Source organism: Bubalus kerabau, chromosome 21 (genome assembly GCF_029407905.1).
Source record: "Bubalus kerabau isolate K-KA32 ecotype Philippines breed swamp buffalo chromosome 21, PCC_UOA_SB_1v2, whole genome shotgun sequence".
Classification (NCBI taxonomy): domain Eukaryota; kingdom Metazoa; phylum Chordata; class Mammalia; order Artiodactyla; family Bovidae; genus Bubalus; species Bubalus kerabau.
In genome coordinates, this window is record NC_073644.1 from 3,454,706 (window position 1) to 3,526,794 (window position 72,089).

The 72,089-nt window shown below is 39.0% G+C and overlaps 4 protein-coding genes and 3 pseudogenes across 4 annotated transcripts in view; 3 read left to right on the forward strand and 4 right to left on the reverse strand.

Moving 5' to 3' along the window:
- Positions 1-2,643: 2,643 nt before the first annotated feature.
- LOC129636146 (olfactory receptor 5L2-like) lies at positions 2,644-3,574 on the forward strand (annotated as a pseudogene).
- A 12,969-nt stretch (positions 3,575-16,543) lies between these two features.
- Positions 16,544-17,729, forward strand: LOC129636095 (olfactory receptor 5D16-like; annotated as a pseudogene).
- Positions 17,730-30,526: 12,797 nt separating this feature from the next.
- On the forward strand, positions 30,527-31,387 carry LOC129636096 (olfactory receptor 1020-like). The gene has a single exon (XM_055559359.1). The coding sequence runs from the start codon at positions 30,527-30,529 to the stop codon at positions 31,385-31,387; it is 861 nt and encodes a 286-aa protein (XP_055415334.1).
- Positions 31,388-37,361: 5,974 nt separating this feature from the next.
- LOC129636097 (olfactory receptor 5I1-like) lies at positions 37,362-38,297 on the reverse strand. The gene has a single exon (XM_055559360.1). The coding sequence runs from the start codon at positions 38,292-38,294 to the stop codon at positions 37,362-37,364; it is 933 nt and encodes a 310-aa protein (XP_055415335.1). The 5' UTR covers positions 38,295-38,297.
- A 9,407-nt stretch (positions 38,298-47,704) lies between these two features.
- On the reverse strand, positions 47,705-48,643 carry LOC129636218 (olfactory receptor 8U9-like). The gene has a single exon (XM_055559577.1). It carries the CDS (start codon positions 48,641-48,643, stop codon positions 47,705-47,707), a length of 939 nt encoding a protein of 312 aa, XP_055415552.1.
- Positions 48,644-66,115: 17,472 nt separating this feature from the next.
- On the reverse strand, positions 66,116-67,053 carry LOC129636327 (olfactory receptor 1052-like; annotated as a pseudogene).
- Positions 67,054-70,383: 3,330 nt separating this feature from the next.
- The window catches only part of LOC129636328 (olfactory receptor-like protein OLF2), a 2,995-nt gene continuing 1,289 nt past the window's right edge, over positions 70,384-72,089 (reverse strand). Inside the window, exon 3 of the mRNA XM_055559770.1 lies at positions 70,384-71,260. Within this exon, the coding sequence (XP_055415745.1) occupies positions 70,384-71,260 (877 nt within the window). The remainder of the gene's footprint in view (positions 71,261-72,089) is intronic.

The following is a 72,089-nucleotide window of genomic DNA, read 5'->3' on the forward strand; positions in this document are numbered from 1 at the left end:
CTGCCTGGAGGATACACCTGAGACGTTCAGTACCTGGGTTGGGAGGATACCCTGAAGGAGGAAATGGCAACCTGCCCCAGTATTCTTGTCTGAGAAATCTCATGGATGTAGTGGCTTAGCAGGCTACAGTCCCTAGAGTTGTAAATAGCTGGACACAACTGAACACACACGCACACATTAACCTTTCTGAAGTTATTTGAAGAATGTGGAAAATACCGGATGTGTTGGGGTTTAGTCCAGATTTTTTACCCCCTGAAAATAACCAACTGGTGCCTCCAAATCATTTTATTGTTACTAAGGGTGAGTAGAGAAAATACCCTTCATTGGCATTTTCAATATGTCAAAAGCTTTGAATATATATCTCCTTTATTTAAAAAAAACACAGCCCTTAAAACTTTTATGTTTTGTGAGAATTCAGGCAAGATTCTTTTCTAAAGTTTCTTTTTAAAGTTATCAGAATAAAATACTTATATTTAATGGATGTTGTGAAGATGAGATATACAATGCAGCTTATGTATGTCTGTATAATATTCTGTGTGTGCAGTCTGGTTTACTATGCTTTTACTTGCCATCTTATCATAATCATTTTTAGATCATTAAAACTTCTTGGCAAAACCACTACAATATTGTAAAGTAATTAGCCTCCAGTTAAAATAAATAAATTTATATTTTATTTTATTTTTTTTTTTTACTTTACAATATTGTATTGGTTTTGCCATACATCAACATGCATCCACCACGGGTGTACATGTGAAAAGCAAACTTCTTCAAAAAGCTGAGTGATTTTCCATAATATGTATGCAGTATATCTTTGAACTTTTTCCCTGTTGCTCGACACTTCATTTCTAAATTTTTCTTTCATAAATAATGGTGCAATGCAGCAGCAAGCATTTCTGTTAATTACATGTTCCCATCATTGTTTAGCTCTTCAAATAAGCTAAAACAGAGGATATATTTGTCAAATAGGTCTTCATAAGGCTTGAGAGTCACAGTTACAGAATGTTAGATTTTGAATATCAGTTCCCTGAAGAATGACAGACAGTGTGTGCCATAATTAACAAAATCACTATGCAAATTTTATAGGAAAATATACTAATATAGATTATAGAATCTGCTTTCCCAACTAAACCATATTTAAATAAATGAACACTTGTCAATTAGCAATCTTAAATAAGCATACTTCACATATTTCATTATAAAAGATTTTCTAAAAAATTATCCACTGAATCCCAATACTTTGAGAAACGATTAAAGAGTAAGTCAGTAAAAAGGTATTGAAATATTTTTAATAACCATTTTATTGACCTAGAGTTAATTTTCAATGCTGTGTTCCTTTCAGGTCCACAGTAAATGATTGCGATATATCTATATCTATGTAACTGTATCTATTCCATATAGATATAGATATATCATATTCTTTTTCAGAGTCTTCTCCATTATAAATTATTATAAGATATGGAATATTGTCCCCTTTGCAGTCCTCGTTATTTATTTTATATATAGTGACTGAAATTCGCTCAGTAGTGTCCGACTCTTAGCTACTCCTTGGACTATACAGTCCATGGAATTCTCCAGCCCATAATACTGGAGTGGGTAGCCATTCCCTTCTCCAGGGATCTTCGCAACCCAGGGATCGAACCCAGGTCTCCCACATTGCAGCCAGGTTCTCTACCAAATAAGCCACCAGGGAAACCCTTATATATAGTGCTGTGTATATATTACTTTAATAAAAAAACAATATGGATAATTAAATAATATTTGATATCTTTCTGATGATTCAGTTCTAAGCCCCAAATTGTATATAACTAGTTTAAGGAAGGGAGAAGGCAATGGCACCCCACTCCAGTACTCTTGCCTGGAAAATCCCATGGATGGAGAAGCCTCGTGGGCTGCAGTCCATGGGGTCGCTAAGAGTCGGACACGACTGAGCGACTTCACTTTCATTTTTCACTTTCATGCATTGTAGAAGGAAATGACAACCCACTCCAGTGTTCTTGCCTGGAGAATCCCAGGGACTGGGGGCCTGGTGGGCTGCTGTCTATGGGGTTGTGCAGAGTCGGACACGACTGAAGTGACTTAGCAACAGTAGCAGCAGCAGTTTAAGGAATCATACAGGCTCATATGGATGCAAGCCTTTCCTGTGATCTGTGAAGTAAACTAGGGACTCGATGTATTTGAGTGATGCAATTTCTGAGCTTTTCCTAAACTTCCCCAAAGCAATGTCTTGTTTCTTTGCTATAAAATATATCCTATATATTGTCATGTCTCTTTTAGGAGAATGCTTCTGCGGCTGCTAAATCGCTTCAGTCGTGTTCGACTCGGTGTGACCCCATAGACGGCAGCCCACCAGGCTCCCGGGTCCCTGTGATTCTCCAGCAAGAACATTGGAGTGGGTTGCCATTTCCTTCTCCAATGCATGAAAGTGAAAAGTGAAAGTGAAGCTGCTCAGTCATGTCCAACTCTTAGAGACTCCATGGACTGCAGCTTACCAGGCTCCTCTGTCCATGGGATTTTCCAGGCAAGAGTACTGGAGTGGGTTGCCACTGCCTTCTCCCTTTTTAGGAGACAGTCAAAACTAAACTGGGGAAGAACTCATGGAGAGTAACTATTAGTATTTTTCTGCAACCATGGTAAAGTGAGGACATGGACAAGGAAAACTGCGCTGCTGTGACAGACTTCATCCTCCTTGGATTCTCAGATGCCCCTGAGCCCCCTTGGATTCCTCTTCCTGCTGTTTCTTTCCATCTTGGAGTCACAGTTTGGGGAAACCTGGGCATGATTGGTCTCATTCAGGTCAGCTCTGGACTCCACACCCCCATGTACTTTTTCCTCAGCCACTTGTCCTTTGTGGATTTCTGTTACTCCACGACCAACACGCCGAAGATGCTAGCTAACATCTTAAATGAAGACAGAGCCATTTCCTTCCTGGAATGCACTGTGCAATTCTACCTGTTTTGCACATTTGGGGTAACTGAGGTCATTCTGCTGGCAGTGATGCCCTATGACCGCTTTGTGGCCATCTGTGACCCACTGCTGTACATGGTCACCATGTCCCAAAATCTCTGCATGGAGTTGGTGACTTGTGCTATCTCAATGCTACTGTATGTTCTGTGATTCACTTGTGTTTAGCTCTTCAGATCCCATCCTACAGATCAAATGTGATCAACCACTTCTTTTGTGATCTTCCCCCTCTCTTGTCTCTTGCTTGCTCTAATGTCACCGTGAATCAATTGGTGCTATACATTGTGGCCGCTTTCAATGAGGTTATCACCATTGTGGTCATCCTCACATCCTACTTGTTTATTCTCATCATCCTGAGGATGCCCTCTGTAGACAAAAGGTGCAAAGCTTTTCCACCTGTGCTTCCCACCTCGCTGCCATCATCGTCTTTCACAGAACAGTCCTTTTCATTTATTGCTGGTGCCAATCTGGCAACAGCACGGGCATTGACAAAGTGGCCGTGGTGTTCTACACTGTAGTGATCCCCATGCTGAACCCCCTGATCTATAGGCTGAGGAACAAGGATGTGAAAGAAGCGCTCAGAAAAGTGGTGAGCTCCAAAATATTATCCTAGGGAATATTTTCCTAGCAGGACTCAGGGTTAGAAATTGGAGGCTGATGAAAGGGTAATGATGCGTTTCAGTGTTGGAGTGAAAAGAGCAGTCAAGATGTGAATAGCTATGAGTGAGTCTTTTTAATTCTCTTATCTTTGTGCCTTTTCAATTTACAAGTTTAGGATTGAGAATATTTCAAAATGTGCAGCCTACTTCTTTGCTTTGATGCTATATGAAATGTTTTAAATTAGACAGTGTAGTGGACTGTTAAAACACACAAATTTAATTTTCTCTTAGACTTTCATGAATTTAATGGACTAAGTATCACATTTTATTTTAACATCCATAATGGGGACTATGATTCATTTCACAATAGAGCACCTGTTATTTTACAATAAGGAACACATCTTCGTCAGTTTTTCCAGAGAATAAGATTCCATATGTGTATATAAATATAAATATATATATATTCTCTTTATTGTTTTGTTCTTACTTCCTTTATTATTTTTTGCTTTTGTCATTGCAGTGTCCAGTGGTTTTGGGGTTTCATATATTATCACATCTGAATAATAGAGATATTGATAATAATTACATTACAGAAATTTCAGGGAAATTAAATTACATGTCAAGTGAAAATAGCTTAGTTCAGTTCAGTCGCTCAGTCGTGTCCGACTCTTTGCAACCCCATGAATCGCAGCATGCCAGGCTTAGGAATATCCCTAACACATAATTGGTCGTCTCTTTATGTATGTGTGTGTGTGTGTGTGTGTGTGTTTGTGCATAGATGTAGATTGTCTATTGCACTTGACAGTATTGTGCTTTGCAGATACTGCATTTTTACAGATTGAAGATTTGTGGCCACCCTGCATCAAGCAAGTCTATTAGCACTGTTTTTCCAGCAACATTTGCTCACTCATGTCTCTGTCACATGTCACATTTTGGTAATTCTGGCAATATTTCACTTTTTCATTATTGTGTAAGTTATAGTGATCTGCCATCTCTGATGTTACTATTGTAAAAGATTATAAGTCACTGAAGGTTTAGATGGTGGTTAGCATTTTAAAGTATTTTTCAACTAGGATATGTATTTTTTTAGTTTTTATTGATTTGCATAAAGTTTTTAAATTATTTTATTTTATTTTGGTTGTGCTGGGTCTTCTATGTGGCATGTGGACTTCTCTAGTTGCGGTGTTTGGGTTTAGTTCCCTGTGGCATGTGGTATCTTAGTTGCCCCACAAGGGATCAGGCACAGGTCCCCTGAAAAGGACAGTGGATTCTTAACCACTGGACCACTAGGGAAGTCCCAATATATGTACATTTCTTAGACATAATATTTCAGTGTGCATACTTAGACATATGCACACTGAAAATGTGTTTGACCTGCTTTATTAATGATATTTGCCTTATTGGAAAGAGAAAGTGAAATTGCTCAGTCGTGTCCAACTCTTTGCAACTCCATGGACTGTAGCCTGCCAGACTCCTCCATCTATAGGGTTTTCCAGGCAAGAATACTGGAGTGGGTAGCTGTTTCCTTCTGCAGGGCATCTTCCTGACCTAGGGATTGAACCAGGGTCTCCTGCCCTGCAGGCAGACTCGTTACTGTCTGAGCCACCAGGGAAGCCTAATTTGCCTTATCACAATAAAGTGAATATACCAAACCTATAATATCTCCCAGCTATGTCTATATGCTTATAAATGTATATACCTACATTTTATGTAGATATATTGATATATTATATATGTGTATGTATTGGTTGGTTGTTGTTTAGTCACTAAGTTAGGTTCGGATCTTTTGGGACCCCACGGACTATAGACCATCAGGTACCTCTATGTATGCAATTATTTAATAACCATTGTTATGAATAGCAGCACTGCTGACTTTTGCCTCTTTTCTCACTTTTAATTACTTTCTTCTGGCTTACTTTAAAAATAGGCATTAAATGCTTACCGTGACTCATAAGTGGACTTCTAACCTCTGTGTACATTTCTTTTCTGTGTCTTGATGAAATGACCTTTGTTCATCTTTCCTTTATGTGTTTAAACTTCATTTCTTCCTTCAACCTTGGCTCTTATGTGCCACTGATATTTTATTTGTGCTTCCATTATGATTTCTGTAAATTTCTACATTAAATTCACTTGCTCAATGAAGCATCTCTCTGTGTGTCTATACTAATGTTAGAAAGCACTACACTGGAGTTTATGAAAACCAGGACAGGCAATTTGACTCTCATTTTTTAATTTGACAAGTAACACAAACTTCTTAATTTCTCAGTTTCCTCAAGTTTGAACAATGGTTATTACTGTTAACCTCTCAACATTATACTGAGATTACATTTTGACAACATGTAGGTACTTATTGGCGCTAGGAAGATACTTTATGTGTGTTTCAGTGAAATCTTTGAGGCCTGGAACTATTTATTCTTTTCTCTCTCACCACTACTGCTAAGTCGCTTCAGTTGTGTCCAACTCTGTGTGACCCCATAGACGGCAGCCCACCAGGCTTCCCCATCCCTGGGATTCTCCAGGCAAGAACACTGGAGTGGGTTGCCATTTCCTTCTCCAATGCATGAAAGTGAAAAGTGAAAGTGAAGTCACTCAGTCGTGTCCGACTCTAGCGACACCATGGACTGCAGCCTACCGGGCTCCTCCGTCCATGGGATTTTCTAGGCAAAAGTACTGGAGTGGGGTGCCATTGCCTTCTCTCTCTCACTATCACTTACGTATTATAAGTTATCTTTATTTTTTATTAAATAGTTAGATGAATAAAAACATATATAAACTGTATGTATATTGAGCTTAATATTAGAACTTCAAGTACTATGTTGACTTTTAAGATTGTAAATTGGTTCAAAATTGTTCCATGTTGAATATGTTGTACATGGTGTGTTATATGAGGCAGGTCCACTTAGGAAAAGAAATCCCTAGTGAGGCTGAATACATGGGATGTTAGATTTTGGAAGCCTGGAGAGATGAAGAATGTGTTCATTTAATGGTATTTTATTTATTTAATTATTTTGGTTGTGTTGGGTCTTCGTTGCTTCATGCAGGCCTCTCTAGTTGCAGTCCGTGGACTTCTCTTGTTGCAGCACATAGGCTGTCTCGTTACAGTGTGTGGGCTTAGTTGCCCTGTGGCATATGAGATCTTAGCTCCCCGCCCAGGGATCGAACCTGTGGCCCCTGCATTGGAGGTGTGTTCTTAACCACTGGATCACCAGGGCAGTCTCTGACTTAGTGATTATTAACTTCAGGAAGAAACTATCATTCTTTATGTGTGCAGACAACAGGGAAGAAGTATCCTTGCCAGAGTCTCAGAGGTTGGAGGACATGCTCTGCTCATCTGATGTGAAGTTCATGAGGAAGAGACAGAGCTCTAAGGGTGTCTACACGTTTCAGCCTCTAGGCACAGGCCCCATTAATCTTTGGTCCCTGGGACAAGCCAGACTGCTGCTTTTGCTTCTGAGTAGAGTATGGTGAGAAACTGGAAAAGAAACTGAAAAACAAGAAGACATTTCTTTCTTTTCTCCTTTCCATTTCCTTTGAACTTTTCCTCCTTTTCCTCCCCCTCCCCTTTCTCTTTTTTCTGCCTTTGGCGGAACCTAAAGGTAATCCTCTTTGGGGGCTCCAAAATCACTGCAGATGGTGATTGCAGCCATGAAACTTAAAGACGCTTACTCCTTGGAAGGAAAGTTATGACCAACCTAGACAGCATATTAAAAAGCAGAGACATTACTTTGTCAACAAAGGTCCGTCTAGTCAAGGCTATGGTTTTTCCAGTAGTCATGTATGGATGTGAGAGTTGGACTGTGAAGAAAGCTGAGCCCCAAAGAATTGATGCTTTTGAACTGTGGTGTTGCAGAAGACTCTTGAGAGTCCCTTGGACTGCAAGGAGATCCAACCAGTCCATCCTAAAGGATATCAGTCCTGGGTGTTCATTGGAAGGACTGATGCTAAAGCTGAAACTGCAACACTTTGTCCATCTCATGCGAAGAGCAGACTCATTTGAAAAGACCCTGATGTTTGTAAAGATTGAAGGCAGGAGGAGAAGGGGATGACGGAGGATTAGATGGTTGGATGGCTTCACCGACACAATGGACATGGGTTTGAGTGGACTCCAGGAGTTGGTGATGAACAGGGAGGCCTGGTGTGCTGTGGTTCATGGGGTTGCAGAGTTGGACACGACTGAGTGACTAAACTGAACTGAACTGAAAGATAAGCCATTAACAAGTGTATCTGGGGATTCAGGTTTCAACTACCAGCAGCAATATCATGGCCCAAAGAATTGAAGAGTGGACATGAAAATATGACAAAAGGCTACAAACATGACTTTTAGGGACTGCAGTACACAATGCCGAGTTTCTTTTTCTAATCTGTTTTAATTTTGCTTAGTGTGTGTGTGTGTGTGTGTGTGTGTGTGTGTGTGTGCTCAGTCATTCATATATGTCCCACTCTTTGTGACCTCATGGACTGTAGCCTGCCAGGCTCCTCTGTCCTTGGACCTTTTCAGGTAACAATACTGCAGTGGGTTGCCATTTCCTCCTTCAGAGGATGTTCCTGACCCAGGGACCAAATTCACATCTCTTGCATTAGTAGGCAGATTCTTTACCACTGTGCCAGCTGGGAAGCTCCACTTACTGTATAAATCTCTCTGTAACTGAATATTCAAGTACTCCTCAAATCTCTTATCTTCATTTTATTATAATTATAGATACTTTGCACTTTATTCTTTGTAATATTTGTAAACCAAAAATGACAGAGTGTGGTGGTCATCTTTTAAGATCTAAGTAAAATTCCATGGTTCCATATTGTACAATAAATATCATAATTTCCTTATAATTTCTAAAGTAAGAATTGTTATATTTTCTTTGGTTGCTTTGCTTTTTTGTTCTTGTTGTTGTTATTGTTTTTGTTTTTTAGGACATGCTAACAAGGCATACAGGATCTCAGTTCCTGGACCAGGGTTGGAAACTGTACCCCCTGCAGTGGAAGCTCAGAGTCTCCTTGGTTGATTTTAGACTTAGTAACTAAATGAAGTTTTCCTGGGCAACTTGTTCCAAAAGGAATTTTAGCCATCAAAAATAAATATTCTTCGAATCTGGTGACTTTGTTGATCAGATAGAATGGAAAGAATGATTCAGAATTGTGGAAGGGGGTAAAAGAAATATATAAATCTCTGGACCATGGAAATATAGGTAAAGCATTCAACTTTATTTATTTTTTTATACTTTGTGTCAAATAAAATGATTTGATCAAAGTACTCAGATCAGCAAGAAAAAGTGTATAAAGAAACAAAACTAATACAATATTGTAAAGTTTAAAAATAAAATAAAATTTAAAAAAAAAAAGAAACATTTCTTGCTAATTATATGAAAGTGAAAGTGAAGTCTCTCCATTGTGTCTGACTCTTTGCAACCCCATGGTCTGTAGCCTACCACGCTCCCCCACCCATGGGATTTTCAAGGGCAGAATACTGGAATGGGTTGCCATTTTCTTCTCCTGGGGACCTTTCCAACCCAGGGATCAAATCCTGGTCTTCCACATTGTAGGCAGACGCTTTTACCATTTGAGCCACCAGGGAAGTCCATATTTTGATAAAATAAGACTTCAGAAAACATCCTCACATGGATTTATAGGTTATTTACTATGTGACCCTAAAAATTAGAAGCAAAGGAGAAAAACAACAGCCAAGAGAAATTTAAAATGTGGAAGCATTTTAATGTTCAATGATTTCCTTTCTTTTCTGTTCACTTTGCTTATATTTCCATTGGGTGTTCAAGTTTTTCAAAATAATTTATGAGACATTTTACATCTTAAAATCGCCCACCTCTATGAAGAATATTTACAAAATATCATAATTCCAGTTAAGTTCAGTCGCTCAGTCGTCTCCGACTCTTTGTGACACCACAAATCGCAGCACGCCAGGCCTCCCTGTCCATCCCCAGCTCCCGGAGCTCACTCACACTCACGTCCACCGAGTCGGTGATGCCATCCAGCCATCTCACCCTCTGGCGTCCCCTTCTCCTCCTGCCCCCAATCCCTCCCAGCATCAGAGTCTTTTCCAATGAGTCAACTCTTTGTATGAGGTGGCCAAAGTACTGGAGTTTCAGCTTTAGCATCATTCCTTCCAAAGAAATCCCAGGGCTGATCTCCTTTAGGATGGACTGGTTGCATCTCCTTGCACTCCAAGGGACTCTCAAGAGTCTTCTCCAACACCACAGTTCAAAAGCATCAATTCCTCAGTGCTCAGCTTTCTTCACAGTCCAACTCTCACATCCATACGTGACCACTGGAAAAACCATAGCCTTGACTAGACAGACCTTTGTTGCCAAAGTAATGTCTCTCTGCTTTTCAAATTGCTATCTAGGTTGGTCATAACTTTCCTTCCAAGGAGTAAGCGTCTTTGAATTTCATGGCTGCAGTCACCATCTGCAGTGATTTTGGAGCCCAGAAAAATAAAGTCTGACACTGTTTCCACTGTTTCCCCATCTATTTCCCATGAAGTGATGGGACCAGATGCCATGATCTTCGTTTTCTGAGTGTTGAGCTTTAAGCCAAGTTTTTCACTCTCCTCTTTCACTCTCATCAAGAGGCTTTTGAGTTCCTCTTCACTTTCTGCCATAAAGGTGGTGTCATCTGCATATCTGAGGTTACTGATATTTCTCCCAGCAACCTTGATTCCAGCTTGTGTTTCTTCCAGCCCAGCATTTCTCATGATGTACTCTGCATAGAAGTTAAATAAGCAGGGTGACAATATACAGCCTTGACGTACTCCTTTTCCTATTTGGAACCAGTCTGTTGTTGCATGTCCAGTTCTAACTGTTGCTTCCTGACCTGCATACAGGTTTCTCAAGAGGCAGGTCAGGTGGTCTGGTATTCCCATCTTTCAGAATTTTCCACAGTTTATTGTGATCCAGTCAAAGGCTTTGGCATAGTCAATAAAGCAGAAATAGATGTTTTTCTGGAACCCTCTTGCTTTTTCCAAGATCCAGCAGATGTTGGCAATTTGATCTCTGGTTCCTCTGCCTTTTCTAAAACCCGCTTGAACATCTGGAAGTTCACAGTTCACATATTGCTGAAGCCTGGCTTGGAGAATTTTAAGCAGTACTTTACTAGCATGTGAGATGAGTGCAATTGTGTGGTAGTTTGAGCATTCCTTGGCATTGCCTTTCTTTGGGATTGGAATGAAAACTGACTTTTTCCAGTCTTGTGGCCACTGCTGAGTTTTCCAAATTTGCTGGCATATTACGTGCAGCACTTTCACAGCATCATCTTTCAGGATTTGAAATAGCTCATCTGGAATTCTATCATCTCCACTAACTTTGTTCATCAGGATGCTTTCTAAGGCCCACTTGACTTCATATTCCAGAATGTGTGGCTCTAGGTGAGTGATCATACCATCGTGATTATCTTACTCATGAAGATCTTTTTTGTTCAGTTCTGTGTATTCTTGCCACCTCTTCTTAATATCTTCTGCTTCTGTTAGATCCATACCATTTCTGTCCTTTATCGAACCCATCTTTGCATGAAATGTTCCCTTGGTATCTCTAATTTTCATAATTTGGTAACATTTAATTTTATGTATTAGGCATGCTTTTCAATATGTAGTTTACTTTTTAGTTGGTTTTTGTTTTGTTTTCAATATGCAGTCTAGATTTTTATGTACTTAACATTTACCTTTAGTGATTTAAAGAATAAATGCAGTGAAAATCAATCCATCTTCATTCTATATTTTATCTCAAACTTGGATGATATTTGAACTCAAATTTTGGTAAGTATTAAGCTTATGGGTTTTTTGATCTTGTTTTATACTTTGTTAAGTGAAACAGTACTCGTAAACAAACTGTGCAGCTCTCATCCCCAAACTACATAGAAATGTTCACAACATCATTTACTGAGAATGATTTCCTTCCCTATTGGTATGTAACATATCCAGTAACATTTATTAAATTATGATCTTAGTGTTGATACTTCTATCAGACCCTGGGTAATATCCAATGGTCCCTATTCCATCTTTTTTATTTTTCTTTACTAAAGAATGAAGGATATATTATTTAACAATTGGCTTCCCTGGTGGCTCAGATGGTAAAGAATCTGCCTGCAATGCAGGAGGCTTGAGTAATATTATTTAACATTCAAAGTACAAAGTTGTCTCTGCTACACCCAGTGGTGTTATACAAGGTTATAATATATACTATTTTCTATCGGCAACTGTCATATTAACACATGAACAGAACTATATCATTCCTCTCAGTTCAGTTCAGTTCATTTCAGTTGCTCAGTTGTGTCTGACTCTTTGTGACCCCATGAATTGCAGCACGCCAGGCCTCCCTGTCCATCACCAACTCCCGGAGTTCACTCAGACACACGTCCATCGAGTCAGTGATGCCATCCAGCCATCTCATCCTCTGTCATCCGCTTCTTCTCCTGCCCCCAATCCCTCCCAGCATCAGACTCTTTCCCAATGAGTCAACTCTTCACATGAGGTGGCTAAAGTACTGGAGTTTCAGCTTTAGCATCATTCCTTCCAAGGAAATCCCAGGGCTGATCTCCTTCAGAATGGACTGGTTGGATCTCCTTGCAGTCCAAGGGACTCTCAAGAGTCTTCTCCAACACCACAGCTCAAAAGCATCAATTCTTCGGTGCTCAGCCTTCTTCACAGTCCAACTCTCACATCCATGCATGACCACTGGAAAAACCATAGCCTTGACTAGACGGACCTTTGTTGCCAAAGTAATGTCTCTGCTTTTCAATATGCTATCTAAGTTGGTCATAACTTTCCTTCCAAGGAGTAAGCGTCTTTTAATTTCATGGCTGCAGTGATTTTGGAGCCCAAAAATAAAGTCTGACACTGTTTCCACTGTTTCCCCATCTATTTCCCGTGAAGTGATGGGACCAGATGCCATGATCTTAAGTTTTCTGAATGTTGAGCTTTAAGCCAACTTTTTCACTCTCCACTTTCACTTTCATCAAGAGGCTTTTGAGTTCCTCTTCACTTTCTGCCATAAGGGTGGTGTCATCTGCATATCTGAGGTTATTGATATTTCTCCCGGCAATCTTGATTCCAGCTTGTGTTTCTTCCAGTCCAGCGTTTCTCATGATGTACTCTGCATCTAGCTCAATGTAATAACACTCAGTGAGGGTGAGATGACATTTATAAACCACACACAAAATTAAATATTACAATTAATGGGAATAAGTTGCAAAGTTCCTTGTAAATGTTTTGCCATCAATGTTGATCGTATTCAATATTCAAACTACAAAAAGTAAATTAACTCAATTGTATGCACATTTGCTCATGCCAGATTAAATATATATATATATATTTATTTATCAGAACATTAAGGTGTACACCTGAAATATATAAAATTTTTGCTTGTCAATTGTACTTCAGTAAGTTTAGAAAAAATTTAAAAGAATAAAACAATATACTAAAAGTATATTTACTGATTAGTAAACATAACTTTTGCTGTCTCTTGTTACTATACAAAATGTTTTGGGTTCTACCTCAGTGATCATGGAGCATGGGGAGAAAACATTGACACTTTTGATCAATTGTTGTATAAAATGTTTCTAAAGCTGCTGTTTGTTTTTCAAGAAATCAGAATCTCATCAGAAAACAGTCATTGATTCTAATTGCTTGTTCTGAGGCCTCCAAAGAACAAGGCAGGGAGTTTTCTCTAGGGTCTTGTTGACACCAGGAGTGCCAGACATGAGAGTCCTCTCCCCCAAACCAGTGACTCTCCAGAGGCTGGAGGGGAGGCTGCCCTTCCCACCTGCAGGTTTGTGTGTAGGTGTGAGAAAATAGGATCTTCTTTACCGTGTAAGGTGATCTAGAAGATATCTTAGGCTTGTCAGTTCTTTATGAGAGAAATTATTTTCGGGAAAGTTCGAGCCACTGCAAACATTACATTTTGAGAACAGGAAGGCCATACTTTCTAGAGAGCTCTGTAGAGGGGCCTTGGTGTAACTGAGCTTCTTCATAGTCTCCTGGACAAGTGTTTCCTGGGAGGGTAGGGACAGAGGGGCCTGAGTGTTTTCAGGTATGTGGCTCTGTGCTTCTGTGACTTTTCAGACAATAGGGAGGTATTTACATGGCAACCCACTTCAGTATTCTTGCCTGGAGAATCCCAGGGACGGAGGAGCCTGGTGGGCTACAGTCCATGCAGTCCATGGGGTCGCAAAGAGTCAGACACAACTGAGCAACTTCACTTTCACTTTACATAAAACTGAACTAAAAGAATGAAATGAATCTTCTGGAGAAATAGAATCAATAGGACTAGCTCTAAATAGCAGGAGGAAAAATATGTCGGCTCATAAAAGCAAAATGAAAAAAATATTGGGAAGAAATCATACGAAAGAAGATTTTAGACCATTTTCCCAGATCCAAAATAAGCTAAATTGTTTAATCCATATGATAACATCATTTGGGAGATAAGAAATAGTTTTAAGTCAACAGAAGAAAACTGAAAAGCTACCAGAATAAAAGAAACAAGACAGTAGTTCTCAATTACAGGCAATTATGCACCTTCTCTCCCCTCCCAGGTGTACACATGACAATACCTGGAGACCTTTTTTATTGCCACAATGGAGAGACCAGGGGGAGGGCCAGAGATGCTGCTATATGTGGTACCTTGAACAGTGTAGGTATTCATAAAAAAGAATAAATCAGCACAAAATATCAATAGTGCTGAGTTTGAGAAACTCTGAGAAAGGTCACTAGTAAAGAATTTTATAATAGTAAGAATTGATTTAGAAAGACCACCTTCTGACTGATCCTCAAATCCTTGAATATCTGAACATACAGGACCTTCAAGAGTCCTGCTACGTGGGACCTCTAACCTTTGATGCTGAAACATCTAGAGCCAGTTGGTTCTAGGGATGTGGAAACAGAGATGACCTTACCAGATATATTAGTCTGAGCAAGAAGTCTTCATTATTTGATGGAGGGAATTTCTGGCAGGCAAGACCCTATTGTTCTAAAACAAGGAAGTTCCAAGTGGAATGTACTGTTCACTATAACATTCTAAATTCTTCTAGATATAAGGTTGACAGATTTAGCAAGCAAAAATACAGAATGGTAAATTTAATTTGAACTTCTGATAAACAATGAATGTTTAGTATGAAAACCTCCATAGAATACTTGGGATGCATTGATAGCAATAATCATTATCTACTAGAGATTTACATATAACTGGGCTTCCTATCTGTGTGCCAGTTTAAGAAATCCCATCTTTTTTTTTTTTCTATATTAAGAACTCCTTTAAGTGTCATCAGAGTGTGGAGAATCTCAATTTTCATCCATGCTTCTGACAACTTGAGTATTCTAGGTGCCTAAGGAAGAGAGAATCATCTAGACAAGTGTCAATATTTAGGACTTTTAATCATATTTATTTCTAAAAAGGGCTTTCTCTAACATCCATTCTTTATGTTCCATCTTTACACAGATCAGAAGATCTCTGCAGCCCACACATAAATATTGGACTAACTTTTATAGCTTTATAGCATGGAATTTGTCTTTAAAGTGGCCAAAAAAAATTAGCAAAATGAGGGGTGAAACGTGATCTTTACAAAGTAGAAATGCTCATATCTCAATCTGTAATGTGAATCACAGCCTGGTGTAGAGACGGGTATGTCACTGGGAATTAAGGAATATGGGCTGTAGCTGTAGTTGAGCATCAGCGCCTGTGTGTCACCAGGCAGGTCACAGCTTCTTCAAGTTTCTGTTGCTGACATGTAAAGAAAGGCCACTCAATAGGCATTATTTCCCGAAAGCTGTAAATCATCATTTAATTTGTTAGCTGACCTTTTCAGTCAAAAAAAGAGGGATGATGATTAAAGTGCTAATCAGATATTTAAAATATGAGCATAAGTAAGTACAGGTTTCCTGGTGGCTTAATGGTAAAGGATCCACCTGCCAATGCAGAAGACATGCTTTGATCCCTGGGTGAGGAAGATCCCCTGAAGGAAATGGCAGCCCACTCTAGTATTCTTGCCTGGAAATTCCATGGATATAGGAGTCTGGTGGGCTGCAGTCCATGGGGTTGCAGAGTCAGACATGACTTACCAATTAAACAACAATAAGTAAGTTGTTATTACTTATCACACAGACTAATCTTTGTTTACATCACAAATATGCACATATTTTATGTAAAACTTATTTCTGATTATAGAAGTTATTTCAAGTGTTTTCATTTTTTATTAATAACTATCACCTAAAATTATTTCATTTTGCAGAATTCATGGAGTTCAGTACTAGAATGTCTCACATGAGGATTTGATTACATGTTACAAACAAAATTGCTTGATTTATAATTATAACATTTGTATGTCATGAAAAATAGATGGGGAAACAGTGGAAACAGTGTCAGACTTTATTTTTTTGGGCTCCAAAATCACTGAAGATGGTGACTGCAGCCATGAAATTAAAAGATGCTTACTCCTTGGAAGGAAAGTTATGAACAACCTAGATAGCATATTCAAAAGCAGAGACATTACTTTGGCAACAAAGGTCCGTCTAGTCAAGGCTATGGTTTTTCCAGTGGTCATGCATGGATGTGAGAGTTGGACTGTGAAGAAGGCTGAGCACCGAAGAATTGATGCTTTTGAGCTGTGGTGTTGGAGAAGACTCTTGAGAGTCCCTTGGACTGCAAGGAGATCCAACCAGTCCTTTCTGAAGGAGATCAGCCCTGGGATTTCCTTGGAAGGAATGATGCTAAAGCTGAAACTCCAGTACTTTGGCCACCTCATGTGAAGAGTTGACTCACTGGGAAAGAGTCTGATGCTGGGAGGGATTGGGGGCAGGAGGAGAAGGGGATGACAGAGGATGAGATGGCTGGATGGCATCACTGACTTGATGGACATGAGTCTGAGTGAACTCCGGGAGTTGGTGATGGACAGGGAGGCCTGGCGTGCTGCAATTCATGGGGTCACAAAGAGTCAGACATGACTGAGTGACTGAACTAAACTGAACTGAACTGAAAATTATATTTCAGAACTTGAACAGAATGACGTTTTAAATTCTTGAGGAAAAAAATTAACGAGTAATTCTTTTCTGAAGCTGTAGCTATTTTTGCCTTGGATGATGAACCCCTATCAGGATTATAACACAGATTCATTTTGGCTCATTTCATATCCCCTCTGCACAGGGCACAGGTAAGCATGATTTGTGTGTCAGTCACTCTCCTAATATATTATTTCCAAGACAGATATTCAGATCCGTCCATCAGAAAGCATGTCTCTGACCAAGAGAAATATAACCGTTGGGGCCACATTCGCCCTCTTGGGTTTCTCAGACTACCCAGAACTGCAAGCCCCCCTCTTCCTGGTATTTCTGGCCATCTACAACTTCAGCATAGCAGGGCACCTTGGGATGATGGTCATCATCAAAGTTAACCCCAAACTGCACACTCCCATGTACTTTTTTCTCAGCCACCTCTCATTTGTGGATTTCTGCTGTTCTTCCATCATTGCTCCCAAGACGCTGGTGAACCTACTTGCAGAAGACAGAACCACTTCATTTTGGGGATGTATGGTGCAGTTCTTTCTCGTTTGCACCTTTGTGGTGACTGAATTAATTCTGTTTGCTGTGATGGCCTATGAATGCTTCGTGGCTATTTGCAACCCTCTGCTCTACACAGTCGTCATGTCCCAGAGACTCTGTGCCATGTTAGTGGTCGTGTCATATGCATGGGGAGTGGCTTGCTCCTTGACTCTCACGTGTTCTGCTGTCAAATTATCTTTTCGCGGTTTCGACACAATCACTTCTGTGAGCTTTCTTCCTTGCTCTTCCTCTCTTATTCTGATCCTTCTCTCAGCCAGCCGCTGCTTTTCCCTGTTGCCGCCTTTAATGAGGTGATCACGTTGCTCGTCATTCTCACGTCCTGCGTGCTCACTGTTGTCTCCACCTGAAGACGCAGTCAGCTGGTGGTTGTCGCAAAGCCTTCTCCACCCGCGCCTCCCGCCTGACCGCCATCTGCATCTTCCCCGGCGCCATCCTCTTCCTCTACTCTGTGCCCAGCTCCACACCCTCCAGGCTCACAGTCAAAGTGGCGTCTGTGTTTTACACGGCGGTCATCCCCACGTTGAATCCCCTGATCTACAGTCTGAGAAATAAGGATGTCAAGGACACAGTCCGCAAACTACTGAAAACAAAATTGTTTTCACATTGAAGGCATGGAACTGCTAAATATTTACTTTGGTTATTAAAGAACACTTTTCTGATTTTGAATGGATTGTGTGTCAAAAATTCACTTAAAAAATCACTTTAGATTTGAAAAACAAAAACCGCAAAAGAAAAAATACGAGTTTTAGATCAGGAGACTATACCTGGTTCTGACTAAATAAGTCAGAGAAGATAGATTGACCTGACTCAGTCATTATCTACAAAACCAGTTTAATATGATTTTGTTCATAATGTGGTATATAGAACAAGAGAATATAGATAATATATCAAACATATTGTATATGTGCAGTAAACTCTAGTTCTGTTATGCCTTTTTCCCTGATGACTAACAAGTAGTCTTGAATAAATGACCAATTTTATACTTTAAATTTGGTGAATAGATGACAGGGAAAGATATAGTTTTACTTTCAGGAACCTCCCAAGCCAGTGGTGTTAGTTAATATCATAATACAGTTGGTGGGAAGAGACTGTACAAAATCATTTGTGGCTATCGTGCATCTTTTACTTGGCCGAAGGATAGACAGATTTTTAAAGAGAAGCAAAACAGAATGACATAAGTTTTACTTGGAAGTGAGAGTTGGACTGTGAAGAAAGCTGAGCGCCGAAGAATTGATGCTTTTGAACTGTGGTGTTGAAGAAGACTCTTGAGAGTCCCTTGGACTGCAAGGAGATCCAACCAGTCCATTCTAAAGGAGATCAGTCCTGGGTGTTCATTGGAGGGACTGATACTGAAGCTGAAACTCCAATACTTTGGCCACCTCATGCGAAGAGTTGACTCATTGGAAAAGACCCTGATGCTGGGAGGGATTGGGGGCAGAAGGAAAAGGGGATGACGGAGGATGAGATGGCTGGATGGCATCACCGACTCGATGGACGTGAGTTTGAGTAAAATCCGGGAGTTGGTGATAGACAGGGAAGCCTGGCGTGCTGCAATTCATGGGGTCACTAAGAATCGGACACAACTGAGCGACTGAACTGAACTGAAAGAACATAATGGTCAAGAGTCAATGATTCAAACATATTTTAAGCTATTATTTTATGTCATATGCCTACAAGGTATCTTGCTAGGTGCTTGAAGAAATGAAATTTTGCATACATTGTACCTACAAATCTAACTTATTTTGGAAGAAAGTTTCAGTATAGAGAATGAAAGAATTTACAAGAGGCTTAAGAAAATTAGCTTGCTTCTTGAAATACTGAGAACAAAACAAAGATACTTTATACGTGTTGTATGTTTTGTGTTGCCTGTCTATCACTTACCAATCATTATATATATATTATTACTTCACATAGCAGTTTGGTCAAGCCTGTATCTTAGTTCTCCTTAACAGGATTCTCTAGAAAGTCTCCATAAAACAATTGAGTAGATTTGCTGTAAAAATTGGGAGCTAATAGCTTTCCTGGGACTTGAACATTGCTTTAAAATAGCTCCAATTTTTTTTTATTTAAATTTATTTATTTTAATTGGAGGCTAATTACTTTACGATATTGTATTGGTTTTGCCATACATCAACATGAATCCGCCATGGGTGCACATGTGTTCCCCATCCTGAAGCCCCCTCCTACCTCCCTCCCCATACCATCCCTCTGGGCCATCCCAGTGCACCAGTAACCTGCATATACAATATGTAAAAATATCCAAATATGCAAACACAATATTTATTCAATTAAAAAAAATTATTGTTTTATCATTAACTCAGTATTGCACTCTGACCTCCTGTTTCTCAGGCTTTAGTCTCCTGGATAAAACACCAATGTTGAAATATGTCTCCTAAAACTCTGTCTCTTCTGTTATCCAACCCAGTGTACATAATACCTATTTTATAAAATTATCTCTCTTTAGGACTTGAAATTTTTCCTCTGAAACCTTCTATTATACTTATTGTTTTCTATCTTATACAATTTCTACTTTTTATTATTTCTAAAAATTTTTAAATTTAAATTTATTTATTTTGATTGGAGGCTAATTACTTTACAATATTGTATTGGTTTTGCCATACATCAACATGAATCCGCCATGGGTATACACATGTTCCCCATCCTGAACCCCCTCCCAACCTCCCTCCCCGTACTATCCCTCTGGATCATCCCAGTACACCAGCCCCGAGCATCCTATATCCTGCATCGAACCTGGACTGGCGATTCGTTTCTTATATGATATTATACATGTTTCAATGCCATTCTCCCAAATCATCCCACCCTCTCCTTCTCCCACAGAGTCCAAAAGACTGTTCAATACATCTATGTCTCTTTTGCTATCTCGCATACAGGATTATCGTTACCATCTTTCTAAATTCCATATATATGCATTAGTATACTGTATTGGTGGTTTTCTTTCTGGCTTACTTCACTCTGTATAATAGGCTCCAGTTTCATCCACCTCTATAGAACTGATTCAAATGTATTCTTTTCAATGGCTGAGTAACACTCCATTGTGTATATATACCACAGCTTTCTTATCCATTCATCTGCTGATGGACATCTAGGTTGCTTCCATGTCCTGGCTATTATAAACAGTGCTGCGATGAACATTGGGGTACACGTGTCTCTTTCCATTCTGGTTTCCTCAGTGTGTATGCCCAGCAGTGGGATTGCTGGGTCATAAGGCAGTTCTATTTCCAGTTTTTTAAGGAATCTCCACACTGTTCTCCATAGTGGCTGTACTAGTTTGCATTCCCACCAACAGTGTAAGAGGGTTCCCTTTTCTCCACACCCTCTCCAGCATTTATTGCTTGTAGACTTTTGGATCGCAGCCATTCTGACTGGAGTGAAATGGTACCTCATAGTGGTTTTGATTAGCATTTCTCTGATAATGAGTGATGTTGAGCATTTTTTCATGTGTTTGTTAGCCATCTGTATGTCTTCTTTGGAGAAATTTCTCTTTAGTTCTTTGGCCCATTTTTTGATTGGGTAATTTATTTTTCTGGAATTGAGCTACAGGAGTTGCTTGTATATTTTTGAGAATAGTTGCTTGTCAGTTGCTTCATTTTCTATTATTTTCTCCCATTCTGAAGGCTGGCTTTTCACCTTGCTTATAGTTTCCTTTGTTGTGCAGAAGCTTTTAATTATTTTAAGTATAATCTAAACATGCTGTTTCTGCTGCTGCTAAGTCGCTTCAGTCATGTCCAACTCTGTGCGACCCCAGAGACAGCAGCCCACCAGGCTCCCCCATCCCTGGGATTCTCCAGGCAAGAACACTGGAGTGGGTTGCCATTTCCTTCTCCAATGCATGAAACTGAAAAGTGAAAGAGAAGTCTCTCAGTCATGTCTGACTCTTAGCGGCCCCATGGACTGCAGCCCACCAGGCTACTCCGTCCATGGGATTTTCCAGGCAAGAGTACTGGAGTGGGGTGCCATTGCCTTCTCTGTAATCTAACCATAGAAATAATCTAATCCATATGGTTGTGTATATCAGGGAGGATTACATTTTCCTCTAAGCAATGTAATATTTAGGGGCTTCCCTGATAGCTCAGTTGGTAAAGAATCCACCTGGAAAGCAGGAAATCCAGGTTCAATTCCTGGGTCAGGAAGATCCACTGGAGAAGGGAAAGGCTACCCACTCCAGTATTCTGGCCTGGAGAAGTCCATGAACTGTGGTCCATGGGGTCACAAAGAGTTGGACATAACTGAGCAACTTTCACTTTCACCCTCATAGGCACATATATCTAATTTGAAATTAGCAATCATATTTATATTTTCTTTCATCTGTTGCCTCATCAGTTTTGCTAGAATTACTTACACATCTGTTTTCTGTTCTATAATCTTTGTGTCTGAATGAAATTCCAAATCTTTTGAGAAAAATATTAAGAGAAATAATTCTATTTTCATGAAGATGAAGTAAAAACTTGAAAACAGTTCAATGAGGTGTGATTTCAAACTTACAAGGATGAATTATGTAAATCACTTTTTTCTGGTTAACATTTTGATATGTAGTGATAATCAACATTATTTTATATATTCATAAATAAAATATATTCTTCTACAATTCATTGCTTATTTGATATTTACATTAACTAGAAAATCAGTGGAAAGTAGCAGAAATGTTATATTAACCTTGACTCAAATCAGTAATAAATTATCCATTTTCAGGACATAAATTTTCATGTTTCTTCTCTATCTTGACAAAGTATGACTAATTTTTTTGATTAATTCAGAGACACAATTCCTTTATTCTTATTCTGAAAAAATGGAAATACATATTACTTAAGTCCTCTGATCATGATTTAAAAATCAGTGTGTGGCATAATCAAGAGGATTATTTAATATGGCAACACTACAGGCATTGATGCTCTTCAATAAATACTGATGTAAAATTCCATACTCTTCTATTATTTACCTTTAGATTTCAATTCACTTTTGGTAACTCCTATAGCTGCTGTAGAGTATAATTTACATTGATGTTACTCATTTTTTAAACTCATGTGCCTCTAGAATGAGTGACTTAAACTGCTTTCTAAAGAAATCTCAATTATGATAATGTATTGAGTTAAATATACAATGGCAGAAAGCATCTCATGCATGAATATATTGATATAAAACAAAGTAGAAAGTAGACTTTAGAACAAGAAATATTACTAAGAATAAAGAGGGCATAAAATGATGAAGCTATGGGTTTATCATGGATTAGCTTCTCATTATTAGTCTAAAACTTAAGGAAGGAAATTTTCCAAGTTGGTTTTTCTGTTTTAACTCTGAAGTAGGCAAATCACTCAATTTTTGTTGCTACTGTTGCTACAATTTGTTTTTGTTTTGTTTTGCTTTGATTTGTTGTTTGGTCAGGCAATAAAAAAGAGTATGACTTCAGGAAAGTGATATGTTTTCAATTTAAAGAATTGGAGAATTTTCCATTTTAAGGAAATTAGCTCAAGGTATGGAGAATATGCACTTCCCAGGTGGCACTAGTGGTAAAGAACCCACCTGCCAGTGCCAGAAAAGTGAAAGACTTGGGTTCAGTCGCAGGGTCTGGAAGATCCCCTTGAGGAGGGCATGGCAACCCTCTCCAGTATTCTTGCCTGGAGAATCCCATGGACAGAGGAGCCTGACGGGCCACAGTCCATGGGGTTTCAAAGAGTCGGACACGACTGAGTGACTTGGCATGCATGCATGGAGAATATACCAGGTATACCGGATACCAATATTTCCAGTAATTGACTCAATCTCATTACTGTATATATGAAAGCATGTATAATTCTCCTGCTGCTAGGAAGGAGGGCAGAGAATAAAACTGCTTGATTTTCATTTGTTTTTTTCCCTCAGAAAATGTCCGAATGGTAGATCCTACTCATAGAAACTGCCCTGTAGTACTTGAGAGACGTTGGGGAAGTTTTTACTTGCCTTTCTTAATATGGATAAAGGAGTTATCTTTTTAGGATTGTAGCCAAATGAGAGTGATAACATATGATATCTCTGTGCATTCATACCTCTACATATACATCTTCACTTACATCTGTGTATATACACTACATGTGCAATTTGATATCTTTATTTTTTAAATTAACCATATTTTTAAAAATGCAAAACAATAATTTTAAATAATATGATAATTTTCTACCCAAGATATGATGCCCCATAGTTTTTTTTAAAAAGTTCTATTTTTTTACTGTTAACTTTCCCTATAGTTAGAATTCTAAACAATGTTACATTGTAGCTTTGGAGATAGTTTTTTCTCAATTTTATCAAAATGTAATTAAATGATTTCTTTTAATAACTAACAAAGAATAAGTCCACCTGCAATGTGGGAGACCTGAGTTCAATCCCTGGGTTGGGACGATCTCCTGGAGAAAGGAATGGCTACCCACTCCTATATTCTTACCTGGAGAATTCCATGTACAGAGAGGAGCCTGGCAGGCTACAGCCCATGGGGTCACAAAGAGTTGGACATGATTAGGAGACTCACTTTCACTGTCAAGAAAAAAAATATCTCATTAAAAAATCATATAGCTTTTATGGTTTTCAAGGCTAAGACTTGGGAAATATGTTACCAGTGGCTTTCCAGAAAAATGTATACCAGAGTTACATCTTTCTCAGTCCTTATCGACACTGACCACTGCTATTGTAATTAATTAAATCCCTTTGTTAATTTGATAGGTAAAAATGATGATGATCTCCAGCATATATTGAAATTCTCTTTTGTATATTCTGCACAATTCCAAATGTAACTGTCCTTATGAGCCACTAATTTCAAAGAGATGGGTCATACTCCTCAACAAGGGAATTGTACAAATCTTCACCTACTGCACATTTATGTGACTGATGACAGAATAAAACAATTAGCTTGGATTATATAAGATCATAAAAGCTGTCACCCTACTTTGGCAGACTTACGACATTTCCCAAAGAAAGAGTCGATCTCCACAGGCTCTAAATTAGATCACTGATTATGTTTCAAGGTCCAACAAAATATCTAATTGAATTCATCAGCTCAATTTATTTTGATAAATTAAAGTTTGGAATTACATTGATTTCTGCTCATACTTGAATTTTAATCTTTTAGTCAGTGGGATCCACTGGGACACTGAACATTTTGAATTATTTGATGATTGCGCTTTAAAGAGTGTTCAATAAAAACAAAAAATAAAGCCAAAAAAAAAAAAAGACAGTGTGATAGTGTTTGATGCCTATAATTTTCTGAAGTTAATATAAACATGTTTTCTCCCTTATTCTTTTTTTTTTTTTGCAGAAGAAACACAAAATTTGTCATTTGGTTTCCCAGACCTGACATATGGTAGAAAGCACTGCTGTGGGAGAGTCCATTGTCACTGAATCATCAGAAGCTCCTGAACTCAGAGTCTTTCTCTTCCTGCTCTTCCTCCTCAAAGATGCTGTCACAGCTTTGGCCTGAGCATCACTGCACCAATTTAAGGCTATACCAGTTTATTCCAGCATCCTAAGATAGCCTGTTAATTGTTTGATAAATTGCTTTGAGCAGGTTAAATAAAATCAGATAGCAAATATATAATACAATTTTACATATAATAACATACCATTTTGTGAGCCACAATATAATAATATATTTCCCTGAGACATTCTTAACGTGTAGAAAAACATATGACATCACTTAATTTTGTGTTTAAACAATTTCTCAGTAGAACTGTAATTACACAGGCAAATATTCCCACTGGGAATGGGGTATCAGTGTGTGTTCCTGGGATCTGATGTGAAATCAGAAAACTAGTCTCAAAAGCCTCAGAGAAAAATAAAAGGTCTTGAATTATCCTAGGGAATAGCAGTCTTCCTGGGGGAAGCACAAATTTCTTCTATGAACACAGAAGGCCATTCAAATCAGATTATAAAAAAATATTGCAGTAGGTCAATTTTTCTCTTTAAGTATCAAAATTGACTTTTCCTGTGAAAAATGAACCACTGCTGACACAGTATAGAGAGAAGGTGAATGAAAAAGATAGTGATCTGGTAAGTATTCTTACCTTAATCCCAGGGTATTAGAACTTGATGGGATTTTAAGTTCTTTTAAGTTCATAGTCACTTATCCTACATGTAGAAACTGATAGTTTGATAATAAATATTCCCAGAGTAACACAAGTTTTAAATGATAAAGATATGTCTAACAAAAACAATAGTAGCAAAAAAGCCCAAACATTTGACACATTATATTAAAACAAATCTCACTATATTTGACTCTGATTAAGAATCTAAATGTTAACACTGTTCTAATCACCTATTCAGAGAAGGCAATGGCACCCCACTCCAGTACTCTTGCCTGGAAAATGCCATGGACAGAGGAGCCTGGTAGGCTGCATGGGGTCACTAAAAGTCGGACACGACTGAACGACTTCACTTTCATTTTTCACTTTCCACTTTCATGCACAGGAGAAGGAAATGGCAACCCACTCCAGTGTTCTTGCCTGGAGAATCCCAGGGACGGGGGAGCCTGGTCGGCTGCCGTCTATGGGGTCGCACAAAGTTGAACACGAGTGAAGTGACTTAGCAGAATCACCTATTATTTCTTTTTAAAGCATGTGCATATCCATTAAGGCTGACTCAATCTGTTTATTATATTATCCATCTTCTCTTAATATTGCATTAATATTAATATTATTAATATTGCATTGATGCCATTAATTATCAACACCCAAGTAACAGTACTGGAAGAAGCACAAGCTGGAATCAAGATTGCGGGGAGAAATATCAATAACCTCAGATATGCAGATGACACCAGCCTTATGGCAGAAAGTGAAGAGGAACTAAAAAGCCTCTTGATGAAAGTGAAAGTGGGGAGTGAAAAAGTGGACTTAAAGCTCAACATTCAGAAAATGAAGATCATGGCATCCGGTCCCACCACTTCATGGGAAATAGATGAGGAAACAGTGGAAACAGTGTCAGACTTTATTTTGGGGGGCTCCAAAATCACTGCAGATGGTGACTGCAGCCATGAAATTAAAAGACGCTTACTCCTTGGAAGAAAAGTTATGACCAACCTAGATAGCATATTGAAAAGCAGAGACATTACTTTGCCAACAAAGGTCCATCTAGTCAAGGCTATGGTTTTTCCAGTGGTCATGTATGGATGTGAGAGTTGGACTGTGAAGAAGGCTGAGCACCGAAGAATTGATGCTTTTGAGCTGTGGTGTTGGAGAAGACTCTTGAGAGTCCCTTGGACTGCAAGGAGATCCAACCAGTCCATTCTGAAGGAGATCAGCCCTGGGATTTCTTTGGAAGGACTGATGCTAAAGCTGAAACTCCAGTACTTTGGCCACCTCAGGTGAAGAGTTGACTCATTGGAAAAACTCTGATGCTGGGAGGGATTGGGGGCAGGAGGAGAAGGGATGAGATGGCTGGAAGGCATCGCTGACTCGATGGACGTGAGTCTGAGTGAACTCCGGGAGTTGGTGGTGGACAGGGAGGCCTGGCGTGCTGCGATTCATGGGTTCGCAGAGTTGGACAGGACTGAGCGACTGAACTGAACTGAACTGAACTGAACAGCACTGGAGTGGGTTTAGAAGAATGTTTTTAAGGGAGTAGAAAAAAAATTAAGTAGTGACTAGTATCAATAAAGAGAAATTCCTGCAGGAATAGATGATTTTGCTAAACTCTTCCAAAAATCTTGTGTTCATGCTCACCTGCCAAGTACATAGAAAGATAGTAGTTGGCTATTAAATGGAGTCTGTTTTTTGTTTCCTGTATTCTTTTCCATTTCCATTTGTTCTATTTAGCTTTTATATTTCTTTTTTGAAACTTGAAATTTTGTTTCAGACTTGGTGTGTAATAAATTTGAAATATTATTACACTTAATGTTCTCTACATAAATTGTTCTCTTCAGGTCCTGTACATCTGTGACTAGAAATACGAGGTTTGGTAGAAAAACAACCTCAGCAAAGAAGTGTTTGTTTCCCATGGTCAAGGCCTCAAGCTTATTTAAATATTGTCTCTAAAGATGAGTCTCTTTATTTGAAGTCTCTGCCTACAATGCAGGAGACCCTGGCTTGATCCCTGGTTCAGGAAGATCCCCTGGAGAAGGAAATGGCATCTCTCTCCAGTACTCTTGCCTGGAGATTCCTATGGAGGGAGGAGCCTGGTAGGCTACAGTCCATAGGGTCTCAAAGAGTCAGACATGACTTCACTTTCACTTTCACCTTGAATAGTCATTTTTCATTATTACAAAAGAAAGAATAGCTCAGAAAAGATATAATTGTATCTTTTTCTTGCCTTCAGAGAGTGGCAATTGCTCCACTCCTTAGTCAATAGACAGTCTTGTCTCTATGTTTGCAGAACAAAACAGATGGGCTATCATTCAAGGAGGGTTAATATTTTCTAAGGAGGAAGCCATCTGTATTTCATAAAAGGATAATTCCAATGAATTAACTAGTAGATCAGTGATGCTTTCCTTCTTTGCTTAACCCTTTGCTTAGAGGAAAAAGGAATCCTGGTTGATAATAAAATAGTAAGTATTAATTTCTCGAGAAGTTCAGACTTGTCTCAATAGCTTAATAATATTAGCTTCCAAGGTGGCGCAGTGGTAAAGCATCTGCCTGTCAATGCAGAGGGCAGAAGAAATTTGAGTTTGATCCCTGGGTTGGGAAGATCCCCTGAAGGAGGAAGTGGCAGCCCACTCCAGCATTATTGCCCGGAAAATTCCATGGACAGAGGAGCTTCATGGGCTACAATCCACGGGGTTGCAAAGAGGTGGACACACTAAGCACACGCACATCACACATTGAATATTTGCTGTGTGAAAAACACTATTGAAAATACACATATTAGCTCATTTAATCCTCATCATTACCCTGTAGACAAGTGTCACTATAATATGTAATGTACATATCAGAAAATGAAATCATATAGTTGTTGAAATTTTGCTGAAGTCATACAAATATGAGGTGGAAGAGCCAGACACACTGGATTTATCGTCCGTGCGTTCAACCACCACAGCACATCTTCTCTGATACTGTGTCAAAAGATGTAAACCTATTGGAGCACAAACTCTGAATCAAGATTTATGCTAGCTTTAAGCTAATATCCCTATATCCAATTCAGCACATTGAGTTTTGGGGAATAACTGTCTTGGTTATGCTAATCTTTTAAGTACCACTGTCTCTAACATTTCCATTTCTGGGGAGGTAGCATTTATTGAAGAGTGCCCAGTGATCCAGAATGTCCAAAGTCTGGCCCTTACTCTTTGATTGCAAAGTTATGCAATCCTGGATTGTTAACTGGGTTGAAATCATCAGTTCCTTTTCAGTAGAGGTGGTCAACATATTTTAAAGAGCTGTGAGAATTAAGTTAGATGAGAAAGCACTTTGAAAATTATAAGATGGCAATGTATCCATGCCAGATTTTCACATTTACTCTAATTTATCTCTTTCATCTCCTGCATTGGCAGACAGATTCTTTACTACTCGAGTGACCTGGAAAGCTGTTAATTTAGCTAACAGAACAAATATAGAAAAATAGACATTAAGTAATCCAGAATCCGCAATCATTATTGTATCCATAGTTCATTTTCTATACCCAAAGTATGGTAAATAATTGCATTATGCCTATTAATTCTAAATGTATGAAAAATTTTAAAAGACATTCAGTTTTATTAAAAATCTGGAACAAATTGAGAAAAAACAGGAAGATAAGATTTTGGTAATGTGGTTAGATCATAATCTGAGATAGAGTATATAAAATGAAAGTGAAAATATATTCAAATCTGACATTATGCAAATGCTGAACTTGTAGGAGCTGTGTGTGATGTAGGTTGTTAAGGAAGAATTATATATGCATTATATATATATAAACACACACATTATATATGACATAAAATGTATATGTATGTATGTTTATATATAGATATATATATATATGGGCTTCCCTGGTGGCTCAGCTGATAAAGAATCCACCTATAAAGCAGGAGATCTGGGTTCAATCCCTGGATTGGGAAGATCCCCTGGAGAAGGGAAAGGCTACCCACTGCAGTATTCTGGCCAGGAGAATTCCATGAATTGTATAGTCCATGGGGTCACAAAGAGTCAGAGATGACTGAGCAACTTTCACTTTCACTATATATATACATACAAACTTTATAATTATATAAAATGTGCACATGTAAAAGATTTTACTTATTTCATTCATTAAGATGCTATAAGTGTTACAAAAGATAATTCAGAGAATCACAATATTATTAATCAGGAATTCACAAATAAACTGATAATAGATACAAAACTGCCTTTCCACTACAGAGCAAATCAGTTGTATGTATGCTGGAAAAAAAAATGCACCTGTCTGTAAACAAGTATCATGTGTGTTTCTCTGGGTTATTTACAATTTACAGAGCTGTAGACTAGTGCAGTGACAAGAGAACGCAGACATCATTAAGAGAAGTGGGTAGGCGACCCTTTTTAAACATCTGTTACAATTTAACTTAAACATTGAAATATTCCTGAATACTATCATTATATTGCTTGGATTAATTCAGTAATTGTCCAAGCATGAAAATTTCTCTAGTTAGATTCCATAGCTTGGCTTATAATCTAAAAAATAAAAAATGGAAGTACTAGCTACTCTTAATGTGTTGCCAACTTTAGAACAGTGAATCAATGAGATGCTAAAGATATTTAACTGTAGAAGAAAACTCATTTAACACATAATTTGATGAGACAGGCACTGTCATTCTCATACTAATGATGATGAAACTTAAACTTAGTGATTACTTGGCCTGCCTAAAGAATTGCAACTGCTGAGCAGTAGAGTTAGGATTCAGTTGCTAATTCTGTTACTGATTCAGTAACTAATTCTGAATATTTTATCTTTCTATTTTACAAGCAACTCTTAGAAGTTCCTTTGTTCCTCAGAGGCAAAGTTGCTTCTCAGTGTATGAGAGATAAAGTACTTTGACTCCTCTAACTAGGCAAGGTTTCGACCGAAACAGAAATACCTTAATTTGTTGTGCAAGTAAAAAAAATACTGCGAAATGGAACAGAATTGAGTTACTCAGAGTTTGCTATATGCAAGGTGATTAACCATGATCATTTACATTGGTGAAAGATGAGAAAGTAAATGAAAGTAAGAGGTTCAGAGGTTAGAATTCACCCACTGGTTTGATGCTGTCATTTAACATGGAAAATGATAGCTTTAAGGAATAGAAGCAGCAAGTTATCATTTCAACTGGAAATGCATACATTTTCTGTGCTTACTGTTCATATGCCTAGGGGTTACCAGGATGCCCAAGTGGATTTAGAATTAATGTTCTAATTACTTTAGCCGCTTTCATATTTATTTTTTTCTGACTCTTCAGGTTATTATAAACATCAGTACCCTGTCAAAATTCCAACCTCCAGGAACCCTGCAGAGAATGGAGGTGGAGAACAGCACTGTGAAGACACAGTTCTTGCTCTTGGGATTCAGTGACCACCCAGAACTGCAGAGTGCTCTTTTTGCTGTGATTTTGTCCATCTACTCTGTTACTCTGATGGGCAACCTTGGGATGATTTTATTAATCACAGCCAGTCCCCCTTTGCACACCCCTATGTACTTTTTTCTCCGCATCTTTTCTTTCATAGACGCCTGCTACTCTTCAGTCATTGCCCCCAGGTTACTTGTGGACTTAGTTTCTGATAAGAAAACCATTTCTTACAATGGCTGTGCTGCACAGTTATATTTCTTCTGCTGTTTGGTGGACACAGAGTCTTTTCTCTTGACTGTCATGGCTTATGACCAGTACATAGCCATCTGCAACCCCCTGCTTTACACCATTATTATGTCCAAGAGGATTTGCTGCCAGCTTGCAACTGGAGCATTTTTAGGGGGCACCATGAGCTCAGTGATTCACACCACTAATACCTTTCACCTGTCTTTCTGCGCCAGTGAAATTAACCATTTCTTTTGTGACACCTCCCCTCTCTTCTCTCTGTCCTGCACTGACACCTACATCCATGACGTTGTACTGGTGGTCTTCGCTAGTTTAGTGGAAGCCCTCTGCCTTCTCACAGTTCTCCTCTCCTATATCCTCATCATAGCAGCCATTCTTAAAACAGGTTCTGCCAAGGGAAGAAGAAAAGGATTCTCCACTTGTGCGTCCCATCTGACCGTGGTCTCTATCCACCATGGTACCCTGATCTTCATTTATTTGCGCCCTGGCACTGGCCATTCACTGGATATTGATAAAGTGACCTCTGTGTTCTACACCTACGTTAAAGTTCTACACCTACGTTAAATCCCTCAATTTACAGCCCTAGGAACAAAGATGTAAAAAATGCCTTCAGGAAATGATTAGCAGAAAATTTCTTTCTTAAGAAATGATGAAACTGAGGCTGACAGCTTTTCTACCCTGTTTCTTGCCCTTTGTTCTTTAAATCTCTCAAGATTCTGAGAGCTGAAGCTCTAGTACTTTGACATAAGTTCCTATAACCCACCAGTACAACCTTCTGAATGTTTCCCATTATTTTCAATTGTGCCTAAATTGAGTGTAGGGAGCAGGCCTCGATGATCTTAATCTTCTCTCCAAACTAAGGAAGAGTAGCAATAGGGTCTCTTTGCTGTTTTGCACAAAAGGTCTTTTTTACATCTCTTTTCTCTGTTCCTGAGAGGCCCTAATGAGGTATCATGAGAAGAGCAACTGCTCTATCCATGTCAGTCAAACTTACTTCCCTAAAGGCTCCGTTTTTTTTTTTTCAAACAGTAGGCTTAATAGACATGCTCAGTCAGGAGAGAGTGTTACTGTATCAAATTAGTTTTGTTTATACCCTTTTTATGTACTTGCATCACCCTGTAAATATTCCATCATAACACATAGAAGTAAGTAGTAAATAAATAAATAAGAATAAATAGGAAACCTCCCTCCATGTCTAAATATTCCATAAAAGCATGACACTTACTATCCTGTTCACCATTTTTTCTACTATGCCACTTACAGTGTTTGACCTGAGAATTCAATTCAAAAATACTTATAGAACAACAAATGAATGAGTGTAGCCAGAACAATTAATATAAAATTGAATCTTGGTAAATTGATCAAAATATTTCTCTTTTCTTTGATTTATCCTACCATGTTCACTTTAGGTGAAATCTATTTGCATATGTTTTATTTTGCCCTATACAGAAATGAGAGTCAGAGACAGGAATTATTTGTTGTAAAACTCTTCATTCTGCCTTAATTATGTAAGCACATCCCCTGATCTTCCAAAGGACACCAAAGAGGACTTCGTCTCCTCACTGGGTTCATAGCATTACACTAGTTAATAATGAAAATAAGTAAACAAATAAACTGAAAGGCCCCATAATATAGTTTAAATCATAAACCATATACGTTAAATCATATATTAACACAAACATAGTTCCCTTTGTAGGGGAGGAATAAAGTATTAGTTATATTAGCATGCTATATATAGTGATTATATTATATATATATTATATAGTGATTGCCTCTTGAGAAACCTGTATGCAGGTCAGGACACAACAGTTAGAACTGGACATGGAACAACGGACTGGTTCCAAATAGGAAAAGGAGTACATCAAGGCTGTATATTGTCACCCTGCTTATTGAACTTCTATGCAGAGTACATCATGAGAAACTCTGGGCTGGAAGAAGCACAAGCTGGAATCAAGATTGCCAGGAGAAATATCAATAACCTCAGATATGCAGATGACACCACCCTTATGGCAGAAAGTGAAGAGGAACTAAAAAGCCTCTTGATGAAGGTGAAAGAGGAGACTGAAAAAATTGGCTTAAAACTGAACTTTGAGAAAATGAAGATCATGGCATCTGGTCCCATCACTTCACGGGAAATAGATGGGGAAACAGTGGAAACTGTCAGGCTTTATTTTGGGGGGCTTCAAAATCACTGTAGATGGTGACTGCAGCCATGAAATTAAAAGACGCTTACTCCTTGGAAGAAAAGTTATGACCAACCTAGATAGCATATTGAAAAGCAGAGACATTACTTTGCCAACAAAGATCCATCTAGTCAAGGCTATGGTTTTTCCAGTGGTCATTATGGATGTGAGAGTTGGACTGTGAAGAAAGCTGAGTGCCGAAGAGTGGATGCTTTTGAACTGTGGTGTTGGAGAAGAGTCTTGCAAGTCCCTTGGACTGCAAGGAGATCCAAGCAGTCCATTCTGAAGGAGATCAGCCCTGGGATTTCTTTGGAGGGAATGATGCTGAAGCTGAAACTCCAGTACTTTGGCCACCTCATGCAAAGAGTTGACTCATTGGAAAAGACTCTGATGCTGGGAGGGGTTGGGGGCAGGAGGAGAAGGGGACGACAGAGGATGAGATGGCTGGATGGCATCACTGACTCGATGGACATGAGTCTGAGTGAACTCCGGGAGTTGGTGATGGACAGGGAGGCCTGGCATGCTGCGATTCATGGGATCGCAAAGAATCGGACACGACTGAGCGACTGAACTGACTGAACTGATATAGTGATTATGTTATCTATGAAAGTATCAAATAAATTGGAATAATATTCTAAACAAAATTTTGACAGTGGTTATCACAATTGTGTAGTGCTAAATTATTGTATGCTAGTTAATCCCTGAAATATTTTCCAAAAGCTTAATTAACTGCATATTCTGTTCTGCCTGTATTCAATTAGCAATTAATCCAGTTGTGAAAACAACACAATTTAAAGTTCTCAAAAGCATTCATTTTATCTTAGATTGTGGCCATGAAAGGAACATGGAGGCACTCTTCATAATTTTAGGAGGAGAGAGCAATTGCTTATACAGATTTTAATTTAAGTTAGGTCCTGATCACTTATGTTCAATATGCCTTTGGTGCTGATGATTTTATAATCAAGATATCATTTGAAGGAAACAAAATATTAAAAAACTTGGAACTTTCAGCAGATTATTTGAATTAGAATTCTAATATGAATTGGAATTTTAGACAAATGTATTTTATTGTTTCTTCAATATTTTCTCTCATGATTTCAAATTATTTATAGTTCATAGAATATAGCACGTATCAGGAACTCTCAATCACTGTCTAAAGCTCTTCACAACCCAATGAAATTTATTAAGAACATGTGAAAGTATTTATAGCTGCAAACATTAGGCTTCTCAGGTGGTGCTGAGCCAGAAATTTCTAGACAGTGTAAGACTTTGAAAACTCAACTCCTGTTGTTTTTTTTTTTATTTCAATTTTTTTCTTCTCAAGTAAGCATCTCACTCCTTTTTCCAATTTTCAGGCATTCAGAGGAATGACTCCCTGGTCTGGTAACATAAAACATTCAAACCCAGGACAATACAATCATGAACTACTGTTTAATCTATCAAGGAGAAAAACTCCAGTTAGACAATTAGCTCCTAAACATTTATATCTAGCCCCTAAATAATGGTGTGGGGTCTTAAGAAAGTGTAAAGGAACAGTGTCACAATGTTTGGAAAAACTGAGAAAATTAGGGATCCAAGAAAGCCATAAAAATGACAAACTGGATGTTGTGAAGTTTAAACTAATTGGTCAAAAATGATGCATATTAAAGTTGCAAGTCAACCAAAAATGTACAGATCAATACTAATAAATATATAAAGCTGTTGTAATCCCCACCTTTTGGGGGCTCTTCTCCCCCTGTCAGTGTCTATGCTAAGGGCTTTGCATCTCTATCTTTTAAAATAAACTTTGCCTGTGTGAGCGTTTTCCAGTTTGTGCAGTTCATTCCTCGGCTCCACGAATAGAACCTGCTTTCCTGTTTCAGCACCAGTGATAAGGAATCAGCCTGCCAGTGCAGGAGATGCAAGAGGTGTGAGTTCAATCCCTGGGTTGGGAAGGTTCCCTGGAATGCTGAATGGCACCCCACCCCAGTATTCTTGCCTAGAAAATTCCATGGACAGAAGAGCCTATGGCTCATGGGGTTGCAAAGAGTTGGACATGTCTGATCATTATAATAATGAAGCCCATTCATATCATGTAAAATTAGCTTCACTGACCATTTTTCAAATATATATTTAATGAAAAAAATCCCTTTTCTATATCTTTTCAAAGTTTTGATTTAATAGTGTTTACAGAGGATATGCAGAGTACATCATGAGAAACACTGGGATGGAAGAGGCACAAGCTGGAATCAAGAGTGCTGGGAGAAATATCAATAATCTCAGATATGCAGATGATACCACCTTTATGGCAGAAAGTGAAGAAGAACCAAAGAGTCTCTTGATGAAAGTGAAAGAAAGTGAAAAAGTTGGCTTAAAACTCAACATTCAGAAAACTAAGATCATGTCATCTGGTCCCATCACTTCATGGCAAATAGATGGAAAACCAGTGGAAACAGTGGCTGACTTTATTTGAGGGGGCTCCAAAATCACTGCAGATGATGATTGCAGCCATGAAGTTAAAAGATACTTGTTCCTTGGAAGAAAAGCTATGACCAACCTAGACAGCATATTAAAAAGCAGAGAAATTACTGTACCAACAAAGCTGTGGTTTTTCCAGTAGTCAGGTATGGATGTGAGAGTTGGACAGTAAAGAAAACTGAGCTCCGAAGATTTGATGCTTTTGAACTGTAGTGTTGGAGAAGACTCTTGAGAGTCCCTCGGACTGCAAGGAGACCCAACCAGTCAATCCTAAAGGAAATCAGTCCTGAATATTCTTTGAAAGGACTGATGCTAAAGCTGAAACTTCAATACTTTGGACACCTGACGTGAAGAACTGACTCATTGGAAAAGACCCTGATGCTGGGAAAGATTAAAGGCAGGAGGAGATGGGGACGACAGAGGATGAGATGGATGGATGGCATCACCTATGTGATGGTCATGAGTTTGAGCAAGCTCCAGAAGTTGGTGATAGACAGGGAGGCCTGGCGTGCTGCAGTCCATGGGGTCACAAAGAGTCAGACAGGACTGAGCGACTGAACTGAAGTGAAATTCAATACAGAGGTATAACTACAGATACAAATGACATTATTATAGAATTTAGTGAGGTTTAGAATATGAGTTACCATCATAATTGAAATGGATGGCAGGGGAAAAAAGTCATGTAGGACAATATTTGAGAGAGGCTTCTTTCTTTTCTTTTCTTTCTTTCTTTCTTTCTTTTTTTTTTTTTTTTTTTGAAAAAGCCTTTTCAGTGTGAATACAATTTGGACAGTTAAGCTTCAATCTGCATGTGGTTGCTGTTGTTTAGTCACAAGTCTTCTCTGACTCTTCTGTGGCCTCATAGGCTGTAGCCATGCTCTTCTGTCCATGCAATTTCACAGGTAAGAATACTGGAATAGGTTGCCATTTCCCCCTCCAAGGGATCTTTCTGACCCGGAAATCAAACCTGTGTCTCCTGCCATTTGGCAAGCAGGTTCTTTATCACTGAGCCTCGGAGAAGCCTCTACCATCTACACATACTGCCATGGAAATCAAACTAATTAACAAAGAATCTCAGTGAATTTCATTTATAAAACTTCACAAAAGAGTGCTGCAATATATATCAAAAGCTTAACCAATATTGAGTAAAACAGTAATAACAAAGTGAGCAACAAATAGTAAGAATATGAAATATAGAATATTATACAAAGGGTAAATATACTCCTGAGAAAAAAATATAAAAGTTCAAATTTATTTCATTTAGCCTATTTCTTATTGGTAGATATTTAGATTATTTTCCCTGATGCTGGGAAAGATTGTAGGTGGGAGGAGAAGGGGACAACAGAGGATGAGATGGTTGGATGGTGTCACTGACTCGATGGACATGAGTTTGAGTAAGCTCTGGGAGTTGGTGATGGACAGGGAAGCCTGGTGTGCTGCGGTCCATGGGGTTGCAAAGAGTAGTACACAACTAAACAAATGAACTGAACTGAACTGGTTATAAGCTCTGATGCAATGAATACTTTGAAAGTGGTAAACTTTTGCAGGTTCAATTGCTAGACTTACTGGTTTAAATGATACTTGCATATTTAATTTTCAAATTCCAGGTGAATTATACATTTCATTCAAATAATAGCAAATTATCTTCCATAAAGAAGACTAATTTAAACTTCCACCAACAATGAATGAGTGTGAAAAAAAATCAACCTTAAAATGATAAAGAATTAGACATATGTAACAGGGCCTGGCTCTAATATTAACCTCTGGCCCAATATTGTTGTTGAGGCTTCATTGCCTGTAGAATTAGGGAACACCCATATTAAACTGACTTTTCCATTAGTTAAAACTAAAGGTCAAGAAACAGGGTAGAAAATTATCAGCCTCAGTTTCATTCTTTCTTAAGAAAGAAATTTCCTGCTAATCATTTTCCTAAAAGCATTTTTCACATCTTTGTTCCTCAGACTGTAAATCAGGGGGTTCAGCATAGGTATAATCAATGTATAGAACACAGAGGTCACTTTATCAATATCCAGTGAATGGCCAGCACTGGGACGCAAATAAATGAAGATCAGGGTACCATGGTAGATAGAGACCACAATCAGATGGGACACACAAGTGGAGAATCCTTTTCTTCTTCCGTCAGCAGATTCTATTTTAAGAATGGCTGCTATGATGAGGATATAAGAAAGGAGAACTGTTAGAAGGCAGAGGGCTTCCACTAAACTAGCGAAGACTACCAGTACAATGTCATGGATGTAGGTGTCAGTGCAGGACAGAGAGAAGAGAGGGGAGATGTCACAAAAGAAATGGTTAATTTCATTGGAGCAGAAAGACAGGTGAAAGGTATTAGTGGTGTGAATCACTGAGCTCATGGTGCCCCCTAAAAACGCTCCAATTGCAAGCTGGCAGCAAATCCTCTTGGACATAATAACGGTGTAAAGCAGGGGGTTGCAGATGGCTATGTACCGGTCATAAGCCATGACAGTCAAGAGAAAAGACTCTGTGTCCACCAAACAGCAGAAGAAATATAACTGTGCAGCACAGCCATTGTAAGAAATGGTCTTCTTATCAGAAACTAAGTCCACAAGTAACTTGGGGGCAATGACTGAAGAGTAGCAGGCGTCTACGAAAGACAAGATGCGGAGAAAAAAGTACATAGGGGTGTGCAAAGGGGGACTGGCTGTGATTAATAAAATCATCCCAAGGTTGCCCATCAGAGTAACAGAGTAGATGGACAAAAACACAGCAAAAAGAGCACTCTGCAGTTCTGGGTGGTCACTGAATCCCAAGAGCAAGAACTGTGTCTTCACAGTGCTGTTCTCCACCTCCATTCTCTGCAGGGTTCCTGGAGGTTGGAATTTCAGCAGGGTACCGATGGGGATGTTGATAATAACCTGAAGAGTAGCTACAAAGGAAAATAATTAAAGTAGTTAGAATAGTAATTCTAAATCCACTTGGGCACCCTCATAACACTTAGGCATAAATAAAGTTTAGTATAAGCATAGCTTTTCAACTGAAATACTTTTTTTTAATTAGTTAATTGCTTTTTTTTTTTTTTAATGTTTGGCAGAGACATGTAGCTTGCAGGACCTTAGTTCCCTATGAGCAATGGAACCCATCTACTTTATACTGAAAGAACAAAGTCCTAACCACTGGATGGCCAGGGAATTCCCTGAGATAGTTTATTTAATTGAATTGATTGTTTATACTTCTATTTCTTAAAGCTATATATATATATATATATATATATATATATTTTTCCCCCATTAAATGAGACACCATCAAACCAGCAGGTGAGCTGTGAATTTCTTAATTTCATCAACTCTCTCATCTGTCACCAACTTCAAGTGACTGAGGTTAGTTGCATTGATACATAGCAAACTGAATAACTAGCCTCTCTTTCCCTTTCAGGTAGGTTTCTTTACACAACAAATAGATACATTTCTATTTCAGTTGAAGCCTTATCCACGTAGAGGAGTAGAAGTTCTTTATTTCTCACCTTGAGCTGAGAATTTGCTTCTGAGGTCTAAAGAAACTAGTTAAAGTTTCTTGAAATCCACTGATGAAATAGAAGGGGGTAAGATTCAGAATTAGTTATCTAAGTAACTAAATCCTAACTCTGCCACTTAGCAGTTATAAAGTCTTTGACAGGCCAAGCAATCACAGAATTTTGCTTCATCACCTATAAAATGAAAAGGACAGTGCCTTCCTCATCAAATCGTATTAAATTTCCTTCTAGGCTCAATATCTTCACCATCTTGTTCATTCACTGTTCTTTTTCTTTTTAATTTAAATTTATTTATTTTAATTGAAGGCTAATTACTTTACAGTATTGTATTGGTTCTGCCACACATCAACATGAATCCGCCACGGGCGTACACGTGTTTCCCATCCTGAACACCCCTCCCACCTCCCTCCCCGTACCATCCCTCCGGGTCATCCCAGTGCATCAGCCCCAAGCATCCTGTATCGAACCTGGACTGGTGATCCAGTTCTTATATGATATTATACATGTTTCAATGCCATTCCCCCAAATCATCCCACCCTCTCCTTCTCCCACAGAGTCCAAAAGACTGTTCAATACATCTATGTCTCTTTTGCTGTCTCACATACAGGGTTATCATTACCATCTTTCTAAATTCCATATATATGTGTTAGTATACTGTATTGGTGTTTTTCTTTCTGGTTTACTTCACTCTGTACAATAGGCTCCAGTTTCATCCACCTCATTAGAACTGATTCAAATGTATTCTTTTTAATGACTGAGTAATACTCCATTGTGTATATGTACCACAGCTTTCTTATCCATTCATCTGCTGATGGGCATCTAGGTTGCTTCCATGTCCTGGCTATTATAAACAGTGCTGCGATGAACATTGGGGTACACGTGTCTCTTTCCCTTCTGGTTTCCTCAGTGTGTATGCCCAGCAGTGGGATTGCTGGGTCATAAGGCAGTTCTATTTCCAGTTTTTTAAGGAATCTCCACACTGTTCTCCATAGTGGCTGTACTAGTTTGCACTCCCACCAACAGTGTAAGAGGGTTCCCTTTTCTCCACATCCTCTCCAGCATTTATTGCTTGTAGACTTTTGGATCGCAGCCATTCTGCCTGGAGTGAAATGGTACCTCATTGTGGTTTTGATTTGCATTTCTCTGATAATGAGTGATGTTGAGCATCTTTTCATGTGTTTGTTAGCCATCTGTATGTCTTCTTTGGAGAAATGTCTATTTAGTTCTTTGGCCCATTTTTTGATTGGGTCGTTTATTTTTCTGGAATTGAGCTGCAGAAGTTGCTTGTATATTTTTGAGATTAGTTCTTTGTCAGTTGCTTCATTTGCTGTTATTTTCTCCCATTCTGAAGGCTGCCTTTTCACCTTGCTTATAGTTTCCTTTGTTGTGCAGAAGCTTCTAAAGTTGGCAACATAGTAATTCTGTGGAATTCCATATATCTACTTTATGTTATCTGAAATCCAGGCTATGAAATACAACTAGAGAAATCCAAATGCTTGCATATTTATTAAATCCATCTAGGCAATACAATAATAATATTCAGGAATCTTGGATGGCCCCTTTGATTAAAATGATAAAAGATGTTATAAATGCTCACCTACCCACCTCTCTATGTTATCTCTGCACTTCCTTGTCATTGCTTTAGTCCACAGCTCTGTAAATTGTAGATAACGCATAGCAATGCAAGTGACACTTGTCTATAGACAGGCGCATTTTGCCCAGGATAGAGATAATTGATTTCTCTCCCCGCTGATGGTAAAAATCCAGCTTTACATCTATTTGTCAGTTTGTTTGTGAATTCCTGATTTACAATATTGTGGTTCTTTGAATTATGTTGTGTACATTTCATAACATGTTACATATTGAATAAAGTAAGTACAATCTCTGATGCCTGTACATGCTATATGCATTGTTATTGTTGTTCAGTTGTTAAATAGTGTTTGATTCTTTAGGACTCCAGGGACTGCAGCGTGCCAGGCCTCCCTGTGCTTCACTGTTCCTGCCTATAAAAGTTAAAGATTTTTCTTTAACGATTTACATTATTTATGGCTCTTACAAACTCAGTATTTAAATAACTTCAGATTTGAAAACATTTTCATTGTCATCTCATATTCTCTGTCTCAGAACATAATGTAAGCACATTACTAAAATCTTAACCTCCCGTCCTATCCCCAATTTGTTCCAGGTTCTTAACAAAGCTAAATGTCTTATTAAAACAGTTAGAGTTAATAAGCACATTTTTGGGGTGAAGCTATTTTTGGGGTACAGAAAATGAACTACAGGCACAATAATAATGGTAGATTCTGCATTGCTCAACACCTATTTTTCTGCATCTGTTCTGTTTCTAGGTAGATTAGGCAAATTCTGGGTAAATGTGTGTATCTGACATTAATGCATTTGCATCTTATAATTTTCAAAGTAATTTATAAGCATCTTATAATTTTCAAAATTTTCAAATTGTTAACCTTTCTCATCTAATTTTATTCTCACAGTTCTTTAAACAGTGCTGATCATCTCTCAGTTTTATTGAGGAAGAACTGATGATTTCAGCCCAATGAATAGTCCAGGACTGCATAGCTTTGCAATCAAAGAACAGGTCCAGAGTTTGGACATTCTGTACAGTGGACATTCTTCAATAAACACTACCTTCCCAGAAATGGAAATGTTAGAAATGGTGGAGCTTAGAAGATGACTGTAAATAACATAGTTATTTCCCCAAAACTCAATGTGTTCACCTGCCAGGGAAGTCCTTAGTCACTTTTTCTTTTTTCCTTTTATTTTAATTTCTTTAAGCTTTTTATTTTGTATTGAGGTATATCTGATTAACAAACAATGTTGTGGTAGTTTTAGGTGAACAGAGAAGGACTCAGCCATACACATGCACGTGTCCATTCCCCCTCAAACTTTCATCCATCCAGGCAGCCACATAACATTGCACAGAGTTCCCTGTGCTATACAGTAGGTCCTTGCTGATTGTCCATTTTCACTACAGCAGTGTGTGCATGCTCACCCCCAGGTCCCATTCTCCTCCCGCTACCCGCTACTCTTTTCCACTGGTAACCATAAGGTCATTCTCTGAGTCTGTAAGTCTCTGTTTTCATACGTTCACTGTACCAACTCTTCTTAGGTTCTGCATATAAAGGATGTCATATGATATTTCTCCTTCTCTGTCTGAATTACTTCACTCAGTATGACACTCTCTAGGTCCATCCATGCTGCTGCAAATGGCACTATTTCATTATTTTTAATGGCCGAGTAATATCATTATTTTTTAAAACTTTTTTCCTTCTCCCTTAAAGTCAGCCCTCTTATCTGCCTGAATCCTTTTGCTTGTGTATTGAACAGTTGTTGGGATCAATGCATTACCATAAGATAGGACAAATAATCTAATATAAAAATCAGTTCAGCTGTAATTGATATATAGCTCCATCCATTCTTAAAAATAAATAATATATAATGAGCACAGTGTTTAATTCTGATTCCTAGTCAGAGTCCAGTAATGGTGAGGTTTGTTTTAAGGTTTGCTGTTGTTATTTAGTTGCAAAGTCTTGTCCTGCTCTTTTGCGACCCCGTGGGCTGTAGCCCACCAGGCTTCTCTGTCCATGCAGTTTCCCAGGCAAGAATGCTGGAGTGGGTTGCCATTTCCTTCTCCAGGGGATCTTCCTGATGCAGAGATCACACCCATGTCTCCTGCATTGGCAGGCAGATTCTTTAACACTATCATGTGTCAAACATTAGGTTTTTGTTTCTGCTGTTGTTTTTGTTAGATATATTTTCATAATTTAAAACCTATATTACCCTAAGTATGTTTATCCTCAAAACATTGGTTTCTATGTGTAAAATAAGTGAGCTTCCCTAGTGCCTCAGAGAAGAAAAGTCTGCCTGCAATACGGCAGACCTGGGTTTGATCTCTAGGTTGGGAAGATCCCCTGGAGAAGGAAATAGGAACCCACTCCAGTATTCTTGCCTGGCAAAACCCATCAACTGAGGAGCCTGGCAGGTTACAGTCCATGGGGTCTCAAAGAGTTAGACATGACTGAGCTGTTAGTAAAAAAAAAAAAAAAAAAAAAAAAAAAAGTAAGATAAGCACTTAAAACCCCATCAAGTTCTAATAGCCTAGGATTAAGGTAAGAACACTTACCAGATTATTATCTTTTTCATTCACCTTCTTACTACACTGTTGTCAGTATCAGTTCATTTTTCACGGGAAAAATCAATTTTAGGACTTAAAGATTTAAAAAGAAAAACTGACCCATTGTCTACTTTTTGCAACCTGATTTGGGCGGGTCTTCTGTGTTCATAGAAGAAATCTGTGCCTTCCTTAGGAAGGCTGCAGTTCCTTAGGGTAATGCAAGATCTTTTATATATTGCTTTGAAGCTTTTGAGATTAGCTTTCTAATCTCAGATCTCAGGATCACACACTCTGATATCCAAATCCCAAAGGGAAAATTTACCTGAGCAATTAGAGTTCTACTAAGGAGTCGAGTACACACAAAGGAAATGATGCAATGTGTTTTTCTATATCTTAAGAACATCTCAAGCAAAAATATATTATGACTTTCAAAATGGTAGATTGTTCTACATAAAACTGGAGGATGATAGTTGCTATCTGATTTGACCTGTTCAAAGCAATTTATCAATTAATAGAAGTTCTACGTGACAGGACAGTGGTGAACTGAAATGAAGCCAAATATACCCAGACACGAACTGAGAATGAGAAGGCCTTTAAGTAGACATTGTCAACTAAAAAATAATATAGTCACAACCTGAAAGTAGAGATTTTACTTAATGGGAATGTTAAGGCCTCTGAGGCCAGGAGGCAGCATCTCAGTAGTCATGAGAAAACCACTCAAGGAGACAGGAGGGGGAGTCAGGCTATACCCAAGTTTGCAACAAAGGGGACAGGGAATCGGAACATCAGAGATTATTGTGAGGTAGAGAAAATCAGATATCAAGTTAAAGAGTTTATTTTTCTTCTACATATGGAAAGCCTCTGGGCTCACTGAATTCACTCCTTTCATATGCACTTCAGCTCAGTTCAGTTCAGTCACTCAGTCCTGTCCAGACCCCATAGACTGCAGCACGCCAGGCTTCCCTGCCCATCACCAGCTCCCAGAGCTTGCTATCTGGGGCCAAATTCTGTCCTCTGATTGTTTGCATCCTTAATTCCTCACTCACCTTAAGGCGTGGCCGATGTGGCAGATGGCTGCTGCGTGCATTCCCTGAGCTCTCAGCAAACAGCTGTGCGGGTGGCAGCATCTGCTGGCGCTGTTTTGGGAGCCCTCATTCACATTTGGAGGCAAGAAACCATGGATGGCTGTGACATTTCTTGTTTATGGATATGACAGCAGACATTTAATTTCACCACATGAGAAAGTCAAAGATGAATGAAATTGACTCCAATATGTGTTATCTGTGCATCACGTTCAAGTGGAATTTTAGCCATCCAAGGTTAGAATTGACCTGATAATCCTAACTCAATACAAACATTTACTCTAAGTATGTGTGCCAGCTGGTGTTCTGGATACAAAACAGAGAAAGGGAGGGTAAATGGAACTGCATATAAAGAATTTCGCAAACAGAGAGTACTGAATGAGAGACAAAACAGGAAAAAAAAATAAGAAAATGAGTGGAGATTGAAAATTTCATGGCATGATCGAAGGACTGAAATGAGATTTAGAGCAATGTTGCCTCTGTGTGTGTGTGTGTGTGTGTATGTGTGTGTGTGTGTGTGTGTATGGGCTTTCTTTGGTGGCTCAGTGATAAAGAGTCAGCTTGCCAATACAGGAGCCACAGGAGACAAGGGTTCTATCTTTGGGTTGGGAAGATCCTCTGGAGGAGGAAATGGCAACCCACTCCAGGATCCTTGCTTGGATAATCCAATGGACAGGGGAGCCTTGTGGGTTACAGTCTGTGGGATCATGAAGAATCGGACACAACTGAGTAGCACACAACACAGTAAAATGAAGCACAATGAAATTATAAACGAATGAGAAATTCACACGAATTCCTACAATTTGCAGGTAAGAGAGTGGCCAGATTATTTATGTGAAGCCACGTAAAGAAATAGAGAAGAACCTTTCTGTGTTTGCTTTACAGACAAGTCGGAGGAGCAGTCACTGTGCCCCCTTTACTCCAGATGGGGCAGAGGGGAGCCTTGCACAGTGGACGGTGCACTGTCTATAAAGCCAGCCCTCAGCTCACCCATGGCAGTGGAAACTACACGACAGAGAGGGTTCTGTCTATGCAGATCAGTGGTGACATAGGCCTTGGCAGATGCGGGCTTCCAATGGGGAAGAAGGAAATGACAGCCTGAGGGTGATGAGAACCAAATGCTTTGTCTTAAACAGCAGAAAATGGTGTTGGGAATGCAAGTGTGTGCTAAATTAATTGTTTTTTCCTGCATTGGCAGGCAGATTCTTTACCTTCTTAGTCACCAGTATATATAAATATGGGCTTAGCAGGAAACACTGGTTTAATCCCTGGGTCAGAAAGATCCCCTGAAGAAGGAAATGGCAGCCCACTCCAGTATACTTGCCTGGGAAATCCCATGGACAAAGAAGCATGGTCCATGGGGCTCACAAAAGAGCCACATGTGACTTAGTGATTAAATAACAATAAACATATGCAAAAAAAGTGATATGAATCACTTTGCTGTACACCTGTAACTAATACAACTTTGTCAATCAATTATATTTTAATTTAAAAAAATAGATTTCCAAGAACCTGAAAATGTGTTTCATTTTTACAGCTGGATTAATTGCTAATTGGATACCAGGAGTGCAGACTTTAAATTTTTGTTTAGAATATTATTCCAATTTATTTCATAGCTATGTAGAGAGATGGCATAAATCATCACATGGCATGCTAACATAACTACTGCTTCTTTCTCCCCAGACCACCCTCCACAAGGGGAATATATTTTTATTAATAGCTCTTCTTTTACAACTTAAATTATATCAACAGGGCATTCAGTTTCTTTTATCTTTTTCGTTTCTTTTTTTTTCAATTTTACCTAGTGTAATGCTATGAACCCACTAGGGAGATGAAACTGTCCACTGGAAAAAAATGCACAAACTAAAAGTTGAGAGTTATATTTTATTGGGCAGACACTCTGAGGACTTCAAGCCTGGGACACAGCATCTCAGATAGTGCTAAGAAACTGTTCTGTAGAGGTGAGTTCTGAAGAGGCAAGGGGGAGCCAGGAGAGATAGAAGATCTTGCAACAAAAGATCAGATAATCAGAACACCAAAAGATTATTGTTAATAAAAGAAAACCAGACAAACTAAAGAATTTAGCAGTTTTTCTGTGTATGGGAAGAAGCAACAGTTTGGGCTCACTGACACTGTTCCTTTGATATGCACCTTCGCTATCTTGAGAGTCCCTTGGACAACAAGGAGGTCCAACCAGTCCATCCTAAAGGAAATCAAGCCTGAATATCCATTGGTAGGACTGATGCTGAAGCTGAAGCTCCAATACTTTGGCCATCTGATGGAAAGAACTGACTCACTGGAAAAGACCCTGATGCTGGGAAAGAGTCAAGGCAGGAGGAGAAGGGGTTGACAGAGGATGAGATGGTTGGAATGGCATCACCAACTCAAGGGACATGACCTTGAGTAATCTCCGGGAGTTGGTGATGGACAAGGAGGCCTGGTGTGCTGCAGTCCATGAGGTTGCAAAGAATTGGACATGACTAAGCTAACTGAACTGAACTGAACTTAGCTATCTGGGGCCAGCCTATCTTGAGAAAGCCTATTCTGTGCTTTCTCATCCGGAGTCCCCTCAGGGCTCACTGACCAGGCAGCTGTATTATGACAGCTTCAGGACTACAACCTCCTTTGTTTACTGATGTGGCAGGCAACAGTTTTCATTAACAAAGTCCTCTCCAGTGGCTTCTGGAAAAACAGGGGATGTTTGGTGATAATAACTGAAGCAGAATGAAGAGAAACTGAGCAGATTTTTACATCAAATGATTCTTGTCCCAGATTCTCATTTTTGCCTAAGGCAAAAGAAAACAGTGCAGATGGATTTCACCTAAAGTGAACAGACTAGAATGAAATTAAGGAAATGATTATTATTTTTTTTAATAAATTTACGAAGGTTCAATTTTTTAATTAGTTTTTCAGGCTAATTCATTAAATATTTTTGAATTGCATCCTGAGGGTAAGCATTGTAAATGGTAGACAACAGTGAACTAGACAGGAAGGACCAAACTTTTATGGAATATTTAGTCTAGGGAGAGAAATTTCTGATTCAGTCTTACTTACAAATTATTTGCTTCTAAATGTTATGATGGAGTTCTGTTAGGGTGAAACAAATACATGAGAAGGATATAAACAAACCTAATATGACCCACTAACACTCCCATCCGAATCAGCAAGTTTATTAAACCTATTGTTAAAAAAAATAATTAAATAGGAGCCTTTAGGAAGGTAAGTCAAATTAACATGGGTTGGGGGTTGCTCTGTGTGTGACATCTCGCTGAGACTTCTCCAAGAAAAGAAAAAAGAGGTATAAAAAACCCTCTCTGAAAAACAGAAGAGTGATCCTATGACTGCTCTTCCTTAGTTTGGAGAGTTTAGTGTAACAACTGTTCCCTAAACTGATTTAGGTGAAAGTGTAAGTAGTGGAAAATATTCAGAAACTGTACTAGTAAGACTACAAGAATCTATGTCAAAGTTCCTGCACTGCTTCTCTTAGAATCTTTAAATACTTTAGGATAAAAGTACTTATCACCCAGAACATAATTTAGTGCCGGTTGCTTTTTTTAGGGCACCTTTTACATCCTTATTCCTTAAGCTGTAGATGAGTAGGTTTAACATGGGGATGACAGCTGTGTAAAGGACAGAGGCTGTTTTGTCCGTGTCCATGGAGTAACTGGAGCTGGGTCCGAAATACATGAACAGGAGCGTGCCATGAAATATAGCCACAGCGGTTAAGTGGGAAGCACATGTAGAGAAAGCTTTGCGTCTCCCCTCGGCTGAGCTCATCCTAAGGATGGTTGTTATGATATAGCTGTAGGAGAGGAGGACAGTGATAATGCTGGTCCCCAAAACACAACTACTGGATATGACCAGCATTATCTCATTGATGGACATATCTGAGTAGGAAAGGGCTAATAAGGGTGGAATGTCACAGAAAAAGTGATTGATGATATTGGAATTGCAGAATGACAACTGAAATGTACAACAGGTATGGATTGCTGAATCAACCAAGCCTACGATGTAGGCAATAACCACAAGCTGGGTACAGATTCCCCTGGACATGGCAATTGTATAAAGAAGTGGATTGCAAATGGCCACATAACGGTCATAAGCCATGGCAGCCAACATGAGACATTCCACATCTCTAAAGGCTCCAAAAAAGTACATCTGGATGGCACATACATCATATGGAATCCTTTTTTGCTCAGATAAGAAATCAGCCAGCATCTTGGGAGAGATAGTAGAAGAATAGCAAATGTCGCAGAAGGACAGATTGCTCAGGAAGTAATACATGGGTGTGTGCAGGCTGGGGTCCCTCTTGATCAGCAGGACCATCCCGACATTGGCAACCACAGTTATGCCGTAAACCAGCAGGAAGAGCACGAAGAGCCCCTGCTGCACATCTTGTCTACCAGAAAGGCCTAAGAATATGAAGTCAGCAAACACAGTGCAGTTCTCAGCAGTCATCCCTCACACGTGAAAATTCCTAGTTATGAAAAAGGAAATGGAAGTGGAGGGTTAATATCATCTTACTGTCTTAATTGCCAAACTGCTATTTGTTTCTATATTTTAGTAATTAGAAGGAGAGATAGATAATGCCTTGAAGTTAAATTGACCCTTTGGGAAATATTTCCAACTTGATATAACTGATAAAATGATAATAATAATGATACACTTGTAAATCACTGTAGTGTTTGCAGCACAAATTCATCTAAGCTAAATCGGGCTATTTCCACATCAATTTGTATAGTATTTATGACCATTTTTCCTACTTCAATCTAATATTAAGGAATTTATATCCTCAGATTGAAGGCAAGAGTCTTACAATTAGTTGGTCCAGATAACCCTAGTCTTCTGACAAGATCTCTGCTTTGTTTTGTTTCAATGATGTATGGATGTTATCATATCCTGTAATAGAGAAATATAGTTAATGAGTAATGGAGATAACAAATATATTGCTTTGCAATTTCTTCATCTTCCATGAGTGCGGAGCAGGAAGAGCTATGGCAAGTTTCTGAACATAACAAGAACTCTTTTTCCCCATTAAACTCTCAGGTCTGTTCAACTTTAGTATATGAGAGATAGACAGTTTGTGAAGACCCACTGGAGCAGAAAGGTGATAGCTTTGGGGTAAGAGGGTGGAAGGGTGCCTATGTATGAAATGTTAGAGTGGAGAGGCAGTCATATTCCAGGGCTGATATTCTCACCTCTAAGAGCTGCTGCTACATAGGGGGGATGATGAAGAATGTCTGGGACCCAGTTGTAGAGATGCTGATAGCACAGATGACAGAGAGGCAAGAAGGGCAGTGTGGTTTACTGTCTGGATCCTTCTGACCAAGCCTACTCTTCTCAACCTGATATATTTAACACAAGATCAGTTATGTAAGACAGATGATACAAATACTCATATGTTCACAGTCCAAGAATCTCAGAGACAATCATCCATGATCTGTGTCCCCATCCCAGTCTCTAAAAATTTTAATAGTTTCATTCTTTAATTTGATCCATATTTCTCTTGAATATCTCTGAGGCCAGTCATCCTTGATTTGGGAGTCACTTGTCTTAGGGGGGCCAATGGGATTTTATGTCCCCTTGTTATACTTTGCCCTAACCAACTGTGTGATATACAATGTCATACCCATCCTCTTACATTCTGTGAGAATGTAAGAAAAGTGGAGTTGAACGTAGGGCTTCCCAGGTGGCTCAGTGATATAGAATCTGCCTGCCAGTTCAGGAGATGCAGAAGAAATGAGTTTGCTCCCTGGGTCAGGCAGATCCCCTGGAGGAGGAAATGGCAACTTGCTCCAGTATTCTTGCCTTGGGAAATCCCATGGACAGAGGAGCCTGGCAGGCTACAGTCCACGGGATCACAGAAGAGTTGGACTATGTATATTTATCTGTGTATATCTGAAGAATTGATACTTTCAAATTGTGGTGCTGGAGAAGGCTCTTGAAAGTCCTTTGGACTGCAGTGAGGTCAAACCAGTTAATCCTAAAGGAAATCAACCTTCAATATTTGCTGCAAGGGCTGAAGCTGAAGCTCCAATATTTTGGCCACCTGATGCAAAGAGCCAACTCATTGGGAAAAAAACCCAACTCATTGGAAAAGACCCTGATGCTGGGAAAGATTTAGGAAAAAAGAGAAAGGTGCAGCAGAGGATGAGATGGTTAGATAGCATCACCAACACAATTTGGTGCAAATGAATTTGAGCAAAATCAGGGAGAGAATGAAGGACTGGGAAGCCTGGTGTGCTACAGTCCGCAGGGTTGCAGAGTCAGACATGACTTAGCAACTGAGCAACAATAACAAATATATTGATTTAAAATAAAGATTGGAAAAAGTAAGTAAAATGAAGTTTTGCCTATATTTCATATCTTCCTTTGTTTATATAACATGCTTTCTTTCAAAAAAGGATTAAAAACCTAAGGAAATCTCAAATATATATCAGAGAAATACGAAAGATATCAGTACCTGTCCCAGAATTCCTGACTTGTTTGTTGCATGCAGTTCTATCTGCTGGAGGATTCAGCATTGTCTCCTGCCTGACCTCGATTATATAACCATCTCTGTGTCTGGTCCCTGGGTGGTGAACCCTTGGTCTCTCAGGAATAATTAACAGACATCATGATGTAGTTTATCATCTGGCATTTCATACAAGTAAGTTCATTGTGAATGGAATACAGATACAGTTAAATAATACCAATCACCAAGCATTCTTTATATCCAGTTCACAAATCCCTATACAGGCACTTTATTTTCATTTGGTAAATTACAAAACAAATGCACAACCATTCACCCTTAGATAATTACACAGACACACAGGCATCCCATTAAACACATCCACAAAGCAAAGATTTTGTAAAAACAGCAAATATCTGAACATATATATACTATCTACGGATAACTAGATTTTGTTTTCTACACCACTTGGCTTTTAATTTTTAAATAAAAATGATGTTACAATGAATTATGTAATGAATTATACATATACATATAACACCACTTAGTGTATAGTCAATTATTAATACTATAAAACCTGTGATGTGAGAAAATTAAATATATATAATTTATCATCTTTCTGCATTTTCATATTGTGTGGATCACAGCAAACTGGAAAATTCTCAAAGAGACGGGAATACCAGACCGCATTACCTGCCTCCAGGGAAACCTGGATGCATCTCAAGAAGCAACAGCTAGAACCAAACATGGAGCAACAGACTAGCTCAAAATTGGGAAAGGAGTTACCTTAAGGCTATATATTATCACTCTGCTTATTAAACTTTTGTACAGAGTACATCATGTGAAATGCTGCTCTGGATGAAGCACAAGCTGGAATCAAGATTGCTGGGAGAAATATAAACAACCTCAGATATGCAGATGACACCACTCTTATGGCAGAAAGTGAAGAGGAACTAAAGAGCCTTTTGATGAAGGTGAAAGAGCAAAGGGAAAAAGCTGGTTTACAACTCAACATTCAAAACGCTAATATCATGGCATACAATCCCATAATTTCATGGCAAATACATGGAGAAACAATGGAAACAATGACAGACTTTATTTTCTTTGGCTCCAAAATCACTGCAGATGGTGACTGCAGTCATGAAATTAAAAGATGCTTTCTCCTTGGGAGAAAAGATATGACCAACCTAGGCACAATATATATTTTTTAATTTTTTTAAGTGTTTTTTTTTTTATTTTATTTTATTTTTAATTTTTATCTTTACTTATTTTTTTAATTTAAATTTATTTATTTAAATTGGAGGCTAATTACTTTACAATATTGTATTGGTTTTGCCATACATCAACATAAATCCGCCACGGGTATACACATGTTCCCCAACCTGAACCCCCCTCCCACCTCCCTCCCTGTACCACTCCTCTGGGTCATGCCAGTGCACCAGCCCCAAGCATCCTGTATCCTGCATCGAACCTGGACTGGCAATTCGTTTCTTATATGATATTATACATGTTTCAATGCCATTCTCCCAAATCATCCCACCCTCTCCCTCTCCCTCTGCCTCAGAGTCCAAAAGACTGTTCTATACATCTGTGTCTTTTCTGCTGTCTCGCACACAGGGTTATCGTTACCATCTTTCTAAATTCCATATATATGTGTTAGTATCTGTATTGGCAGAGAAGGCAATGGCACCCCACTCCAGTACTCTTGCCTGGAAAATCACATGGGCGGAGGAGCCTGGTAGGCGTCAGTGCATGGGGTCGCAAAGATCGGACACACTGAGCGACTTCACTTTCACTTTTCACTTTCATGCATTGGAGAAGGAAATGGCAACCCGCTCCAGTGTTCTTGCCTGGAGAATCCCAGGGACGGGGGAGCCTGGTGGGCTGCCGTCTATGGGGTCGCACAGAGTCGGACACGACTGAAGCGACTTAGCAGCAGCAGCAGCAGCAGCAGCATACTGTATTGGTGTTTTTCCTTCTGGCTTACTTCACTCTGTATAATAGGCTCCAGTTTCATCCACCTCATTAGAACTGATTCAAATGTATTCTTTTTAATGGCTGAGTAATAAATACTGCATTGTGTATATGTACCACCAATTTCTTTTTTTTTATTTTATTTTTAAACTTTACAATATTGTATTAGTTTTGCCAAATATCGAAATGAATCCGCCACAGGTACACCTGTGTTCCCCATCCTGAACCCTCCTCCCTCCTCCCTCCCCATACCCTCCCTCTGGGTCGTCCCAGTGCACCAGCCCCAAGCATCCAATATCGTGCATCGAACCTGGACTGGCGACTCGTTTCATACATGATATTATACATGTTTCAATGCCATTCTCCCAAATCTCCCCACCCTCTCCCTCTTCCACAGAGTCCATAAGACTGTTCTATACATCAGTGTCTCTTTTGCTGTCTCATACACAGGGTTATTGTTACCATCTTTCTAAATTCCATATATATGCGTTAGTATACTCTATTGGTGTTTTTCTTTCTGGCTTACTTCACTCTGTATAATAGGCTCCAGTTTCATCCACCTCATTAGAACTGATTCAAATGTATTCTTTTTAATGGCTGAGTAATACTCCATTGTGTATATGTACCACTGCTTTCTTATCCATTCATCTGCTGATGGACATCTAGGTTGCTTCCATGTCCTGGCTATTATAAACAGTGCTGCGATGAATATTGGGGTACACGTGTCTCTTTCCTTTCTGGTTCCCTCAGTGTGTATGCCCAGCAGTGGGATTGCTGGATCATAAGGCAGTTCTATTTCCAGTTTTTTAAGGAATCTCCACACTGTTCTCCATAGTGGCTGTACTAGTTTGCATTCCCACCAACAGTGTAAGAGGGTTCCCTTTTCTCCACACCCTCTCCAGCATTTATTGCTTGTAGACTTTTGGATCGCAGCCATTCTGCCTGGAGTGAAATGGTACCTCATAGTGGGTTTGATTTGCATTTCTCTGATAATGAGTGATGTTGAGCATCTTTTCATGTGTTTGTTAGCCATCTGTATGTCTTCTTTGGAGAAATGTCTATTTAGTTCTTTGGCCCATTTTTTGATTGGGTCGTTTATTTTTCTGGAGTTGAGCTGTAGGAGTTGCTTGTATATTTTTGAGATTAGTTCTTTGTCAGTTGCTTCATTTGCTGTTATTTTCTCCCATTCTGAAGGCTGGCTTTTCACCTTGCTTATAGTTTCCTTTGTTGTGCAGAAGCTTTTAAGTTTAATTAGGTCCCATTTGTTTATTTTTGCTTTTATTTCCAATATTCTGGGAGGTGGGTCATAGAGGATCCTGCTGTGATGTATGTCAGAGGGTGTTTTGCCTATGTTCTCCTCTAGGAGTTGTATAGTTTCTGGTCTTCTGTTGAGATCTTTAATCCATTTTGAGTTTATTTTTGTGTATGGTGTTAGAAAGTGTTCTAGTTTCATTCTTTTACAAGTGGTTGACCAGTTTTCCCAGCACCACTTGTTAAAGAGATGGTCTTTTCTCCATTGTATATTCTTGCCTCCTTTGTCAAAGATAAGGTGTCCATATGTGCATGGATTCATCTCTGGGCTTTCTATTTTGTTCCATTGATCTATATTTCTGTCTTTGTGCAAGTACCATACTGTCTTGATAACTGTGGCTTTGTAATACAGCCTGAAGTCAAGTAGGTTGATTCCTCCAGTTCCATTCTTCTTTCTCAAGATAGCTTTGGCAATTCAAGGTTTTTTGTATTTCCATACAAATTGTGAAATTATTTGTTCTAGCTCTGTGAAGAATACCATTGGTAGCTTGATAGGGATTGCATTGAATCTATAAATTGCTTTGGGTAGTATACTCATTTTCACTATATTGATTCTTCCAATCCATGAACATGGTATATTTCTCCATCTATTAGTGTCCTCTTTGATTTCTTTCACCAGTGTTTTATAGTTTTCTATATATAGGTCTTTAGTTTCTTTAGGTAGATATATTCCTAAGTATTTTATTCTTCCCATTGCAATGGTGAATGGAGTTGTTTCCTTAATTTCTCTTTCTGTTTTCTCATTATTAGTATATAAGAATGCAAGGGATTTCTGTGTGTTGACTTTATATCCTGCAACTTTACTATAATCATTGATTAGTTCTAGTAATTTTCTGGTGGAGTCTTTAGGGTTTTCTATATAGAGGATCATGTCATCTGCAAATAGTGAGAGTTTGACTTCTTCTTTTCCAATTTGGATTCCTTTTATTTCTTTTTCTGCTCGGATTGCTGTGGCCAAAACTTCCAAAACTATGTTGAATAGTAATGGTGAAAGTGGGCACCCTTGTCTTGTTCCTGACTTTAGAGGAAATGCTTTCATTTTTTCACCATTGAGGATAATGTTTGCTATGGGTTTGTCATATATAGCTTTTATTATGTTGAGGTATGTTCCTTCTATTCCTGCTTTCTGGAGAGTTTTTATCATAAATGGATGTTGAATTTTGTCAAAGGCTTTCTCTGCATATATTGAGATAATCATATGGTTTTTATTTTTCAATTTGTTAATGTGGTGTATTACATTGATTGATTTGCGGATATTGAAGAATCCTTGCATCCCTGGGATAAAGCCCACTTGGTCATGGTGTATGATCTTTTTAATGTGTTGTTGGATTCTGATTGCTAGAATTTTGTTAAGGATTTTTGCATCTATGTTCATCAGTGATATTGGCCTGTAGTTTTCTTTTTTTGTGGGATCTTTGTCAGGTTTTGGTATTAGGGTGATGGTGGCCTCATAGAATGAGTTTGGAAGTTTACCTTCCTCTGCAATTTTCTGGAAGACTTTGAGTAGAATAGGTGTTAGCTCTTCTCTAAATTTTTGGTAGAATTCAGCTGTGAAGCCGTCTGGACCTGGGCTTTTGTTTGCTGGAAGATTTTTGATTACAGTTTCAATTTCCGTGCTTGTGATGGGTCTGTTAAGATTTTGTATTTCTTCCTGGTCGAGCTTCCTGGTCGAGCTCCTCTAAGAATTTGTCCATTTCTTCCACGTTGTCCATTTTATTGGCATATAATTGTTGATGGTAGTCTCTTATGATCCTTTGTATTTCTGTGTTGTCTGTTGTGATCTCTCCATTTTCATTTCTAATTTTATTGATTTGATTTTTCTCCCTTTGTTTCTTGATGAATCTGGCTAATGGTTTGTCAATTTTATTTATCCTTTCAAAGAACCAGCTTTTGGCTTTGTTGATTTTTGCTATGGTCTCTTTTGTTTCTTTTGCATTTATTTCTGCCCTAATTTTTAAGATTTCTTTCCTTCTACTAACCCTGGGGTTCTTCATTTCTTCCTTTTCTAGTTGCTTTAGGTGTAGGGTTAGGTTATTTATTTGACTTTTTTCTTGTTTCTTGAGGTATGCCTGTATTGCTATGAACTTTCCCCTTAGCACTGCTTTTAAAGTGTCCCATAGGTTTTGGGTTGTTGTGTTTTCATTTTCATTAGTTTCTATGCAAATTTTGATTTCTTTTTTGATTTCTTCTGTGATTTGTTGGTTATTCAGCAGCGTGTTGTTCAGCCTCCATATGCTGGAATTTTTAATAGTTTTTCTCCTGTAATTGAGATCTAATCTTACTGCATTGTGGTCAGAAAAGATGCTTGGAATGATTTCTATTTTTTTGAATTTACCAAGGCTAGATTTATGGCCCAGGATGTGATCTATCCTGGAGAAGGTTCCATGTGTGCTTGAGAAAAAGGTGAAAGTCATTGTTTTGGAATGAAATGTCCTATAGATATCAATTAGGTCTAACTGGTCTATTGTATCTTTTAAAGTTTGTGTTTCCTTGTTAACTTTCTGTTTAGTTGATCTATCCATAGGTGTGAGTGGGGTATTAAAGTCTCCCACTATTATTGTGTTATTGTTAATTTCTCCTTTCATACCTGTTAGCATTTGTCTTACATACTGCGGCGCTCCCGTGTTGGGTGCATATATATTTATAATTTATATCTTCTTCTTGGATTGATCCTTTGATCATTATGTAGTGACCATCTTTGTCTCTTTTCATGGCCTTTGTTTTAAAGTCTATTTTATCTGATATAAGTATTGCTACTCCTGCTTTCTTTTGGTCCCTATTTGCATGGAAAATCTTTTTCCAGCCCTTCACTTTCAGTCTGTATGTGTCCCCTGTTTTGAGGTACCACCGATTTCTTATCCATTCATCTGCTGATGAACATCTAGGTTGCTTCCATGTCCTGGCTATTATAAACAGTGCTGTGATGAACATTGGGGTACACGTGTCTCTTTCAATTCTGGTTTCCTCAGTGTGTATGTCCAGCAGTGGGATTGCTGGATCATAAGGCAGTTCTATTTCCAGTTTTTTAAGGAATCTCCACACTGTTCTCCATAGTGGCTGTACTAGTTTGCACTCCCACCAACAGTGTAAGAGGGTTCCCTTTTCTCCACACCCTCTCCAGCATTTATTGCTTGTAGACTTTGGGATCACAGCCATTCTGGCAGAATATTAAAAAGCAGAGACATCACTTTGCTGACAAAGGTCAGTATAGACAAAGCTATCGTTTTTCCAATAGTTACGTATTGATGTGAGAGTTGGACCTTAAAGAAAGCTGAGCATCAAATAATTGATGCTTTTGAACTGTGGTGTTGGAGAAGACTCTTGAGAGTCCTTTGGACAGCAAGGAAATCAACCAGTCCATCCTAAAGGAAATCAGTCCTAAATATTTATTGGAAGGACTAATGCTGAGGCTGAAGCTCCAATACTTTGGCCACCTGATGGAAGAGATGACTCATTGGAAATGACCCTGGTTCTGGGAAAGATTGAAGGCAGGAGGAGAAGGGGATGACAGAGGATGAGATGACTGGATGGCATCACCGATTCAATGGACATGAGTTTGAGCAAACCCCAGGAAATGGTGAAGGACAGGGAAGCCTGGCATGCTGCAGTCCATGGGGTTGCAAAGAGTTGGACATGACTTAGCAACTGCACAACAACAACAGAGTTTATCAAAGTCAGATATTTCTTAAAATAAATTCTATGTGGGAACTTCCCTGGGGGTCCAGTGGTTAAGACTCTGCACTTCCACCACAGAGGGTGAGGGTTCCAGTTGGCGCCCTTGGCGTGGGTTAAGATCCCACATACCACATGGCAGGCCAATAAATAAATAAATAGAATTCAAATCACAAAAATAAATAAGTAAATTCTATAAATGATGTTCAGGAGCAAAGAGTATTAAAATGACTTAAAACTTGTAATTTTTGCTTTTTCACCTGTACTCACTTTATATTACCTAATTTTCACTGCATGTTATAGATTTGACATATATCCTGACCTAATAGCTTCATAATATGAAACAGAAATTGAAGCCCAGAGAGAATAATATTCTGAACTCTGTAGACATTGTTTCTTTACTTCCATAGAAATACCTCAAAAATAGATTCCTGAATACAGCACAATGAAACAAATTTGTCTTAAAATATAACTCTAAGTAGTCTCTCAGATGTTATGGCTTTTTTATGTTAAAGTGACACTTGAAAACTCACAAAACCATGACATATGGCTGTTAGATTTCTGGGAGGACTCATGGATCATACAAGTCCCATTTCTAAACCAAGGAGGGATCCAGCAGTGGCGGAGAGCAGAGGGGCAACTAGGAAGCGCTGTCACACTGGGAGGGCGTCTGTTTTAGTTACATTACACGGACTCGAAAATAATCAATGTCGGGGTGAAGAGAAAGTGGTGTTGGGGACCACTTCGTTGCAGTTTCAGGAAGGAATAGGAAGTAAAGGAAGTGGTGTCCCTTGCCATTGTACAACCTGACAGTTTTGAGGAGGTGATCTCTGCGTTATCCATCTATTGTAGTGTTTTATCACACGTGGGTCATTGCTGTATACTTCTGAGCACAGGTTGCTACTTGTTCTTTAGACACCTATAGGTGATAAATATTCTTCCCAAATGTACTATAGTCATGTATATTACCTCTACAACTTCAGTCTTAATGCAGTTAATTTAATTGTCACAGATGTGTAAATGCAAAATGTGAGCAAACAATAAAAGATGTGCAAGGCATGTACCAGGTTATGCATTCCAGTAATTCAGTAAGTTTTATATTTCTTCTGAGCTCTAACTTGGAATAAATACAAAACAAATGATTTTCAGTTATTTTTGTTTATGTCTTCATATTGCTTACTGTTATAGTATTTCCCCTTGCTGTCTATAAAGCTAGAATATCCTTCAGACAAAATTCAATTAAACTAATAATTTTCATAAAAGAGATTTCTGTTACAATTATTAATGCTTTTCCTTAGTGTATTCTCTTCTTTATGTGATGACCTCAATATGAAAATACCAAATGTACTTCTGTGGCAGATATTGACAAGAAAAATCTCAAAACCCCCATGTAATTGTTAAAAGTATTTCAGCATGTATGTATAAAACGATGATATATTTGTGGTCATTAAGAATTTATTTCCATTCTCTATTTCTCTGGTGTGTATTTGGAGGGAGTGAAGTCAATCATCGTCACCATAACCTGATTTCTTTCCAGATGTATTTTTCTCAGATGCTTCTCATTCTCTAAGAATACCATGCTTTCTCAGGCTACACTCTGTTTAGACAGAACCCCATCTTATCTTCACAAACCTGACTGCCCATCCAGGCCACGAGGGCTAGTTCTCCCTAAATCTGTAACATATAGCAGTACGCTACTGACAATTGAATAACATGAATTGCTTCCCCAAAGGTTTGGGCACTAATAGGGAATACCTTTTAGAATCGTGAGGACATGGAGGGAGAGACTGAGGGTTGAATTTAAAATGCAAGACTTTAAAGACAAACAATTGAGATAAAAAATCTGTATCTAAACAAACTTCCTTGATGCCAATGATGTCCCTAAACATAATACTGTATAGGTAACTATCTATTTAAAATTTAAAAATAAAATTTAGATTTAGTAAATATTCATACAGTTTTCTATAAAGTATGTCAATTCACACCTCCACTATGACATTTCAGTGTGAATCATCTATGTTTTCCACATCTTGTGTTAGCCTCTCAGACGTGTCTGACTCTTTTCGATTCTATGGATTGTAGCCCACCAGGATCCTCTGTCCATGGAATTCTCCAGGCAAGAATACTGGAGTGGGGTGTCATTCCCTTCTCCAGAGCATCTTCCTGACCCAGGGAATGAACCCAGGTCTGTTGCAGGCAGATTCTTTACCATCTCAGTCACCAGAGAAGCCCTTCCACATCTTAAACAACACTGTTGTTGTCTGCCTTTTCAATCCTCGTCCATTGTGTAGAATATCTGATTCCCTGATGACACAAAAAGCTGGAAATCAACTTATATGAATATCCTTTTTAATGAAATGTCTCTTAAAGTCAAAATCCTATATAGGTCAGTTAATTGGGCTAGATTAATGGGATTGAGCCTCCTGTAACCTACTGGACTGGAGATGTAATTTTTTCCATCCATTGCTATATGTGTATGTATATATATATATATATATATATATATATATAGAGAGAGAGAGAGAGAGAGAGAGAGAGAACCGCATCCCTCTGTTATACCTTTTAAATCATCCCAAATAGAAATTATTGATAGAGGTATATTGACATAGATACAGCACGTAGTAGCTGGAATGTCCAATAGTGATTATTGCATTCATAACTCTCTTTTGACCAGTGGAAATGAGGCCCATGGAGGAAGTGATTTGTTGAAGGTGACAGTTACTGCAAGTTGAGTGTTTATACAGACACAATGCTGGTGAAATTGCTTCTCCAGTTCATACCTTATTTCTAGAGAGGTTTTCAAGCTAAGTTAAATTTGCTGCCTCTGAAGAAAGAGCCACATACTTATCAAATCAATGAGAGCTGTTACAATTTTGATTCAACAAACTCTGCTAACTAACTTTCCACCAGTATGAGCTCATGGCTCCTATCATTCTGTATATGACCTAACCACCATCCCTGGTTATACTTATTTGTGGGGATACCAACTGCAGAGTAGAAGGAAAGAACTGTGAGAAAAGAATTGACCTAAGTTTCAATCTCATTACGCACGGTTACTGAAGGAGGCCATGCAATGGGAGTCAGAGACAGTAAATTAAGCCTAAAATTGTTGGGATGATACCTTAATGAGAGGCTGACAAATGACTCAGAGAGGAAATAGGACTGGACAATATAAAGTATTAAACTCAAAGTTGAGGTTGAGTAGTCAGGGAGAGGGTGAACTAGCAAGAGAGAAGAAAGCCTTCAGTATTGAAAATGTATGCTGTGTTATAAATTACATCAGAGTTGCATTTATTGCAGTGGAAACTATCTTTAACAGTAGTTTTTTCAGAGGAAAGGATAAGTTAGAAGGTTGGAATCAACATAAACACACTACTAGGTATAAAGTAGATAATCAACAAGATCTTACTCTATAGTATAGGGAACTCAATACTCTGCAATAACCTATATGGGATAATAACCTGAAAAAGAATAGATACACTGATTTGTATGACAAATCACTTTTCTTTATGACTGAAACTAAGACAAAATTGTTAATCAACTCTAACCCAATATAAAATAGAAATGAAAAGTAGAATTTTGCCAATACGGATCACTGTGAAGGTGAGGTGTGGGCAATGCTGGCTTTCGGTGGGGAAGAATGGAATGGTAGCCGTAAGGTGATGAGAATCAAGTGTCTTGTCCTAAATATGGAACAGGAAATGTCCTAAGTGCGTGAGTTCATCACAAAAGATAGACATTGTTTCCTTTGCAGCTAAATGTGCCATTTCAACCATGGCCCTTGGGGCAGGACCAGAGAATTACATAAGAAAAGTACTCTGGGATTTATTAGCCAAATTGCTTCTTGGCAAGGTGCAACCAGGGAATTGCATCATTAAGGTTGTTTCAGGCATTTGGACTGACTTGGGAATGGTGTGTCCAACGTAGATCACTGTGAAGTAACCTCTGCTCAGCTGGGACAATGAGTGAATGCAGGGTCCTGTGAAACCAGTCCTAAGGGCAAAGAACTCCAAACATGACATGATGATGGGATGTGTAGTGAGATCTAAAACCCTGGATGACCTGCCTCTGAAGTGGATAAAGATGGGTCCTGAAGACGCCACTCATGACCTGGTGCTGTGAATGATGCCATCTCTTTTCAGGGCTCATCCCTGAGGGAGTTATGAAGCTTTATATGATTGTGCAACCTTATGTAAAACAGATAGCGAGTGGGAGCCTGCTGTACAGCACAGGGAGTTCAATGTGGTGCCCTGCGGTGACCTAGAGGGGTGTGGTGCCAGAGCGGAGGGGCAGGGCGGGGGGGATATATGCACACATAGGTGATTTGATTAATGCACAGCAGAACTAGCACAACATTGTAAAGCAACTGTACCCCACCTTAAAAAAAAAAATCCAGATTGAATGCTCACCTCTCTCACATCTTAATCATTACATTAAAACAAAAATAAACAGAAACAAATGCAAAAAATCCTGGTTTCCTTATCATATGTAAAGGCATTAATACAGTGTCATTAGATTAAAAGTTAAAGGAACAAACTAAAGTCTATCTTTTTTTCCTTAAACATACAGTGGGTAGATGGTAAACAATCCATCTGCAATGAAGTACACTAGGGTTCAATCCCTGTTTAGAAAGATCTCCTGAAGAAGGAAATCCAGTATTTTTGCCTGAAGAATTACATGGACGGAAGAACCTCGTGGGCTATAGTCCATGGGCTCAGCAAAAGTCAGACACTACTGACTGACTAAGCACCTCAGCACCTTAAATGTAAATGATGGCCAGAGAATCCAATTTTACATTACACAAATAAGCTTATTTTTAATAGACATGACTATCTTTAATAGGTTTTTAACAAAATACATTGAATGTGGAAGGGGTTTGGACAATAATTAAGAGGTACTGATATATAAAATATACTGAGAAAAAAATCAATTATTTGAAGTTATAAAAGAAAATAGGTGGGTCATGGAGAAAGCAAGGGAATTTCAAAAAAAAAATCTGCTTCTGCTTCACTGGCTGTGCTACAGTCTTTGACTATGGATCACAAAAATCTGTGGAAAAATCTTAGAAGTGATGGTATTTTCCAAAAGTTTTCACTTCCTTCTCAGGTTCAAAGGATTTGTTAACAAAGTAACCCACTTGTTATATACAAATATATAATGCAGATATTTATTAGACAATTATTTAGCTTACTTTCAAGATACTAACATTAATAGAGCAGAGGATACATCACCAAATTGGGTTTTGACCAACCTCCAGACTTAAATAGCCCTGGGAAGTCCCATGTCACGGACATCTGGAGTCCCAACTGGGAAAAGGTCCCAGGCAGTACCTCCGCTCTGCTCTGTGGGTGAGACTTCAAAGACTGTCCTGATTTTGACTTATAATCCCAGGACAGACTCAAACGGATACATTCATCAATCTGGGACCAAACTGCAAGCCTGGTTTCAAGATAATGCTGTTGGCTTTGCCATGGAAAACTTGGAATGTGGCGAAGCCTGGGGCTTGGTTGGCCAGGCCCCCTCCAGGGGCTTAACTATCTCAGGATTCCTCCCCCATCTTATCTATGGGGCTGCAAGTCTTGCACTCATAGCGGTCACTCCCAGTCAGGGCAGTGCCCAGGTAGGTTAGAAGCAAGGTCACTGGCCTGCTCTGCTTTGTCTCTGAAGCCTAAACAAGACTATTTATTTACTTTCTTTAACAGATGGGCATACCAGATCACTTTACCTGTCTCCTGAGAAAATTGCACGTGAGTCGGAAGCAACAGTTAGAACCGGACATAGAACAAATGACTGGTTCAAAATTGGGAAAGGGGTATGACAAGGCTGTATATTGTCATCCTGTTTATTTAACTTATATGCAGAATACACCATAAGAAATGCTGGGCTGGATGTATCACAAGCTGGAATCAAAATTGCCAGGAGAAATATCAACAACCTTAGATGTGCAGATGATACCACTCTGATGGCAGAAAGTGAAGAGGAACTAAAGAGCTTCTTGATGAAGGTAAAAGAGGAGAGTGAGAAAGCTGGCTTAACTCAACATTCAAAACACTAAGATCATGGCATCTGGTCCCAACGTTTCACGGCATATTTTGTTGTTCATTCACTAAGTCGTGTCTAACTCTTTTCAGCCCCACAGACTGCAGCACACCAGGCTCCCCTGTCCTTCATCATCTCCCAGAGTTTTCTCAAACTCATGTCTATTGAGTCTGCAATGCCACCCAGCCATCTCATTCTCTGTTGTACCCTTTTCCTCCTACTTTCAGTTGTTCCCAAATTCAAGGTCTTTCCCAAACATTTGGCTCTTTGGATCAGGTAACCAACATATTGGAGCTTCAGCTTCAGCATCAATCTTTCCAATGAATATTCAGGGTTGATTTCTTTTAGGATTGACTGGTTTGATCTCCTTGCTATTCAAGGAACTCTCAAGAGTCTTCTCCAGCACCACAGGTCAAAAACATCTATTCTCTGGACTCAGCCTTCTTTATGGTACAATTCTTACCTCTGTACATGATGACTGGAAAAGCCATATTTTGATGACTACTACTAAAATTCTGTTTAGAATAAGTCCCAGTACATGTCGCAGATACACAGAGAGCCAATATCAATCATTGCAAATATAATTAATTCTAAACATTACCTTGTGTTTGTTTCTTATTTTCCTGTATACCAATACTTAAGATGATAACTTTCTCTTTCATTTAAAAGATAGCAATTGGGCTTTTTATCTTTTTTTTTAATATTAACTGAGGTAATGGCTCACTGGTAAAGAATCAGCCTAATAATGCAAAGGACGCGGGTTTAATCCCTCGGTCGGGAAGATCCCCTGGAGAAGGAAATGGCAACCCACTCCAATACTCTTGCCTGGGAAATCCCATGGACAGAGGAGCCTGGCAGGCAACAATAGAGTCAGGCACAACTTTGTGACTAAAAACAACGACAGCAAAAGTCTAATGCTAGGAACACCTCAAGAGGTGGAGTTGTCTGTTCCAGTGACCTTTAAAGAAGACCAGGTTCTTCATCCTCCAACTTCTAATCATGAGTTTCTGTGCATCTGTGAAGAGCACCGTATCTGTTCTCTGCAACATTGGCAAGATAGAACATCCACAGGATGATGACCAGTCTCTGAAGTGTAATAGCAATCTAGTGCACATGATTCTAAGGTTACTTAGTGATATTATTGGGGCAGAATTATAAGGAATAGAGTATTCATGAAGTTCTGTCAATCCCTGTGGTCCCTGTGTCTGTTACTCATTCAACTGAGTCTGGAGACACAAAACAGAGATGTATTTCTTTTACACACGTGTGCTAAGTTGCTTCAGTTGTGCCTGACTCTTAAAGACCCCATGGACTAAAGCCCACCAGGCTTGACTGTCCATGGGACTCTCCAGGCAAGAATACTAGCGTGGGTTGCCATGCCCTCCTCCAGGGAATCTTCCCCATTAAGGGATCAAGCCCACATCTCATTTCTCCTGCACTGGCAGGTAGGTTCTTTATCATCTGGAAGGCACAGTAAATGTACTAGAATAAAGTGAAATAAAGGGAGGGGTTCTTGCTAGTGTATTTGGTAAATTTACAAGGACTCCTTTGCTTAATAATGCAAGGGGTCCTCATTCATTTATTCAATAAGTGTTTTTGAATGGCATTCTGAAGCCCAGCAATATAAATATCAAAATAGATAATAGGTGAACAAGAAAGGAAAGGAACTTGCATCTATCGAGGTTTTAATTACAACATATGGTTTTATATTTATTCTTATTTATTTATGAATTTATTTTGTATATGAAAGCATTCATTCACCGCTTCTACAATTTTACATGCTACGATGACACAGTTACAGAGTGCTGCTGCTGCTGCTGCTAAGTCTTCAGTCGTGTCCGACTCTGTGCAACCCCACAGACGGCAGCCCACCAGGCTCCACCGTCCCCGGGATTCTCCAGGCAAGAACACTGGAGTGGGTTGCCATTTCCTTCTCCAATGCATAAAAGTGAAAAGTGAAAGTGAAGTCGTTCAGTCGTGTCTGACTCAGCGACCCCATGGACTGCAGCCCACCAGGCTCCTCCATCCATGAGATTTTCCAGGCAAGAGTACTGGAGTGGGGTGCCATTGCCTTACAAGTACATAAAAAGTGTACAAAAAAAACTATTTGACTCACTAATATTTTCTTATTGCTGAGCAACTTTATTAAACATATTGTTTAAAAAATGTACTGGAATCATAGGATGGTAAGTTGAATTGACATAGGTGGAGGGATAGCTTGGTGAATGCTATCTCACAGGAGGCTTACCCAAGGAAAGAGGTATAAAAAAGACCCTCTCTTCAAAACAGCATATTGCTCCCCTTTCTTAGTCTGGAGACAAATTAAGATCACCAGTGACTATTTTCAACACTCAATTTATGCACAAAGGTAACTAGTTGGTAATATCCAGAAGACTGTAATGATGAGACTACAAATATCTATCAGCTCCTGAACTTCAGCTCTCAGAATCTTTACATATATAGTTTTGGTTGAAAACACTGTATCACTCAGAACACAATTTAGTACTGATTACTTTTTTAATGGCAACTTTCACATCCTTATTCCTTAAGCTGTAGATGAGTGGGTTTAACATGGGGATGACAAAGTGTAGAAGGCAGAGGTTATTTTGTCCGTGTCCATGAAGTAACTTGAGCTGGGTCTGAAATGCATGGACAGGAGCGTGCCATGAAATATAGCCACAGCGGTTAAATGGGAGGCACACGTAGAGAAAGCTTTGTGTCTCCCCTCGGCTGAGTTCATCCTCAGGATGGTTGCTTTGATGTAGCTGTAGGAGAGGAGGACAATGATAATGCTGGTCCCCACAACACAACTACTGGATATGAGCAGCATTATCTCATTGATGGATGCATCTGAGGAGGAGAGGGCTAGCAAGGCCGGGAAGTCACAGAAAAAGTGATTGATGACATTAGAACTGCAAAATGATAATCAAAATGTACAACAGGTGTGTATTGCTGAATCTACCAAACCTTCCACGTAGACAACAGATATTAGCTGGGTACAGAGTCTTCTGGACATGGAAACCATATAAAGAAGTAGATTGCAAATGGCTACATAATGGTCATAAGCCATGACAGCCAACATGAGACTTTCCATATCTGCAAATGTCCCCCAGAAATACATCTGCATAGCACACAAGTCAAATGGAATCCTCTTATGCTCAGATAGGAAATCAGCCAGCATCTTGGGAGAGACAGCAAAGGAGTAGCAGACATCACAGGAGGAAAGATTGCTCAGGAAATGATACATGGGTATGTGCAGTCTGGGGTCCACCTTGATCAGCAGGATCATCCCGACACTGGCAACCACAGTTACGCCATAAACCAGCAGGAAGAGCACGAAGAGCCCCTGCTGCACGTGCCTTCTGTCTGAAAGCCCTGGAAATGTGAAGTTAGTAGCCACACTGCAGTTCTCAGCAGTCATCACTCAGATCTGTTGGGAAATCCCTGGTTGTGAAAGAGGAAATGGAAATGGAGGGTAAATATGTCATATTACTATCATTATAGTTAAACCCCTGGTCCTTTTGTAGATGTAAGTAATCAAGAAAAGAGACAGACCTTCCTAGGACTGCATGAGGCCAACAGACTCAGAAATATTCTCCAATTTTGTTTAAATGAAAAAAAAAAAATTGACAGCAATACATTTGCAAAGCACTGTATAGTTTTGCAGTGCCCTTTCATCCGAACTAAATCAGACTGTTTCCAATCCAACTTGTGTAGTATTTATGACCATGTTTGTGGCTTTCCTGATGGCTGAGATGACAAAGAATTTGCCTGCAATACAGGATACCTGGGTTTGATCCCTGGGTCAGGAAGATACCCTGGAGAAAGGAATGGCTATCCACTCCAATATTCTTGCCTGGAGAACTCCATGAACAGAGGATCCTGGTGGTCTCTACAGTCCATGGGGTCACAGAGTCAGGCACAACTGAGTGACTAACACTTTGCTACTTCTGTCTGATACTAACAAAATGATGTGCTCTGAGTGAAGCAAGGATCTGATAATTGGGTGGTTCACATAACTTGTCTTTTGACAAGATTGCTGGGTTTTTTGGTTTGTTTTGTTTTTCAATGATGTAGAAATGTTGTTATACCCTGTATTAGAGAAGAGTAGTAAGTAAGAAGCACAAGTGATGAATATATTGCTTTCTTATTCCCCCTGTGGAGAGGGCAGAACTATAGCCAGTTCTGAATATAAGAAGTCCTCACTTCCCCATTAACCTCTCAAGTCCCTCCAACCTCATTATAGGACGGATAGATGGTTCATGATTCAGGACCTGCTGGGACAGAGAGGGTGGTGATTTTTGTATAAGAGGGTGGAAGGGGCTCTATGAACTAAGTGCTGAGATGCACATAGAGTAACATGCCAGCGCTGACCATTCTTCTGCTTGGAAGTTGCAGTTATATTGGGGAGATGATGAAGAGCATTTGAGATCCAGTTGCAGAGATGCTGGTAGCAAGGGTCATAGAGGCAAGGAAGAAGGCTTGGTTTGCTGCGTGAGTCCTTTCTGCCCTAACCTACTCTCTTCCACACTTTGTATTCTGCCATAACGGTTTCGTAAGACACATAATATAAATACTCTCATGGTCACACTTCTGTAACCTCAGAGACATTCACATCTGAGCTGTGGCCCCACTCCAATTCCCTAAAAATTTTAATACTGTTTGATTATTTTATTTGAGCCAGATTTCTCTTCAGTATCTCAGTTCTGCCTTTCTTTGGTTTAAGAACTACGTGTCTTTGGAAGGACAATGGAATTCTATGTCCCACTGTTATATTTTACCCAAACCAATTATGTGATATATAATGTCATCAGTTAGTCACTTGAGTCACTCAGTTGGGTCTGACTCTTTGTGACTTCATGGACTGCAGCACGCCAGGCTTCCCTGTCCATCACCAAATCCAACCATCTCATCCTCTGCCATTCCCTTCTCCTCCACTTGTCCTCTTATGTTCTAGGAGAATTTAAAAACCAGGAATTGCATGTAGATGAGGGATAGAGAAGAGCATTGGAACAGTGGTCTAGTGATCACTGTGCCGGTTTTCAACCCTAGGACTTAACTCGTATATCTGCTTAGAAAAACATAATTAAGCAAAAATACTTTCCTTTAAAACTTAAAGCATTTATAGAAATATAATATGTATGTTATACATAATGCATAGTATAACAGATAAATTTGTAAAATAGTAAAAGACATCTGACCATTTCCATAATTCATGTTTGCTCCTTTTATATTCCCTATTTATATGTATTTAAAATAAACAAGATGTACAACTAACTAAAATAAAAATGTGTGTACTATTTCATATGTTCCTTTGTTTATATAAAATACCTTCTTTCAAAAAAGCATTAAAAAATAAGGAAATCTCAAATATAAATCAAAGAAACAGCAAAGATATCAGTGCCTGTCCCAGAACTCCTGATTTGTTCGTTGCATGCCATTCTGTCTGTGGGAGGGCTCAGCATTGCCTCCTGCCTGACCCAGATTATATAATCATCTCTGTGTCTGGTCCCTGGGTGGTGAACCCTTAGTCTCTCAGGAATAAGTAACAGATATGATGTAATTTACCATCTGATATTTCATACAAGTAAGCCGATTGCACATGGAATATAGACCTTTAGAATAGTTTGCCTTTGGCCCCCCTCTACCTTAATGCCCAATATTATACTTATTCAGAAACAGTGAATGCCTCTGATCTGCAAGCATTCCTAATCCCCAGTTCACCAATCCTCATGTAGCCACTTTGTTTTCATTCAATACATTAGAAAACAAATGCATACCCATTCCCCCTCACACACTAACACAGACACACAAACACAAACACTCTCCATTAAACACAATCAGGAAACAAAGATTTTGTAAAAACAGCAAAAATCTCAACATATTTACATTCCATAGGGATAACTGGATGTTTTCTACACTATTTGGCTTTTAGTTTTTAAGTAAAAATGATGTTAGGATTATGTGTGTGTACAGGGAAGCCTGACATGCTTAAATTCATGGGGTCGCAAAGAGTTGGACACAGTGACTGACCAACAGCAAGGCTTTTTATATTATGTTGTAATTACAGTCTGTTAGAAATAATTTTAATAATTATTTAATTGACATTGGTCACTTCCATTATATGGCAAGATCCATTAGTAGAAAAGCAGATGGAGTCACAATGAAATAAAGCCCACATAGAGTGCAACAGCAACTTAGAAAATACTTTCAGAAAATTAAAAAAAAAATACATATAAAGACTGAAGAAAAACAAATTTGACAAATAAAGAGTCTGAAAATTTTCCACAAATAAGGAGTATTAAACAGAAGTTTAAGATATAAAATGAAACCTGTGGCATTTCGGAAATCACACATATTGCTAGGATTGGAAGATAGTATAAATACAAACGGAATCATACAACATTCTGCTAAGTCACTTCAGTCGTGTCCAACTCTGTGTGACCCCATAGATGGAAGCCCACAAGGCTCCCCCGTCCCTGGGATTCTCCAGGCAAGAACACTGGAGCGGGTTGTCATTTCCTTCTCCAATGCATGAAAGTGAAAAGTGAAAGTGAAGCCGCTGAGTCGTGTCAGACTCTTAGCATTCCATGGACTGCAGCCTACCAGGCTCCTCCATCCATAGGATTTTCCAGGCAAGAGTACTGGAGTGGGGTGCCATTGCCTTCTCCGCATACAACATTAGTCAAACCAATTTTCATTTCATAAATTATTGTGTAACATTGGGAGGAAGATGTATACGAACAAATTTTCAATGGAACCGTGTTTTATTTTTACATTTCATCAGAGCCTCTTTCACATCTTTGTTCCGTAGGCTGTAAATCAGAGGATTTAACATGGGAATCACAAGGGTATAAAACAAGGAGGTCATTTTGTCTTCGTCTAGAGAGTAGGAAGTACTTGGCCTGAAATACATGAAGAGCAGAGTTCCCTGGGAAATTGCCAAAGCAGTTAGATGGGAGGTGCAGGTGGAGAAAGCCTTGAACCTCCCCTCAGCAGAGTGGATCTTTATCACTGCTAGGATGATGTAACAGTAAGACACAAAAAGACCTGAGAGGGTGATCAGTTCAATGAAGCCAAAAATGATAAATATCACTAATTCATTGACCTGTGTATCTGAGCAAGATAGCAAGAGGAGAGGAGGGACATCACAGGAGAAATGGTTAATTTCATTTGACCCACAGAAACATAAATGGAAGGTTAATATTGTATTTATCGAAGCATCCAATATTCCCACCATATAAACCCCAGCCATCAGCAGGGAGCACACCTTGCCAGACATCTTGACTGTATAAAGCAAGGGGTTGCTAATAGCCATGTACCGATCGTAGGCCATGACCGCCAACAGTAGACACTCAGACTCTGCAAAGGTACAGAAGATCAGGAATTGCAGAGCACAGCCATAGAAGGGGATTGATTTGTTCTTGATGAGGAAGCCTGCCAGCATCCTGGGTCCAATGGCTGTGGAATAGCAGAGGTCACTGAAGCAGAGGTGGCTGAGGAAAAAGTACATGGATGTGTGCAGCTGGGGGTCTGTTCTAACTAAAATGATCAACCCTAGATTTGCAACAAGAATAATGAGATAAACAACCAGAAACGTGGTAAATAGAGTCACTTTGATTACAGGGCTACTACTAATTCCCAGCATTTCTCATGATGTACTCTGCATATAATTTAAATAAGCAGGGTGACAATATACAGCCTTGACGTACTCCTTTTCCTATTTGGAACCAGTCTGTTGTTCCATGTCCAGTTCTAACTGTTGCTTCCTGACCTGCATACAGATTTCTCAAGAGGCAGGTCAGGTGGTCTGATATTCCCATCTTTTTCAGAATTTTCCACAGTTTATTGTGATCCACACAGTCAAAGGCTTTGGCATAGTCAATAAAGCAGAAATAGATATTTTTCTGGAACTCTCTTGCTTTTTCCATGATCCAGCAGATGTTGGCAATTTGGTCTCTGGTTCCTCTGCCTTTTCTAAAACCAGCTTGAACAACTGGAAGTTCACAGTTCACGTACTGCTGAAGCCTGGCTTGAAGTATTTTGAGCATTACTTTACTAGTGTGTGAGATGAGTGCAATTGTGCGGTAGTTTGAGCATTCCTTGGCATTGCCTTTCTTTGGGATTGGAATGAAAACTGACCTTTTCCAGTCCTGTGGCCACTGCTGAGTTTTCCAAATTTGCTGGCATATTGAGTGCAGTACTTTCACAGCATCATCTTTCAGGATTTGGAATACCTCAACTGGAATTCCATCACCTCCACTAGCTTTGTTCATAGTGATGCTTTCTAAGGCCCACTTGACTTCACAATCCAAGATGTCTGGCTCTAGGTCAGTGATCACACCATCGTGATTACCTGGGTCGTGAAGATCTTTTTTGTACAGTTCTTCTGTGTATTCTTGCCACCTCTTCTTAGTATCTTCTGCTTGTTAGGTCCATACCATTTCTCTCCTTTAT

What these genes read in the sequence shown, in the direction of transcription:
- LOC129636096 (XM_055559359.1), top strand. Translation starts at nt 30,527, where the DNA reads ATGGAGGTGGAGAACAGCACTGTGAAGACACAGTTCTTGCTCTTGGGA.
- LOC129636097 (XM_055559360.1), bottom strand. Translation starts at nt 38,294, where the DNA reads ATGGAGGTGGAGAACAGCACTGTGAAGACACAGTTCTTGCTCTTGGGA.
- LOC129636218 (XM_055559577.1), bottom strand. Translation starts at nt 48,643, where the DNA reads ATGACTGCTGAGAACTGCACTGTGTTTGCTGACTTCATATTCTTAGGC.